The sequence below is a fragment of the Balaenoptera ricei genome, chromosome 17, assembly GCF_028023285.1.
Source record: "Balaenoptera ricei isolate mBalRic1 chromosome 17, mBalRic1.hap2, whole genome shotgun sequence".
NCBI lineage: Eukaryota > Metazoa > Chordata > Mammalia > Artiodactyla > Balaenopteridae > Balaenoptera > Balaenoptera ricei.
Window position 1 is genome coordinate 36,293,834 of NC_082655.1, and position 72,089 is coordinate 36,365,922.

At 42.3% G+C, this 72,089-nt stretch overlaps 1 protein-coding gene and 1 long non-coding RNA gene across 2 annotated transcripts; both read left to right on the plus strand.

The window, feature by feature from the left end:
* The first annotated feature begins 2,170 nt into the window (after window positions 1-2,170).
* Window positions 2,171-37,129, plus strand: ANKRD46 (ankyrin repeat domain 46). The gene is made up of 5 exons (XM_059901604.1): window positions 2,171-2,297; window positions 24,989-25,089; window positions 27,615-27,952; window positions 29,141-29,299; window positions 35,081-37,129. The coding sequence occupies exons 3-5, from the start codon at window positions 27,642-27,644 to the stop codon at window positions 35,295-35,297; spliced, it is 687 nt and encodes a 228-aa protein (XP_059757587.1). The 5' UTR covers window positions 2,171-2,297; window positions 24,989-25,089; window positions 27,615-27,641; the 3' UTR covers window positions 35,298-37,129.
* A 5,453-nt stretch (window positions 37,130-42,582) lies between these two features.
* Window positions 42,583-67,074, plus strand: LOC132351659 (uncharacterized). Its single transcript, XR_009498448.1, has 3 exons — window positions 42,583-42,746; window positions 60,514-60,852; window positions 61,046-67,074. It is a non-coding gene; the product is annotated as an uncharacterized LOC132351659 (long non-coding RNA).
* Window positions 67,075-72,089: the final 5,015 nt, after the last annotated feature.

Here is a 72,089-nt window from a genome sequence, read left to right on the forward strand (position 1 = left end):
TCTTGAGTACCAATTATGTGCCACTCATTGTGGTGGTGCTGAGGATTTGATGGCAGGGGCACAATTCAGCCACACTGACCTTCTGACATCATTATTCCCAGGCCACACATGCTGTCCCCTCTGTCTGAAACACTCCCCCTGTTTGTTGTATAATTAATTCCTCATCCTTTGTATCTCAGTTAAATATCACTTATTCAAAGGCATTGTTGCCCTTCCATCTAAATTAGGTCCTGGACTGTTTGCCTTCATATAACATCTCTCTTCTTTTACTTCATAACACTTATCCCAGTTATAATTACAGGTATTCCTCCCTGTTGGAACTCTCACAGTCAGAACTCAGGACCAAACAGATTTTGGTAATGAGGAAGAAAAGGTAGATTTACCTGAAGGAAATGGAGTTTAAGCTTCAGGGCCCTTGCGGTGGACTGAATAACATTCCCCCAAAGGTGTCCATGTCCTAATCCCCAGAATCTTTGACTATGTTAACCTGCATGGTAAAAAGGACTTTGCAGATGTGATTAAAATTAAAGACCTTGAAATGGAGGGACTGTTCTGGATTATCCAGATGTGCCCAACATAATCCAAGGGTCCTTATAAAGAGGCAGGAGGGTCAAAGTTAGAGAAGATGCAAGGTTGGAAGCAGAGGTCAGAGAGCTGAAAAGATGCTAAGCTGCTGATTTTGAACATGGAGGAAGGGGCCATGAGCCAAGGATTGTAGGTGACCTCTAGAAGCTGGAGAAGGCAAGGAAACGGATTCTCAGAGCCTCCAGAAGGAAAGCAGCACTGCTTACACTTAACGGTCTCTACACTTTTTCAGATCAAACAAAAGCAGTAGTTCATGAAGGTGGAGAAATTCATTTGAACAGAAGTAATGAACAGTAATGAATTGTTTGATAAACCAATTAATGAAAAGGAGGGAGCTGTATGAATACACTGGGAGAAGGCTGAAATTCTTTGCTGATTTGACACAATTTACAGGCATCAAGGAAGATATACACTTAACACACAACCTCAAGGAGGACATCAATGACAAACTGGTTAATAAATGTCATCAATTCAAAGAGTATTTAATATTTATGATTAGTCACTGCACAAGAAAATGTGAAATGCCTGAAATCTTTTGTTTTTAATTAATTTATTTATTTTTGGCTGCGTTGGGTCTTTGTTGCTGCGCGTGGGCTTTCTCTAGTTGCGGCAAGCAGGGGCTACTCTTTGTTGTGGTGCACGTCCTTCAGTAGTTGTGGCTCACAGGCTCTAGAGCGCAGGCTCAGTAGTTGTGGCGCACGGGCTTAGTTGTTCTGTGGCATGCGGGATCTTCCCGGACCAGGGCTCGAACCCGTGTCACCTGAATTGGCAGGCGGATTCTTAACCACTGTGCCACCAGGGAAGTCCCTGAAATCTTATTCTTATGTGAAAGATATTTGATAGAGGTTTTCTCAAATTTGACAATAATCCTAAACATTTACATGACATTTCCAGGAACAAACTGTTAGACTGAGTAATAGCCATTGAATGGAAGGGCTTGAGATCCCCTAGAGGGTGGCTTGGCTGAGCGAGTATGCTAGAATTCAGGGAAGGGAGGATCACTGTGCAGGGCAAGTCTTCTTGGCTGTAGGACTGGAGTTGTTGGTAAACCGAAAAAAAAAAAAAAAGTTTCCAGTAAATGAACTTCCCACGACCTGCCACCTTTATAGTTTGGGCTGGACACGTGTTGCATTTCGTCTGGGAATCCTAAAAAGTGGGATGCAAGTATTCAAACGCTTTTAGAAAAAAGCTCAGGGTCATATTTTAGAATTAGAGCAGCCAGTCGATAGTTGCTATTACTAATACATCAATTTGGATTATAGAGAAGACTTACCTAAATTAGGCCAGCAACTATTAATTGATGCCTACAGCTCTTGGTAAAACTGTCCTTGCCTTTGAGGCCTTCATTTAGCTTAGGGGTGGGATGTTTCTTTAGAAAAAGACGTGAAAAATGCAAAATGCTCCTGGACTCAAATCGATGAAACCTCTTTCGGTTGTCTTTCTCTTCTCCCCCGTCGCAGTTTTGGTACTTTGCCTAGTTCACAGCGGAATCACTGAGTTTCTGATTCAGAGCCGGCAGAGCCGCCGTGCGGGCAGCCCGCCTCCAGGGGGAGCACCAGCCGCGGCGCAGTGAGGCCGCTCTGGCCAGCTGGGGTCCCCGCTCATCTCAGTGGCCAGCCCTACCTCTCCGCCTGGCGCTGCAGCCTCTGCCGCCGTCGCCGCCGCCGCGGGGAAGGTGCGGCTGTTGTCGCCGCTGCTCGGCCGACTCAAAGGTACCTGGGCCTCGGCCCGCGAGCGGCCTCCGGACGGAAGCCACTGACACCTCTCCCGCCAGCCCCGAAGCACTGGAAAGCCTCGGCCCGGGGCCTGGCCGCAGGGAACCAGACCGGTGGTGCTGCGACGGGTGGCTTCCTCGCGGGTCTGGGCCGCTCGCGAGAGCTGGGAGGGCCTGCGAGGGTTCTGGGGGTTTTGTGGGTAAAGGCTGCGCGGTCGGCCGCGGCGGGCGGGGCTGGGGCGGGCGTGCTCGCTGGGCTTCGCACGGTAGGAGGTCCGAGCCGAACCCCGCGGCCGGCTTCTCGGCGTCGGGCCCGAAAAGGTGCTCTGTGTCTTGGCGTTGGCACAGATAGTACGTGGCCGTTTACTAGGCGCCCGCCTAGTAAACGCCGTCTAGGCGTAAACAGAAGCTGCTGAGAGGTTAGTGGACTGTCCCGATGGCACACGACCCCGGGTGCCCGGGTTAAAAGACAGCATTGCCTCTTATTCACATGCAGTGCTGGAAGCAGATTGTCTTCCAGTACAGTGCTCTGCCTCTAGAAAAACACGTTTATTCTTCAGAAAGGTCCCCAGTGTTCAGAATTGGCTACAGAACATAACGAGGTAAAAAAAATATACCATTGAATAGTAACCCTTCTCACTCTTTAAAAAATGACGGTGGTACCAAGGAGCTCCTAGCTTAAAGAGCTGTATTATCAGTGATGTAGGAATCATAGTAATAGCTCTCTTCAGTGCTTACTATATGTCATTGTGCTGGGTGCTTAAAAACCTAGTACCTTTATTTAATCCTTGTAGCAACCGTAGGAGGTACCGTTTCCATTTTACAGATAAGGAAACTGAGGAACAGAGTCTGAATTTACTTGTCCGAGGTCAGACAGCTAGTAAAGGGTGAGCTGGGATTTCAACCTCATCGCCCTCACTCCAATGCTCCTACTTGTTACCTATCCAGACAGTTCCCTAAGACTTTTATTTGTTTATTAATTTGACTTGTAGCTTGAACTGATTTCTCTCAGGTTTAATTTTCATGGCTAAATGCAAGAGTCCTGTACCAACTTATTTTTAGTTTAAAAGGAGTTTAATGAGAAAAATGTTTGCTCATTAAGGAGTGTAGTGATAATAAAGTTAAGCATGAACTAGGGCCCTCACCACTCTGATTTGAAGTAGAGTTGGGTTTATTTGGTTGTTAATGAGCTTCATTGCTTTTCTTTATTATTTGCATTTTGATAGCATTTTTAGTGAGTTCACTTTGCCTTTGCAATATTATGTACAGTAGTGTAGAAGGGAAATGAAAGATTTTTCGATGACAGAAAGTTAATATTTTAGAGGATGTAGGAAAGACTGAAGTAAAAAGGAATTAAGAGGTTTGGGGCATGTAATTTAGGGCAAATTGTGTTACTACATGGAAGAGAAAGAATTTCCAGTTTCTGTCAATGTTAGAAGGGAAGTGGTATTTCCTTTTGTGGAAAGAAGTTAGATACTGTAGTGTCCTAAGTCACTTAGCCTTATCAGGATTTCAGAGTTTGCCTATTCAGCATTCCTGTAGCAAATGTACACTGAGTGCCTCCCAGGGCCAAGCAGTGTTCTAAGCACTGGGGATGCAAGAGGAACAAAAGAAAACAGCATTCTTGTTCTCCGGGAGCTAACATTCCACTGGAGGAAGGTGGGGATGGAGACAGTAAATTAAATACTTTATAAAAATTAAAATATATCCAGTCAGATGGTAACAGTTGCTTAGAAGAAAAACAAAGCAGTGAAGAGGGCTAGGGAGCGCCAGAGAAGGAGCAAGGAACGGCTTCATGGAGAAGGCTCTTGAGCCAAACCTGAAGGAGTTGGGGACAGCCGTGCAGCTGTGTAGGGGTCACGTGCACCAGGCAGAGGCACAAGCCCAGAAACCACCAGGCTTGTTGGAGGACAAGCAAGAAGGCCAGTGGGTTTGAGCAGAGGAAGGGAGGGCAAGGTGGGGTCTGAGAACTAACCCGTCCTGGTAAAGACTATGGCCTTTTCTCTGAGTGCAGAGGGAGGTGGTTGGAAGGCTCTGAGCAGAGGAGTGAGGGGATCTGGCTTAATGGGTGTAAAGCAGCGTTCCCCAACCTTTCTGGCACCAGGGACCAGTTTTGTGGAAGACGGTTTTTCCACGGATGGGGGTGGTGGTGGGGGGGATGGTTTGGGGATGATTCAAGCGCATTACATTTATTGTGCACTATATTTATATTATTATTATATTGTAATATATAATGAAATAATTATACCACTCACTACCGCCGCTGATCTGACAGGAGGCGGAGCTCAGGCAGTAATGCAAGCAGTGGGGAGCGGCTGTAAATACAGATGAAGCTTCGCTTGCTCGGCCACTGCTCACCTCCTGCTGTGTGGCCCAGGGGTTGTGGGGACCCCTGGTGTAACGGATCACTCTGGTGCCTGTGTTCAGAATGGACGGTAGGAGCAAGGATGGAAGCAGGGAGCCCACTTGGGAGGTTGGGTCAGTATTGGAACGAGAGACGATGGGGTTTAGACCAGGTGGTAGCAGTAGAGTAGTAAGAAGCAGTCATGTTCTAGGTATGGCTAGCAGGATTTGCTGATGGATTGGATGTGGGGTGTGAGAGTAAAAGAGTGAAGAATGACAGCAAAGCCTTTGGCTTGAGCTAGTGGAAGGATGGAGTTGCCCTTTACTGACATGGGGAAGACTTGAGGATTGAGAGGGATGGGGAGACGGGTAGAGCAGGAATCAAGGGTTCAGTTTTAGACATGTCAGGTTTGAGATGCCTGACATGAGGTGGGGTTTTATGAGGCTGGAGTTCAGTGGAAAAGTCCTGCCTCTAAACAGAAATTTGGGAGTCATTAGCAAATAGATAGTATTTAAAGCCAAGAGATTATTTGAGATCTGGTCTAAAGAAATGAGGGCTGAGCTCTGGGACTTTCCACATTCAGAGGTTGGAACCACAAAGGAGACTGAGAAGGAGAAGTCTTTGATTTGATGAGTCAGGTAAGATGAGGACTGTGAAATGAGCGTTGGAGTTAGCAATGTGAATTTCATTGGTGACAGTGCAAGAGCATTTTAAGGAGTGGGGAGAAAATCTGATTGTTGTGGTTTAAGGAGAGAATAGGGGGAGAGGGATTGGAGTTTGCAAGTATGGACAGCTCTTTAGAGGAGGTTAGCTGTAAATTTTTCATATATAAATTATTTGAAAGCACTGTAGTATCTCCACAGTTAATAATTTTATTTCCAGCTTCAGCTACTTAGCAGTCAGACTTGGATTATTTTATCAGTGACTGGTGGAAATAAAATAACTATACTACTACTGATGATGATGATAATGTATTATTAACCTCCAAAACCAATACACAGCGAAGCTTGTCCTTTTTACATAATTCATGTTAGAGCTCATAAAAGCACTTTGGTGGAAAGTATTCCTTTGTCACTTGCCTTTGTTCTTACCTTAAGTTAAAATTAACTTAGAGGTGCTACGAACTGTGCATTTAAAACAAAGTACATGCACAAAAAAATTGAGAACCAGGATTTGTTTTGAAGTATGCTATCTTTTTATCTAAAGACATGAGTTTAGGTTCTTGTTTCTGCCCTCAGTAAATTAATGCCCAAATACAAAATAATCTATAAAGTATACAGTATATACCAGATTTACACCGTCTTTACTGTGAATATAAACTCTTTCCATGGTCTTGGTATGTGCCTTTTTCATAGCAAGTACAGCCCTCTAATGCATTGTAAAGAATTAAAGTGATTAAATAAAATATTTTGAAGTTTAGGGTTATATCTACTGATTTTTTTTGTAATCCATTAATTTTATCTGGAAGATGATGCATCCTTCAGTCTACAGATGGAAATCTTTTTTTAAGTTGAGGGAAGTACTTTCTTAAGTTTGTCTTTTGTTCTTGTTTTTTCCTCTGGCAATTTTTCATGGGCTGACTCTGCTGTCTAGTTGTCATAATCATTTCACACGTCCTTTGTAACTTTTCTTTTGCAGAGCTTCTTAAGTTAGAAGCTGATTTGATTTTCTGTAATAGTTGTTCTGTTCCTTACTGTTTACAATTTGGATTTTAAATTTTCTTTTATGTTTTTATCAAATTCATAGTCTTTTTTTATCCCAATTTTCATTTGGTACTTTTTTTTATTCCATACCCTGAGTTCTTAATTTTTTTGTATATTCCTAATCCAGTGTTTTTCTTTCTTTTTTTTTTTTTCTAGTAAATGGTCTTTGGTGGTTTGCTTATCTCTGTGTAGAGCTAATGAACTTCTTACAGTGCAGAATTTTTCATTAACTCTATGTTGACTTTCTTTTGTTATTCATCCTTTAAAAATGGAAGAACTTTTGAGATTATCACTATACTATTGAATTTGTTCTACCAAATTTGTTCCGTACCATTCTACTAAAGACTTTTTCTAGATTGCTTACAAGGAAAATAGAGAATTGGATTTTGTGTAGGTGTTCTGTAAAGGATTGTATTGTGGTGTTTGAAAAAGATTTACCTATTTAAAATTATTTTCAGTATTATTGCTTAGGTTTACGGTTTAGATCTTTGTAATAAAATCCTTTTGTTCCAAACCAGCATTCAGACATAAGAATGATCAATTTAAACTTTATATATAAATATATATAATAATGTATAAATAAAATCAGAGACAAAGGAATAGCTAATTTCCAAATTAAATAGATGCTTGTCCTTTTTCCTTTTTTTCCAGCTTCACTGAAATATTATTGACAAATACAAATTGTATATAGTGTTCATGCAGTGTGGTTTTTTAAAGGTGTACAATGTGATGATTTAATATTCTTATATACTGTGAAGTGATTACCCCAATCAAGTTAATTAATACATCCATCACCTCACATGGTTACCTTTGAGTGTATGTTTGTGTATAATGAGAACACTTAAGATCTGCTCAGAAAATTTCAAGTATACAGGACAGTATTATTAGCTATAGTCACCATGCTGAACGTTAGCTCTTCAGGACTTATTCATCTTATAACTGAAAGTTTGTACCTTTTGACCAACATCTTTCCATTTCCCCCTCCCCCAGCCCCTGGCAACCACTGTTCTACTCTCTGGTTCTATAAGTTTGACTTTTTTAGATTCCACATGTAAGTGAGATCATTCAGTATTTGTCTTTCTGTGTCTGACTTAACTTCACTTAGCATGGTGTCCTCCAGGTTCATTTATGTTGTTGCAAATGACAGGATTTCCTTTTTCTTTTTTATGGCTGAATAATATTCCATTGTGTATATATACCATATCTTCTTTATCCGTTCATCTGTCAGTGGACACTTAGGTTGTTTCCATAATGGCTATTGTGAATAATGCTGCAGTGAACATGCAGGTATCTCTTCGAGATAAGATTTCATTTCCTTTGGATATATACCCAGAAGTATAGAACTTGAAGAAGAACTTGTCCGTTTTTTTTTTAGCGCTCTTCAGTTTTTCTAGACCTCTTTGTTCACTGCAGTGTTTACAAACCTTAAATAATTTAGCTTCTGACTTGCCAGTAATTATTAGAGAAACTAAACAATTCTAAGACTAAAATATGTTCAATAAACAATAGACATACACCCATTTGATAAAAAATAGATGATTTGTTTTGTCCCTAGCTCTTGGTCATGTGGCCATAAACACACATAAGCCAACGAAATACTGATAATTCTGTGTATTCAGTAAGCTATCCAGTAAGTACTACTTTTAACACATTTCTGAATATAGTCAATTAAAAGATACGTGCACATTGTTATTTAGGGATGGTGCCAAGTCAGTCAGAAACAAATGCAAGAACACAAATGGTTTATTTAGCTGTCTTTCCCACATGGGGCCTTTATGAGATTAGATACTCTGCTGTTTTACTTTTTAAACTAAGTATATTAAAACTAGCCAAAAACCCTGTATTTTATTATATTATAGTGTCTTTTTTTCCTTTAGCCTAATTTAAATTTGTTTAAAATGTCCTGAGTGTGACATTGTCAGACAGTTTATCTAGGCGTTCTAACTTTGGTGGCATTTTTAGTCCCAGTATCAGTTTTTTCCAAGAGCCAAAAGGCACGGCTTCTTTCATTTAAATCTCTTTCTGCCACTTCCCCATTTGGGGCTATGTTTTGCCTGTTGGTTGTTTTTCTCAAAAACAAAACAAACACTGGGCCTTCCCTGGTGGCGCAGTGGTTAAGAATCCGCCTACCAATGCAGGGGACCTGGGTTTGATCCCTGTTCCGGGAAGATCCCACGTGACGCGGAGCAAATAAGCCCGTGTGCCACAACTACTGAGCCTGCACTCTAGGGTCCACGTGCCGCAACTACTGAGCCCGCGTGCTGCAACTACCAAAGCCTGCATGCCTAGAGCCCATGCTCCACAACAAGAGAAGCCACCGCAGTGAGAAGCCCACACACCACAAGGAAGAGTAGCCCCCGCTAGCCGCAACTAGAGAAAGCCCACGCAGCAACGAAGACCCAGGGCAGCCAAAACAAACACTGGTATTGTCTGTAAGTGTTTTCCCCACAGTGAGCTTATTTTTATCTCACTTATTTATTCAGAGTATCCATTCAACTTGTTCTTCAAGTTTTCTCCTTGGTGAGCTCCTAGAGTTTACCCAGCTTTCAGTCTACTTCCAACCTCCTGTGCTATTTGTTCCATTTAAACATGAGATTTCTTTGACCTTAATTCAACTCCTTCTTGAAGAGAGTTAGATATCATTACACCCAACCCTTCCTTTGACCTTTGTCTTTTGCTGAAACATGTAACACAAGCAATATTTCTTTTCCTTCTTAGAAAGCAGTGGCAGAAGCATATGGCAGTAGGAATCAAGTGGTAATGATTACTCTAGGTTCTTTGTCGTTTAAATATTTGGTTCTAAGTAACAGAAAACCTAATTTAAACTGTCAGTAAAAAAGGGACTTTACTGATGCCTGTATTTGAAAAGTCCAGAGCTAGTATGAGCTTCATGTGAGGTTTAATCAAGGCATTGCTGATTTTCTGTCTGCCATACCCTGTATACTTCCCTTCTCTTTCTCTGTCTCTCTACCTCTCTAGCTCTGTTTCTCTCTCTCTCTCTGTCTCTCTGTCTCTGTGTCCCTTCTGAAATATATCTCAAAATGACTAAAGCAATTTTGGATGTCATGTTTGCACCATATTATCAGAAAAAAAGAATATATCACTTTTAGCATTCCAAGTAAAGGGTCTTATTGGACTGAAATATGTCTACTTCTAAATAAACCACCACAGCTAGAAGAATGTAATATGTTACATAGCTTAAAATCCAAGCTGATCCCTTCAAAACATACATACAGACAACCAAGAGTAATAGTGTTGGGTACTAATGGACAGAAAATGGTAGAAATGATAGGCAACCTGTTATATCCACTACAGTGGCACTGGGCCTCTGAGGGAATGAAAAACAGTTTTGGCCAATTATACAAGACCTGGTTCTGGACTTCGTTGTCAGGTGGCCAGCTGGAGGCAACTGTATGGAGGCGTAAGCATGGGGGAGGAGGAATGGAGAGCAAAAATGAACAAACCCTTCTCCCAAAATAAGCTTGCAGCAAAAATTCCAAAACAAATGAAAAAAGATCCAGTGCAAAGAAAAATCCATCTAACGGCGTTAGAGTTGGAACACAAATTCAGTCCTGATGTAAATGATTTTAGGAAACCATCCAACAAAGTTTTTTTTTCTTTTTTTTTTTTAATTGAAGTATAGTTGCTTTAAAATGTATTAGTTTCAGGTGTACGGCATAGTGATTCAGTATTTTTGCCTGTTATACTCCAGTATAGGTTATTACAAGATAATGGCTATAATTCCCTCTGCTATATAGTATATCTTTGTTGCTCCAACAAAGACCTTCAATTGTCGTTATGCTCATGTAGAAAAAGGACTTGCGTTTATTAAAAATGAACAGTAAATTATGAAATGAAAAGTAACAAGCAGATGGATATGAAGACAAAATTAGAACTCTTAGAAAAGCACAGTAGTTGAGGGTTTTTTTCATGTGTGATAAACTTTTAGACTCAATCCAGCCAGAGAGGATAAGTGAATTAGAAGGTAGTGCTGAGAACTGTACCTAGAATGTAGCACAGAAGAGTTTTGGTTTTTTTTTTTAAGAAAAGCATAAATTGAGTTTCCAACATATATCTAGTAGGAAGATATGGCTGAAAAGCAATATTTGAAGAGATAATAAGTGAGAATTCTCCAGAATTGAAGAAAGACATGGTCCTTAGATTATAAATACACTCAGAATTCCAAACAGAATAAGTAAATCCTCCTAAATAGATCCCAGTGAAACTGTAGAACATTAAGGATAAAGTGAAAACTCTTAAACCAAATAAAGAAAAAGAAAAAAGTCTTTTCTTGTGCAACAATTAAACTAAAGCGGACATCTCCTAGCAATAATGGATCCCAGGAAGCAGTGGAGTGATAGCCTCAAAGTGCTGAGGGAAAGTAACCGTCAGCTACAACCTTGTAATCACATGAACTATCATTCAAAAATAAACTCAGAGTCACTTTAAAATTTCCAAAGACTGAAAGAGTTTACTACTCACGGATCCTCATTAAAGGACTGAAGGATGAACTTCAGTCAGAAGAGTGACTCTACAGGCATGGGATTTTTTTAAAAAGAGTGGTCTGATTGATAAAATGTTGATAATTTAGTTAACCATTCTTTTAAAAATATGTTTTTTTTTTTTAAAGGTAAAATTAAACTCTAGACAACAATCACGAAATGGAATGTTCTGTCGTGGTTATAGTGGACTCAGAATAAAATTTCTGGATAATTTTAGACTTTAAGAAAAATTATTAGCATGTATGTCAAAATAACATTTGTTAGTAATCCTAACATTCAGGTGGAATAGGGAATGGCAAATAATTGTTACTTTGCAGAACAAATTTGGGAGACTTGCCATACAAGATACCAAAAACTATTATATAGCCAGAGTAATTAAGACAGTGTGGTTTTGACACATATATGTCTCATAGACTGTGGGAACACAATAGAGATACACATAAACAGAAATTTGTTACATGTTAGAGCCACATTGTCCAGTACATAGCTATGACCATATAAGGCTATTTAAAATTTAAATGTATGGTACCTAGCATTAATAACTGCAACACTGGTTCTCAGCAGTCTGGTGTTCTCGTATTTAGTGCTATTTTAAAGTATTTTTGAAGATATATCTTTGTGGGGTTTGGGGATATTTTTTAAAACCTTATGTATATATGCCTTGGGACATTGCCAGGGAATTACATGTTCTAATTTCAAACTGAATGGTGCTACATGTGTTTTAAAAAAATTTCTCTTCTGTATTTCCATTATCTCAAGAGGAGAAAGAAAATTGTCAAATCAATCTTCTGTTGTAAAAATAATCCTAACTAATTCAGAAACTTTCCAAATAAGCAAAATTTAAAATTGAGAGTACTGAAATTGATTGAGATATCCCTGATGAAATTAAGAGATGACAAATTGGAAATGTTTTCTCTGACACAGCTAAAAGCTCATTAGCAATAATAAGATTGCAGTTTCTGCAAAAATAAAGAAGTAATTAAAAGAAGAGAGGGACCTTAAAGAAGAGATCAAACGATTTGAAGATGGAATCAGAAGATGTGGAATTATATTACTGTTATGTTGCCTCCAGTTAACATAGATTTTTCAGCAGCTGGAAAAATTTGCACAAAAATTTGCTCACAACTCATTTGCATTGCTAGTAATGCATTTGTAAAATTATGCTGTCACAAAAAATCAAATTCAGTTTTCGTTTTCAATTTTTTGGGATTCTTGCCTTTTTTATCACTTCATGTGGTTTATTTTTAGATAATATTTCACTTTATTTTTCTGCTGATTTGTATTAGGATGATAGTGTATGCCCATTTATGTTTTTATCAGTTTATATTTTTATTTGATACTCTGAAATGTTATTAATGTTTTTGAGGTATATTGAACATTAAATTTTACTTGTTAAAACATGAATTCTGAATTTTAAAAAATAGAATAACCAGTATTAATGCTAATGTTTCCATATTATATAAAATAAGTATTGAAATATCCATACTTTCATTTTGCTTTAATATTTCATTTCTAGCTAACATGTGCCTGCTATGGAAGGAGGTAACAAATATTGGTTTATTATTTCTAAGTAATTCCTACTTCTTAGACATCAAAAGACTTTCAAGAAGTAGTCATATGAACATGGTTTCCCTTTTTCTGTGTGTGTGTGAGGTTTTTTTTTTGAAAGTTTTTCAGCTTTATTTGAAATCAGTAGTAGACAAAGTAAAACAACATTTTACTATTTTTACCTAGAAGATTAACAAAGGTCAGTTTCACCATGTTGATGAAGAGTCACTATCTCTCTCTTTTTTTTTTTTTGGTGTTTCATGTAACTTTTTAAGAAATTTTATTTTATTGAAGTATAGTTGATTACAATGTTGTGTTAGTTTCTGGTGTACAGCAGAGTGATTCAGTTATACACATATATATACATTCTTTTTCATATTCTTTTCCATTATGATTTATCATAGTATACTGAATATAGTTCCCTGTGCTATGCAGTAGGACCTTGTTGTTTATCTTTTTAGTGTAGTTATAGTCTGTGGCCACCTTCAATGGTTGTCTTCATTCCTGTTGTCACCATTTAGGCGTTATGTATGCTAATTTCCATACTCCACTGAAAGTATGTTTGAATGCATACTTTACATTACATTTGTACCATACATTTCATTTAACCAAAAAAGTATGAAATGAGCACTTAGTTTGCAGTAGGCACTGCTAGACACTGTGGATCATGTTATCAAGACAGGCAAGCTCCTGCCCTCAACTTATTTTCAAATGGAGATATACAGGAAATGATTAACCAAATAAGCAAATAATAAAATTATAGATTGTGGTAAGAACAGGAATGAAGTAAACGGTGATGTGAGAAGTAAGTTGTGGGGATAAGTACATTTGAGCTGAGACCTGAGTGTTGAGAATGAGCCAGTTAAGTGAAGATCTATCCAGAGGAAGTACATTCCAGTAGAGGGGAGAGTAAGTGCAAAGGCCCTAAGGTAGAAAAGAGCTTCAGGGAGCATGAAGGAGGCAGGCGGGGCTAGAGTATAGAGAGCAAGACGGGGTGGGGGGAGGATGGTGAAAGCTAAAATTGGGGAGGTAGGCAGGAGCGAAATCATTCAGGGCTTTTGTAGGCCATGGTAAGGGTTTTAAATGTTATCTTAAATGTGTTGGGTTACCATCGACTTATTTAAAGCAGAGGAATGACATGAAATGATTTGTGTTTTTGAAAGATTTTGTTTACATGTGGAAAATGAATTGTAGAGGGGTGAAGGTGTAAGTGGAGAACGGTTAGGAGTTTATCGGAGTAGGCTAGATAAAAGGTCATACTTGGACCATGGGAACCACTAAAGAGTTTTTTTTAGCTTGGAAATGATGTTCACAAAGAATGAAATGAGAAAATGAACATGGCAACCTAATGTAGATTGACTGGGATGGGGGTGATAGGGGAGAGAACGAGACTGAGAGACCAATTGGGAAAGCATTGGAAAACTTCGCATATAAGGTTGTTTGTCAGAACCCAAAGTAAGAGTGGAAATAGTATAAATGGAAAGGAAAAAGAATTTGAGAGACAACGAAAGAAGAGTTGACAGGACTTTGTGTGTGATTCAGTGTCAGGAGAAAAGAAGGCATCAAGGATGGTGATTAGAAGCGTGGTTTACTAGAGTCCCATCTGGATATCTTGCCTTCACCTCAACATCATATCTACGTGCGCACACACACACACACACACACACACACACACCCCAAGAAAAACTCTACCACTGACAGAAATTTGAAAGTGTTTTTGTTGGGGGGGTGTGTGTGTGGAGTGTTGGGTGTTAGATGTGATGCGGAAGTGAAGGCAAGATATCCAGATGGGTCTCTGTATAGAACTGCCCTGTGTACTCACGTTCCAATGTACAGTACTGTTACTATCTCTTTCGATTTCTCTGCTCACTCTGCCCTTTCAGAGCACCCGACTCTTAAGAGTTGCTCCTGTCATTGCCCCTGAGCTCCTGCGGGGCAGAAATCTTTTTACCTGTTGTTACCAAGATGTGGAAATACTTTTACCCTTAATTCAGGCTGAACTTCTTTAAGGGGAACTTTCACTAGGAAACTAAGCAAAAAATCTAGCATAGTATATTTATATATTGCATTATAGTTTTCAAAGTCCTTTTGTAGAAAAACACTGTGAAGGAGATACGGCAGATATTATTATCCCAATGTTACAAATGAGGAAACCAAGGCTCTTAGAGACTGACTGGTTAAGATCGTACCCTAGAAAGTGGCAGAGTTAGGACCTAAGATGCAAATCTTTTGATTAATATGTAGTCCTCAGTGCCTATCATAAAGAATAGTTCTTGATAAGTTCACAGAGCAAAAATCTCTTGATTCAAGTCTTTAGGTCTGCCTTTACTGTTTATAGCTTATGAGCACCTAACTGGTCATTTTTCTAGCTTCAACCTTACCTAGATTGAGAGGGAAGTGGTACCTTTGGGTTAGCAGAACCCTGACACTGAAATTTGATAGAATTCTTCATTTTTTCAGGAAGTTATTTTTTAGTCTTTTATCCAGTTGTCAGTCCCCTTAGGCCTTCCCCTCTGACCTTACACTTATACACATTGTCCTTGCTTCTATATGTCATGGTCCTCTGGATGGGGAAGGCACCTTCTTCCCTGGTGGAAGTGGGAGTGAACCTTAGAAGTGAGTGAACCTTAAAAGGAACCAGAAGCTGGCTGAAGAGATGGACAGTTGTACAGACATTTCTTTCTGCTCCAGGTAGCCAAAAGGGGGCTAAAGAAGAGGTTGAGAGATGTAAATGGGAGACATTTTATAAGGTGTGATAGAGTAGAAAGGGTAAAAGATAATCCAGAGATAGTTGTCCTAAGAGAGAGTTCGGGGTTAGGATCTGGGTGGTGGAACCAAGTTCCAGAGGACAAAGTCCAAGGAAGGGAGACTGAAGTGAAGTGGAGATAAAGGTATTTGACATTGAGAAATTTGAGGAACTCTTGGGTTAATCTTTTTTAAGTGATAAGTTACACACAGGAAACCATCCAGTAAAATATAATTAAAAACTAAAATTTGGGCCAGAGAAGATAGAAGGAAAGTGGTATGAAAAGACAGTATATACTGTAAAAAATTTTAGGTTTATTTGTATTTGTATTACTGGGGGTGATGTGCTAGAATATCAGTAAATTTAATAGTTACTTTGAACTCAGAAGTTTGCCTTTAGTTTGTTTTTGTATCTGTTCTTAATGCTTTTCTGCAGTTTAAAATGCTAAACGTTTCATTTCCTAGATCATTTTCCCAAATCCAAAGCTTGTGAATTCTGAGAATGTAATTTGTTTCATTTATCTAAATATAAGAAATTTATCCTCCCATCTATTATGTGAAGACCATGAAGTAATTATCTTTTCATAGTATTTTAAAGAATAATTTTCCTATCATAATTATCTTTGCTTGACAGTGCAGTTCTCTTGAGTACAAGGACAAATGTTCAAAGTAGCAATTGTTCAAACTTAAAAAAAAAAGACTCTTCCTAACAGTTTTATAGTACATCATGACACTATCTACAGTTCATACAGAAAAAAAAATTTTGAAATGAAGACATTTACCATATTATTCCCAGTCTCTTCAGTATTTGTCACAGACCAAATGACAAAATACTAAATCGTTTTAAGAGACTGAAAATAAGGACCAGAAGGAAAATGAGGTTTGTATTTGCTAAATTTAGCAAACAATTTTAATTGACAATGTTAAGAAAAAAACTCTGCTGAGAAGACATTTCAGTACATCTGGAAGAGCCATGTATCTATTAAAACGTGAGACCTTAATCACTGACCACTCTTTCCCATATTGGTCACAATGGCCTGGTAGGTCTTTGGGCAGTCTATAAAAATAGTTCCATGGGAAACTGATACAGGGATTTGCCAGCCCCTATTCCCGTTTCTGAAAGATACCCTAGAACCTGATTACACCAGACCTAAGTAAACTGAGCCAACTCACAGACCCAATGTGTGGGAGCCAGGTCTCAGTCAGAAAGAGGATTCCTGCGGTTCATTGTCCCTCTATTCAGAACTGCTGTTCTACTAAAGAAGCTACCAGGACTGCTGATTCAGTTCCACTTTACAATCCTGGCATTTCCCATTTCTTGCCCCACATCTTAGGTTCCTAAGTGGCAGCATGGGGAAAACTCCAGCCAAAAAATATAGCTTCTGCTTGTAATCCTATACTTATTTTTATCCTTGTAAGCTGGGCTAAAAAAACAGAAAAAACCTAGTGGAAAAAAAAAATCCCTATTTCTCTTTCTTGAACCTAGAGCCATTTCTAAGCATATAACTCACTACTTTCTTTTCTCAGGGTATCAAAAGATGCCTCCCGAAATAGGTTAGCCACAGTCCAAAGGAGAGACAGCAGGAAAAGAACCAAAGGCTCCCTTTAAAGACTCAGACACTCCTCAACTTTCTTATTAAAACTCTGTACTCACTTCCTACCAAAGGTCTCATCCTTAATTCTTATTTCCAGTGGGGAGAAAGAGGAAATTACTACCCCATGTGGTATCTGTACATAAACATGCCATTTTTGAAGGTTTGGCTAAGTTAGCCCCATAGGCCTGTCTTTAGTCATTTTTTCATTGCGTATTCTTATTATTTACCAGGTTCCCTAGAGGTTGGAATGAGTGGAGTAGGATTTGGGTCTAATGATGATGTGTAAGGAGTTCCTGATTTTTAAGGGTCTACCTAGGCCATAAGTGTAAACATCATGGAGCTCTAGACTAGAATGATTTGCATAGCCTTACCAGCAGTCAGACCATACCTCAAAGTCCACTAGGTCCTCTCTTGGGTTGTGTAGCTTAGGGAGGGTCCTGTGTCCCTAGAACGGGTGTTTTATATTAAGGATGCAATACATGCTAGCTTCCATCTAGCACATAATTCAGAGCATGAATGGGAACAGATTATGGGAGAACTGTGAAAACCTATTATGTTGAAGATGATGTACCTTATATTTCTACCATAGATCATGAATAGGGCTAGAACCTTAGAGGTGAGGGTTGGCCTGTAAAGTTACAGCCTCTCTGGTTCTCAGTATCCTTATTTGTAAAACAGGGAGATTGGGTTAGATGATCTAGGTTAGATGATCCTGGATGGCCCTTCAGCTGTAAAAATTTCATAGAAATACTTAAGTTTCTCCTAAGAACACAGTCTTGTGCTTTCAAATTATTTGAGATGAAGTCTGGTTAAATTTTGTGAACTATTTAGGAAATAAGGAATAATTTACAAAAGTTGTAATTCCTATATTTTAAAATAACACCAAAGAAATGAATAAGAAAGTCATCATTGTAGCACTTTAACAATTCTGTATAAATGAAGTCTGATAAGGTGGGTTTAATGAGGTTTAGATTTTTTAAAAGGCCTGGAATCATATTTATGCTATTTATTTGCTTGGTAAACTGGTCTTTTTTTTTTTTGGCCGTGTTGCACGGCTTGCGGGATCTTAGTTCCCCAACCAGGGATTGAACCCGGGCCATGGCACTGAAAGCCCTGAGTCCTAACCACCGGACCGCCAGGGAATACCTCTTCTCTTTTCTTTTCTTTCTTCATTGAGATATGATTGGCATACAACATTATATTAGGTAAACTTTTCTTTTTTAAGGAAAATTGAACTTCATCCCAATTCTGAACAGTTTCAAAATTAGTGAGAATTATAATAAGTGACTGTGAAATGGGACAAAGGGAAACTTCAAAGGCCCTCACTCCTCTTGTTTTATACCAGTACTAGATGCTCACATTGCTCTTGAAGCCCAGGTAGGCCACAAGGTGGCACCATTAGGTCATGTAAATAAAATACAGCTGTGTCTAGGAAAAAACTGATTTTTAAAAAAATCAGATAACTTTATTACAGAGTAATACATGTGCATGAAAGACTTCACATTGACCTCTCTGTGCTTATTTAATGTCTTTATTATATAATTATAGATTATAAATTGGAAACTTCTATGGGAGGAGGTTCTTTGCTAAGAATTTTAAACACGGTAAACAGTAAAAATTTTGGAAAATACTGAAAGGCATTAGAGTAAAATAAAATATCCAAGATAGACAATGTTATCAGAAACTCTTGTTTGGTGTGTTTTGATTTCCTGATGGAGAAATAAAAACTTAGGCAAGTGTTTTCTCACTATCCCAACAAGTAAGAAATAGTTGAGAATAACAAGTCCAGGAATGTAGCCACTCCCTGTAAAGTGGAAAATATTTCCAAATATTTTTATTTTTCTCACACTTAAAAAAGTTTACTTTGTGTGAAATGATTGCAAAGAATTAATCAGAATATATGTGTTAGACAGATGCTTCCTGTAAAGTAAGAAACATTTCCAGATATGTTTTTATCTGTTTTTCCGCAGTTTAAAAAGTTTACTTTTAATGAAATAATTCTGAGTTAATTCGGAGTGTGTGGGCTAGTCTGATGTTTCCCTTTATATAACCTTTGATGAAAAGATTTGCTAAACTAATTCATTATGTAAAAAGAATCTTATGAAAACAAACTTAGGGACTTAGTTTTTTCACCCATAAAATGAGGATAACGATAGTACTTACCATATAGGTTTTTTTCATGAGGACTAAATTAGTTATTACAGGAAAAACCCTTAAACAGTACCTGGAGTAATAATAACTTAATAAATGTTAAACATGTTGCTAAGCAGTTGTTGGCAGAGTAATAGCAAACATACAAATAAATCATTTTTCCTTCTTAATTATAAATAATAAACAACAATAAATATTTATAAACATAAATAAATCCTTTGTTCCCTAAGAGCACCACCTAAGCAATACCCGATTAGCCTACTTTTAATTATTATATGAACTTAAACACAATGAACTGGCCTTTCTTAAAGTAGCATCTGTAATTCACACATTTGAAATTAACCTCCCCTTTAGTGCATTAAAAAAATTTTAATTATGAAGTAATTGATAGCTTGGCATTGAAGAAATCACAAGATTAAAAATTTTACCAGATTCGACTTGGAAATACCATAAAACATGTGTTCTCCACAAATTTAAATATAAAGTAAAAATGTATCTGTGGTGGGTCCAGATTTATCTAAAAATTACTCTTTTTTGGACTTCTGTTAATTATTTTTGAGCCTTGGAAGTAAAGTTCAGAAGGTTCTACTTATAAGCTTCCTCCTTTAAATGTTCTTCATGGTACTGCGATAGCCTGAAAGGATAGTATTCGCAATTCTTTTTTTGTTTACTTACTACCATGCTTTCAGAAGGGGGACTACGCTTTTCCTTTTTTTAAGAACTCAAAGTAAATATTTACATATTTTTTGCCTTTGTTTGGGTAGATACCTCAAAGGTTGAAATTTGGAATCCTACCCGTAAGATCTATGTGAATCTCAGACCCAAGACAATCTTCAAAAAAACAGATAAATAAGGATCCTAAATCCAACTTAGTTTAAGATGAACTGTAAACCAGGATCTTGGAAGTTTTATAGTGAGCAAAACGAGCATTGCATCAAGATTGCTATCACAGTGAAACCATTTGCCAATAAAAAAATGAAATTGGTTCCCCAGCCTTACATTATAGTCAGATCCATCTGTGTCACATTGCCTGAAAACCCATTGTAATAGTCAAATTTTGACCAAAAATATTATTTTAAAATTCTCTTAGACTATCTACATTTTGATTGGCTTAAAATGTCAGTGAATTTGAATCTGTGTAATAATTAGAAAAGTATAGGGAAAATTCTGTTTTAGTGTGCTAAGAAATTCAGTAAGAAAATTATGGTACATGCATACAATATAACATAACCATTAAAAATTGTTATAGAAGACTGGTAACATGGAAGCATGTTCACAGTATAATTTAAAAAGTTTAACATTAGTATGTATATTATGAATTTAAAAAATATATAGAGAAAAAAGCTGTGAGACCATAGCACCAAAATGTTAATGATAGTTACTTCTAGTTGGTAGGATTATGGGTAACTTATTTTCTTCTCTTTGTTCATGTTTATTTTAAGAATTTTACAATGAACTGTAGAACTAGTCATAAGAAAAAAAATGTTACTTTGAAATCCTGTTACAATGAACTTAATTGAGTGTACATTCAGCAAAGAATTACTGGATTCTCTCATGTCTAGATTTCAAGAAATAACATGCCAAGCACTGTGTAATCTGCCAGGGTGCACAGACAGGTCAGACCCATTTTTTGTCTTCTAGAGGAAGACTGTCTGTCAAGAATTTTAGAGAACGGTTCTGAACAAGTAACAAAGCTTTGTATGAACTGTTTTCTCCTGGTTATCTTCATAACTATAGAAGCTGCATGGCATATTGCAAATATTATAGACTAAATTTGAAGTCCACTCTGCCACGTACAGTAATATGGCCTTAGACACATTAACTTTTCTGAGCCTTGGAAATTATTAAGACCACACTATTAGAGAAGTATAGCTGCTGAAGATAAACAGACTGAAGAAATATATTATCGATATTTTGGGAAGGGGTTTAAATTATTGTTAAAATTTTTACTTGCTCACAGCTAAATTTCTTTTAGATTGGGCTTTTTTTTTTTTTACCCTTTCCTAATATCTGTGGATCTGTGCAGTGCTTAGGTTTTAAGAACAGTAATTCTAAAGTGCAAGCATTTAGGACTTAATGAATTCATTGGATGTTCTTGTTTTATGGTTCTTTGAGGTTATTTTATATTTTAAAAACAACTGTATCCTTTTAAAAGGGTAAGAATAACCAAGTGAAGTATAGTGAATCCAGATTTGGGGGTTCCATTTACTGTATGTCATTCTCAGTTTTAGTACTTTCCTTTGACATTAGAAAATGCAGGCCTTGAGATCTGATAGCACATCTCTTCAGGTACGCCATTTTTCCCTTGAATTTTGTTGAATTGTCTGGTGCTTTGATCTCTGATCAAAGTTGCTATATAGGCATAAGGCTGTCAGTCCATTTGAACCATTTGTAGCACTTAGTCTTGCCTTTCCCAGTGACCTTTCAAAATGAAAAATAAGTCAATACATTATGTATGGTTGGTGATATTGGGTATGGAAGACAAATTTAAAGTTATGTTACAATAAGTATATGTTAAAATAGAACACATTTTCTCCATTAGTTCTTAACCATCAAGAATACTTATCTTAAAGTTGTGTAGATTGACCTAAGAGTAACATAAAATAAAATATAAAGGAAAGAGAGTATTAACTAGAACTTTCTTATCAAGTTGGGGACTCACAAGCTTTCACTAAAACCTCCTTATTGTTATGTGGGTTGAGACAAGTGCTCTTTGGCGTTAGGAGCTCTTGTTACTGAGGTCTGGGTGACTGCCTTGTCCCAAAGGATGAGTGCCTCCATCCTCATGAAGTTTCCTGGGCAGTGCCACAGAGCATGGAGTTAGAGTTTTAAATACTAAGCTGTGCCAGCCGTCTAAGATCTGACCCCCAAAGTCCTGCTTTTAACAATCCCAGGGAGTTAGCCTCTGAGCCAGTCATTGGACACTGTCCCTTATGGACACTGTCCCTTAGGAATCAGAACCAGGCTATGGGGAACAACCAGAGGACTTTCTGGGGCTTGACTATTCCCATTATTGACTGTTCTTGTGGTTTTTCTTCTGCCAGGAGGAACCAGTTCTCTTTTTCTTTCCTGGAGGTCTTTACTCCCCACTAGAGGTCACCCAGTTGTTAGAAACTGCTGTGTTACCAGGGGATCAGTGCTCTATGCAAGCTAGAGCACAGTTGAGGACTGTACCCAGCCCCAGGAGAGTAATAACTGTTATTTTTTGGGTGCTTAAGTCATATAGCTAGTAAGTAGCTGAATTGGGATTCAGACCCAGGCATTCCAGCTCCAGATACATTCTGGGTGGAGTAGCCAAGCTCTTTGAACATCTGACAGTAGAGAAACTGCCTCTGTAGAGTACTGTTCACTCCTGAAAGTAGCGCCTCTCAGGACAGTCAGACTGTATCACGTCTCTCTCCCTTCTGCTTTCCCCACCTCTAAAGCAGCCTCCAGTATGCCCATGTCCGTTCACAAGGTGACAGACTCAGCCTTCTGTGAATCTTGAAAGATATCACACAGTAGTGCCTCTAACTCTGCTTGTGGAATGGTTCTTATGACACATTCCCTTTGGTAAATACCAGGGCTTCTACCTGAGCCCTTCCAAATGGTAGGTCCTACAAACTCTTCCATAAATAACCTCTTACTCTCCTAGCACCCAGAGAAATGACCTCAAAGAAGACCTTCCTTCCTTCCTTCCTTCCTTCCTTTCTTCATGGAGAAGATGAGCACATTTAGACTCAACAATCTTTTCATCAAAATCTTTAGGCCTCTATATGACCCAGACATTGCACTCCTGACCATTTATCCCAGAGAAATGAAGACTTAATATAAAAATATGTACCTGAATGTTTTTAGAAGCCTTAACATAACGCCCAAAAACTGGAGATAATCAGATGTCCTTCAGTAGGTAGACAGTTAAACTGTGGTACATCCATACCTTGGAATACTACTCAGCAGTAGAAGAGAAACAAACTGTTGATACAGACAACAACCCAGATAAATCTCCAGAGAATTATGTTGAGTGAAAAAAAAAATCCTCAAAGGTTACGTACTGTATGGCTCTATTTATGTAACAGTCTAGAAATGACAGAATTATAGTAATGGAAGACACTAGTGGTTTCCAGGGGATAAAGAGAGGTGGGGGCAGGAGGGGAGTAGGTGTTGCTGTAAGAGGGCAAAGATCCTGGTGGGGCTGGAAATGTTCTGTATCCTGGCAGTATCAATGCCAATATCCCGGTTGTGATACGGTACTACTATTGTTTTACTCTGTGTTACCATCAGGGGAAACTGGGTGAAAGGTACACAGGATCTCTCTGTATTGTTTCTTACAACTGAATTTGAATGTACAATTATCTCAAAATAAAAAGTTTAATTTAAAAAATCTTTAGTCCTCTTCACCCTTTGGACAATAGTTAACGTGTCCCGATTTGTATTCATTTCTGTTATTTCTTGGGGAATCTATCAGTAGCTTTCTAGTGGTTTATTTAGGGTCTTCAGCATTTTCCTGGCAGGTTTCTAGTAATTAGGTCTAATGCATTTATATAGTATTAAGTTTGAAATCATATAAATTTGTAATTTGATCATTTATTTTCTTATGTGGCCTTGTCATATCAAAAGAAACTGGCAGAAAATGGCCTTTCTTATGGATTTAAGGAAACATTAGGATTACTTTGGGGGCACATAACTATATAATCTATAATTCTATCTCCAAATAAACAGCTACACTTGTCCTTTTCATAATATAAACCCTACTATCTTCAGAATAACCCCTGCACCATTTTAACATTGAAAAAGCCACATCTTATATTAATATATTAGAGAGAGACTTTAGTCATGAAGACTCAGCTCTAGTGGGCAGGACAAAAAAGGAAAATAGTAGGCTTTGGGTGAACACAGACTATTTGTTCAGGGAAATCAATTAAGTGGCTCAGTGATAATGAAGTCTGTCTAAATTGGTATTACAGACTTGCAGAAACATAGGGAACAGTTGAAGAGGGTGGATGTTTTGCATATTATCATGTCATCATGGTATTTGCTGAACTGTTGTGGGACTGGTCCTCACATGTAGTTTGTCTTCACTTCCAGCCTCGCACTGATAGCCCTTATGATACAACCTGACTTACGTATGGTAAATGGAGCTTCATAAAATGCCATTGATTATTCCCTATAAGTTTATTTAAAGGGACTTGATGACAGCATAAATGACTAGTAAAAGTCATGAATTTCAGCTGGAACTATAAATTTGGGATTTAGACTTTATATTCCAGATTTACCACTTAGTATATTATCTGGAACATTTTGGGCACACAGTAAATGTTTGCCTAACAAATTACTATTGATTTTTTATCGTCCGTGCTGCCTGTTCGTGACCCCCTCGCTTCCACGTTCCCTCAAGAGAAGAGTGCAGTGGGACCGACGGGGGACTCTCCAAATGTCTGTCAGTGCCCTAAGGGGAAACCTGAGGGGGGGTCCCAGCGAAAGTGTGAGCGTGGGGCTGCACCGAGATGCAGGAGGGGGGGGGTCAGGCATGTGGAAAAGACTGCAGATAGATTTGAGCCAGTTTTCTTTCACATTGAAAAGAAAAGGTAGGGGGACAATCTCAGGAGGAGATTTAAGTACCAGTATTCAAGACAGATTAGACATTTTTTTTTTCTTAAGTGTACCTGTTTGGTTTAAACCCAAGTATTGGTTGTTTTTAATTTTTTCCCCCACTGCAAATAGCATTTTATTTCTAAAATTGCTTTAGTAGGCTAACCTGAGATGAAGCCACCATTTATAATGGGAAAAATATGCATTCCAAATTCTGGTAAGTTAGAGTGAATTTTCAGAGCATAGTTTCTCCTCTATTGATGGTAACATAATCTGACTCTTTCTTTCATCTTTCTGACCGTGCTTTCTTGTTAGTGGGCAACAGAGCTTCTCCTTATTAAGCCCTTCTTTCCTCCTTTTCACCACTTTATTACTCGTCAGTGACTTTAGTAGCCTCATAAGTTAACGCCTTACCCATAGATTTTCTGGAAAATATCTACAGGTCCCTGTACCTTGTCTATGTTTAGTAGAATAGCAAGTCCTTTTTCACACCGCATCTTTGTTATAACTGAATATTCTATTTATTATAGATCCTTGCTGGCACATTTCTGGATAGTCTGTTGAACCTTCTTAAGAATTCAGAGAAACTGCCGTGTGACCACGGAGAGAAAGATCTAATCTTAAGGCTTACGTGAGTATTTTCTACGGTGGACTCCCTCACAACATGTGAAAGCTTCAGTGAACTGTGGCCTTGCTTTTGGGCAGATTCAGTTCTGTAGTCAAGATGAAAAATGTTATCTATCATTGGTTTTATTAAATTTGGAGGTTAGTAGTTTCTCAAGGACACAGAGAAATCATAAAATAAACCATGCTTATTCTCACTTAAAAAATAGACAAGAAAGACTTGTCCTTTTTACTGAGCTGATATTTGAAAGAATCCCAGTCTGCAAACCACAAGAATTCTTAACTGTTTGAACCCAAAAATACCAAGTAGATTGTTTTTCATTATCTATTCTTAGAGAATTTAACCAAAACACGGTACCTCTTGAAAAGCACTTGATATGTGGTATTTTAATTTTTAAAAAGCTTGTGATACCTCGTCTTTTTTATGATCCAATCCAATGACTACTGTAGGGGAAAATAGGGAGATTACCCTTGGAAGAGAATTCTTGACTGTTTTTTTGAGAAACATCTTCCCATTGGGTTAATTTCTTTAAAAAACATTATATAGTATCATAATCTGAGGTTTATCTTGTCTTGATCCCTGTAATTCTTAATCATAAACATATTTTCCCGTTATTTAGAATTATCCTTAACAGCTCCTTCTCACCCTTTATATCCAACAGGTCATTCAGTTGTGTTCATTCTATCTAGTGTATCCCTCTCCAGTATGCCCCCTTCTCTCTGCCACTGCCTTACATCAGGCTATCATCATTTCTTGCCTGGATCTCTACAATGACATACTGATTGATCTCCCTGTCTCCAGTCTTGACCCCCTCCAAACTAACCTCTCTGTATTGCCAGAAAGTCATCTTTCTGAAAGACTAATATACTAAGACCATGCCATTTCCTTGACTTAAAATCCTTCAATGACTCCTTACTAAAACTCAGGTATAATAAATCTTACTGTGGACTTGTTAGGAAGATTAAATACAATTCATTAACACCCTTAATGCAGGGGCTGGCTCGGAACAGGCTCTCAGGCTGTGTTAATGTCCCCCTTGCACGCATGGTAGCAGCAGAGCTTAAGGTGGCCCAGGAATAGAGGGACAGTGGCTCTGCTGGAAACCAGGCTAAAAGGAGTGGGGGCCAAGAATCTCACCGAACTCCAGAGCCAGGCTTTCCTAAATCCCCGGGAGGTTAGGCACAATAGATTGATCTAGCATCCAGTTCCATCTGTGTTCCAGGAAGACTTTGCCTGATAAATTATAAGCCAAGCTCATCTGTGACTAAGCTTTTTTAACCTTAGAGTAAGGGAGCCATCTTAACAAACACATCGGTCTCTGCCTTTGTGTTTTCTTGTTTTGGTTTGTTTTCTCTTGAACTTCTTAGTAAAGTTTCTTTTGTCAGGCTTTAACTTTTTCTTAAATGAACCAAGGAAGGGACAATTGCAGGTGGGGTGGAGACACACTCACGCGCGCACGCACATGTGCATGCACTGAGAGACCAAGAGATTGCTGAGGGCAGGGAAGTATCGATGAAGGATGTGTGGAAACACCTACTGGTGAACCGAGGCTACTCAGATGGGTGAAGTATTAGCATGGACACAGCTGGGATTGCTGCCTTTGTCCTGCCTCTGCATTCCCACAGAGACCTGTTTTTCCTCATCTCTCCATCTTCAGACAGTGGGAGTTTGGCAAAATCAGATATTTAGATAACCACAGAACAAAGCAGAATAGGATCAATACTGTAAAAAGGACAGAATTCTTAATTTCATGATATTTTCAGTTTTTAAATTTAGTTTGTTGCCTTCCTTAGCTTTTCTCTTTCTATGAAAAATTTGAAGTTTGTGCTCTAAACACAACATTTAGCAGGTCCTTATTGAGTGTGAATTAAGTTATTGGTTTTTTCATGCTGATTTAGTTAACTTTTGAGCTGATAATTCTGTTTTACCATATAGAATATCTCAAATACAATAAAAAGCAAATATATGAAAGAGAATTACTTTGTTTTAAATAAGAATCTCTACCAGTAGTAGCATTTGTGTGTGTGTATGTGCGTGTATAGGTAGTTGTATGAAGTTTAAGGAACATGCTGTCTTTGTCTTCTGACAATGTAATAAACTTAAATCTAAGCACTTATATCTTGCTTCGCTTTAAAAATATCTCAATCCAGGGACTTCCCTGGCGGTCCAGTGGTTAAGACTCCACGCTTCCAATGCAGGGGATGCAGGTTTGATCCCTGGTTGGGGAACTAAGACCCACGTGCCGCATGGCGCGGCCAAAAAAAAAAATCTCAGTCTTTTTATACGATGAAAAGTGAAATACGGCTTTATGGTAATTTAATTGCAATTTTGATTCAACAGATATGAAAAAAATGAGACATTTTAATGGAAAATAAAATATAATAATAACTCTGTTGTTGTTTCTGTTTGATGAGGTAATTTATTAGAGGCAGGAGGCCAAGAAGGAAAAGAAATAGCGCTTTTCTAAATGACTTCATTGTCTTGATTTAGTTGGCTTCTCTGAATCTTGCTCACCTCATATTTCATTACAGGCACATTCCATCCACCACATCTGAACAATGTCCTACGTTTTTGTGAATGATTCTTCTCAGACTAATGTGCCCCTGCTACAAGCCTGTATTGATGGAGACTTTAACTACTCCAAGAGGCTTTTGGAAAGTGGCTTTGACCCAAATATTCGTGACAGCAGGGGCAGAACAGGCCTTCACCTCGCAGCAGCCCGAGGGAATGTAGACATCTGCCAGTTATTACATAAATTTGGTGCTGATCTCCTGGCCACAGATTATCAGGGAAACACAGCTCTTCATCTCTGTGGCCATGTGGATACTATTCAATTCTTAGTTTCCAATGGACTCAAAATTGATATTTGGTAAGTTCTGTGGTTTTTGAAGTCTTGTCACTTCTTCCCATTAGTCTCTCAACCAATCATCTAGGAGTCTGTTGATATTGTTTCCTCACTGATCGAGCATAGTGACAAGTCCAGAAGGGTATTGAGGACAATGAGTGAGGGAACAAGAGGCTGACTTCTAGATTTATGCTGAAGCAGTGTATGTTTTTCTATGAAAATAGTGGCTAGGTTCTGCTACTAATTAATTGTGTATTGTAAGACAAGGGCAAAAGAAGAAAAGAACTAACATTTGTTGAAAATCTATTACGGCCTGGGCACTGCACGTACTGTGTTAGCTCATTTAATCCTCAGAATGAATAACTCTTAAGGTAGGTATTCATTTTACAGATGAAATAATTGAGACAAGCATTCTGGGTGAAATGACTTAACAAAGGTCACACAGCTGGAATTTGAACCTAGTTCCACCTGACTGCAAAGCTTGTTTGCCCTCTATGGTATAATATGCCATGCTAGCTTCATAATCTCTCTGGGGCGCTCACAGTCCTTTTGATACTCAACAATGTGAAGAAGTAGTGTATTTTTTGGTTTGTTTTAGTGATTCCTTGTCTCTTGAGTGGGAAAGACATCAGGCCACTTTAAAAAGTGACCTTGACCTTTAAGCTGCAGTTTCATGTTGCCCTAATTTATTGGTGCTATAATGTCCCTAAATCTGAATAAGACAGTAAATGGTTCTGCTACTATAGAACAAGATGTGGTGGGAATTAACTAGGATTCAGTGTTACTTGGGCTCTCTCCTGTTGTTAAATAGCTAGGTGAACCAAAGCAGCTTATTTGATTGCTTTTGAGTGTGGGTGTTTTTTTTGTTGTTTGTTTAATTCTTAGACATTTAAAAAAATTATACACTCTTCTCATGAAATGTATAAATGTCGGATAAGGATGAATCTAGAATTTTCCAGTTAATTTCTAGGAAGATACCCTCTTTTTCTTTTATTTATTCTCATTTATCTACTCTTGCCTGTATATTTTTTTTTTCCTTTTTCCCTAAAAGGAAAAAAAAAATGGTTGACTCAAAATTCAGGTTCCAACTCAACCGCGGGTTCTGCTCTGGGTTTTAATTTTGAGTTAATGGGGCCCATGCCTTCCTCACTGAGATCTACACAAATGGCTACTAACAGTATAATATAACCTCTATTTTTATGAACTTTTTAGCAATCATCAAGGTGCTACACCCCTAGTTCTGGCAAAGCGCAGGGGAGTGAATAAAGATGTCATCCGATTGCTGGAATCTTTGGAAGAACAGGAGGTAAAAGGATTTAACAGAGGAACTCACTCAAAACTGGAGACCATGCAGACAGCTGAGAGTGAAAGGTACTTAAGATATCATTTTTTTAAGGGGCAAGTCACTTTAAGTGAATCTTTTATGACAACTTTTTGTCAGCTTTATATTTATTTGCTTTCAAGTAAAGTGCTTTGATACTTTCTTTGAACTTATATTAGTCCTTATGGCTCCAGATTACAATTGAAAAGCTATTAACAGAAAGTACTATGTGCCCACATGCACAGAATGTTCTGTTAGCCACTGGGCAGGGCAGCCTGCTGTATTGATAGTACAAGTGAGAAGAGCTGAATAGGAGGGAGGGAAACAGGAGTCTGAGAATTTAAGTACAGGTCACAAAAAGAATGGAATTTCGAAAAAGGAGGAGAAAGATAAGTCAGGACAAGAACTTGGACAGTATTAGAAACGACCAAAAAGCTTCCTTTCAAAGGTAGGGAATTAAAGTGCTGAGGAAAAGTAAAACAGGAGGAGAGTAAGACAAGACTTAACACATACACCGTTCAGTGATGTGAAAGTGACTTTTACATGAGATGGAACAAATGAAATGTGGGCTCCTGTAAGTAATTGAAACTAAGATGTAGTGACTGACAGGGTCTCAAATATCTCATCATTTCTCGTCTAGAAGCAGTTTAGAACATAGTTCAGGGAGCTCTGAAAAGGTGACCAGTCATCTTTTCTCTGGCATCACGGGCTCAACAGGTAAAGTCTCTCGGCCAGACTTAGTTGTACTAGCATGTAGTTTGGTTGACCACCATGGAGTTGAAGCTCTCCAGGTATTACAGGGTAAGAAGGATGATGAGCTTTATAGTGTCCTCGCAAAATTTTCAGTGGACTAGGGCCCTCATTAGCTATTGACCCAGTAGCAGATTGACCAAGACTTTGAATTAGGAGCATATGGTCCACTTAGACTGTTGGGATCATTGTTTCTGTGAGTTCCAGATGAAATCCTCTGTTTTTCATAGTTCACCCTTAATTTGATTCCTCTGTGCCCGTGATTCCTTTCCTCCCTCTTCATGGACTGCCTGGTGTACTCCTTGGGGACCATTAATTCTACTCTCAAGTTTAGGATTATTTTGTTTGTTTCACATACTTATTATTGTCCAAAGAAATTAAACAGTTTTACTTCTAGAACAGTGCATGCTCCTTATGAGTTATCACTGAAGGCTGGCAAGTACATAAAATGAGCCAGAGGTGCATTGGGAAGCCCTGCTTTTCACCTGTGTGCTCTGGATTGGCAGTCAGGATGCTATAAGCAATTCAATAACATTGAGTTATCTGTTTTTTGTTAAAGATTATGTTCTTGCAAAATAACTTAAAATTTATTTTCAAAACTACTTTAAGCTTCTTTACTGTGAAAAATGTCCAAGAATGTGCATTTTCTTGGTATATATTCAGGACTTTGCTTGGTATATTTTGTTAATAGCCAATTTCTTGGCATCTCTTTATTAGAAATATACTTTGTTTTGCCTCAGTTGTGATTACTTATTAACTAAGAAGTGATTAGTCATTTGAGCAATGCAATATGAAGTATTTATTCCTACTTCTTTCACGTACCTGCCATTGCACTTCAGCATGAGAATTTGCATTATTTACGGCATTATGTAAAGTCTATTCTTTGAAAATTGAATTATTAATATTTGTACTACCTAGTTGTCCTATCTTACTCCTGCTCTTCAGTGTCATGATAGGAAGGTGTGGTTGAAGCTTAAATTAAAAAGCTTAAAGCAGCATCGTTGGTCATTAGGGAAAATGCAGATCAAAACCACAGTGAAATACCACTTCATACCCAGTAGGATGGCTACAATCAAAAAGATGGACAATAACACGTACTGGCAATGACGTGAAAAAATCCGAACCGTCATACATTGCTGGTGGGAATGTAAAATAGCATAGCTGCTGTGGAAGACAGTCTGGCAGCTCCTCAGAAAGTTACACAGAGTTACCATACGACCCAGCAATTCTACTTTTAGGTATACACCCAAGAAAATTGAAAACACATGTTCGCACAAAAACTTGTACATGAATTTCATAGAAGCATTATTTATAATAACCAAAACGTGGAAACCACCCAAAAGTCCATCGATGATGAGTGGATAAACTGTCATCTATCCATCTAGTGAAACATTATTCCACCATAAAAAGGAATGTAATACTGGTATGTGCTACAACACGGATGAGCTTTGAAAACATGCTACATGAGAGAAGCCAGGCACAAAAGGCCAAATGTCATATGATTCCATTTATATGAAGTGTCCATAATCAGCAAATAGAAAGTAGTGGTTGCCAGGAGCAGGGAAGGGGCAGTGGGAAGTGGCTGCTGAAGGTACAGAGTTTATTATAGAGGCAACCAAAATGTTCTAAAATTAGATAGTGGAGATGGTTCTACAACTTTGCGAATTTACTAAAAACCACTGAATCATGTACTTTAATTTTTTAAATTTTACTTATTTTTATTTTTGGCTGCGTTGGGTCTTTGTTGCTGTGTGCAGGCTTTCTCTAGTTGCAACAAGTGGGGGCTACTCGTCATTGTGGTGCGCGGGCTTCTCATCGCGGTGGCTTCCCTTGTTGCAGAGCATGGGCGTGAGGCATGTGGGCTTCAGTAGTTGCAGCATGCAGGCTCAGTAGTTGTGGCACGTGGGCCCTAGAGCAAGTGGGCTTCAGTAGTTGCAGCACACGGGCTCAGTATTTGTGGTGCGTGGGGTCAAGGGCACGTGGGCTCTAGGGTGCACGGGCTTCAGTAGTTATGACGTGCGGGCTCAGAAGTTGTGGATTGTGGGCTCTAGAGCACAGGCTCAGTAGTTGTGACACATGGGCTTAGTTGCTCCGCGGCATATGGGATCTTCCCGGACCAGGGATGGAACCTGTGTCCCCCTGCAGTGGCAGGTGGATTCTTAACCACTGCACCACCAGGGAAGCCCCTGAATCACATACTTTAAAAAGATGAATTTTATGGTACATGAATTACATCAATTTAAAAAAAGGGAGGGAGGGACTTCCCTGGTGGCACAGTGGATAGGACTCCACACTTCCAGTGCAGGAGGCCCGGGTTTGATCCCTGGTTAAGGGACCAGATCCCACATGCATGCTGCAACTAAGAGTTTGCATGCCACAACTAAGGAGCCCACGTGCTGCAACTATGGGGCTGGTGAGCTGCAACTAAGGAGCCTGCAAGCCACAACTAAGGAGCCCACCTGCCACAACTAAGACCCTGTGCAACCAAATAAATAAATATTTTTTAAAAAATAAAAAAAGTGGGGGAAAAGCTTAAAGGGATTGGCTAGTACATGGCATAGCTGTGTGATGATTGGCCTTTTCTAGAACAGAAGATAAAGCAAGATTTTGAATGTATTTAGTATTTTCCACTTCCCTTATGATTCCCTGAAACATAGCATAACTTCTTAAGGGCCTATCAGTCAAGTTGATGAAAAACATTTCCCTACACCCCTTTATATCCTAAGTTTAATTTAGTTCCTTTTTACTTTGTAGGTATGGGATGACAGAGACAGTGTAGGTGACACATGTACAAAAAAGATTACACATGCACACACAGACCATCATGCTAGAATCAGGTATTTCCTAGACAGTAGAAAATATTTCATTGGATCAGGTTGCTATAGACAGTTCTGATTGGCAAAACTTCATGGGCTCCTAGAGAACGTGCAACTGAATTCTCATTTTACAGGTCCCTACACCACCCGCCACTATCCAAAAGTAGAGTGTTCCTAGGAAACCTTTCCTTAAGCCAAGATGGCATAAAGCAAAGAAGCAGTTGCCTTAGGACTCATCTTACTAATGGATGCACAAAATAAATCGAGATAAAGCACAGATGCTCACAGGCACAGTTCAGAGATACTGCAGCTGGATGCTGAGATGCTGAGTGCAGTTCCTGGGGAAGGAGCTTGGTGGGGCCACTCTTGCTGCAAAGTAAACATTGAACACTGTTTTTGCATTTCACCTTTTTTCGTATAAAAGCAAAAATCCTCTTGGGATTACTTTCAGTTAGCACATACTGGTAGTATTGTAGATGTTTCTTAAAAGTGAGGTGGCATAAAGCAAACTTTCAAAAAATGGGGGATACCTGTATATCTGACACTTTTTAAGTATGAGAGCATGTTGACTCAGACGTAGTCAATAAATTTCATGTAAGTCAAAATTAACCTCTCCTGAACTTCTTAAAGTTCTAATCTTATTTTTGAACTTGCTTGAGTTTTCTTTAAATTTTTGTGTTGTTGTAGATTCCCATTGAAAATGTCTTCTCCTATTCAGAAGATAAATATAAAAAAAAGTTTGGATGTCAGACATATTGGCCCATTAAGAAATCACCTTCCCATGATTAGAGAAGACTCTAAATGCCAGTAAACGCTGAAGTGCCTTTGTTTAACAGTGTCAATAAGTAAAATAAAGTTGTAGGTTACCCAAAAAAAAAAAAAACTGTCAATTTTGCATGATGAACCAGACTCTTAAGACATTGTTTTGTGCTGTTTCCATTGTGCTGCCCCAAGATGGTTGGAAGAATATGAAGAGAAGGAGTTTAGGAAGGATAGTAACAGCGGTAGATAGTTGATACCTATGATTATGGTCATTGTGGCTTTAATCTAAATGATACCCTGTTGTTGGTCCTGCATGTTGTGACATAATTGTGGGTGCTAATCCCTTAGAGCTTCAAATTCATCACTGTGCAGCCTTCCAAATACCAATGTCAGATATACTGGATTTGTAGTGGTCATATTTCTCGCTTATATAGTTATGAAAACCTGAATCAGTGTTTTTAAAATTTATTTATTTATTTATTTATTTATTTATTTTTGGCTGTGTTGGGTCTTCATTTCTGTGCGAGGGTTTTCTCTAGTTGCGGCGAGTGGGGGCCACTCTTCATTGTGGTGCGCGGGCCTCTCACTGTTGTGGTCTCTCTTGTTGCGGAGCACAGGCTCCAGACGCGCAGGCTCAGTAGTTGTGGCTCACGGGCCCAGTTGCTCCGCGGCATGTGGGATCTTCCCAGACCAGGGCTCGAACCCGTGTCCCCTGCATTGGCAGGCAGATTCTCAACCACTGCGCCACCAGGGAAGCCCTGAATCAGTGTTTTTATGGTATTTGTGCTGCCTTATTTTCAACTAGACTCAGCCTTTATATAGAAGAGAAACAAACGTATTTTGTGTTATTGTACAAGACAGAACTAAAACCAGTCGGAGGCACCTATTAAGAGGAATTCCTAATGGCTAGCCCTGTCCAGGTGTACAGCAGACTGAAGAGTAAGCATCCATTACTGGAGTGTTGCAGTTTAAAGAAGGAATTCCTTCATTGGTCAGATTATTGAACTAAATTAATAAACATTCCCTTTTCACTTTAAGATTCACACACTTTATAGAACAGTGTTTTAGATTTGCCCGTCTTTGCTTAATTCCATTAACGTGAATTCTCAAATTTTGAATCCTCGTGTTGAATTCTAAATTTCAAATAACCAAAATGTGTTTTGCTTTAGTACCTGGTGGAAACAACTCATTTGACCTACTTCAAGACTTCTGCTTGGGACGTTTTTATTAGAAAAGGATTTTTAACTGACTCTTCTAGATACTAAACCAAGAAACATAATCATTACTGTATAGCAGTTTATAGTTAAAGGTAGATTGTCCAGATACCTGCACGTATATAAATCAGTACACAAATGGGTGAGAATATATATATATAAGTCAGTTTTCTTCTTATAAATATTGTATTTTAAGGTTGGTCTTTTCTAAACAATGCAGTTCCTGTGGTTTTATGTTTCTGAAATGTGTTGTTTCATGCCCTTTCTTTTCCCTTTGCTTCTCTCACAGTGCCATGGAAAGCCATTCCCTCCTCAATCCCAACCTGCAGCAAGGTGAGGGGGTCCTGTCCAGCTTCCGAACCACGTGGCAGGAGTTTGTAGAGGATCTGGGCTTCTGGAGGGTGTTGCTCTTGATCTTTGTCATTGCTCTGCTGTCCCTTGGCATCGCCTACTATGTGAGTGGGGTGCTACCCTTCGTGGAAAACCAGCCTGAACTGGTGCATTAGGAGAGCCCATGGGAGAGGAGGCAGATGCCAGTGTCCTGGCTTCCATTGTTTGTTCTCAGTTTCTCAAAGTTTTCTCTTGGTGCAAGGCAGTGAGGGCTGTACGTTTTTTCTTTTTGCAGTTTTACACATTATAATCCTTGTAGAAGAACTAACTACATACTGTAGTCAAGTATACTGTCCTAAAGCTACCTCCAACTCAGCCTGACTTCTTAGGAAAGGCTCTGCATAGCCTTGTTTGATAAAAACATGGAAGTGACTAAAGAATGAGAGATAGAGGATGAGACTAGGAAATCCTTGCTACAGAAACCTTACCGTAACAAAAGACCAACTAAAGTGAAGTGTCTGAAGATTGTCTTATATGATTAGTTTTGGTTGGTAGTTTTGTTTTGTTTTTGTTTATTTTTGCAAGAGCTGCTTTTCTCTTTTTATTTACTTTCTCTGGGGAATATCGGGGGCGGGGGCTAGGGGAGAATGAAGCATTCAGCTTAAAACTTGAAGTGCTTTTTTCAAATCCTGTAGAGCAAATCAGTATTTTTGGAATGTTTGGTTTGTTTTAATATTTTCAAGTCTAGTCACAAACCAAACAGAACTTTTGAAAATGAGCTGTATTTTCCTCAAAAATGACTGATTTGATCTTATATTTATTTGTTTTTAGGATAATTTTGATTTTTTTCTAAGCTGCTTTGCTTGTTGTTGATATCTGTGACGAATGAACTTGAGAACTTAATTTTGTTCATTTGTCCATTTCCCCTAGTGTTTATTTCAGAGATATTCTGTTCATCAAAAATGCAGTCAGAAAACTTTCTCTACTCAGTAGTTAGCAGGGGAAAATAATTCTGATGTTTAAATGTCACTGTAATTCTGTAGTACTATTATTATGGTGAAAAACTCAGTTCTGTAAGCTAGCTGTGTTGTCACAATTGTATCATAGTTAATAATTTTTTCATTTTATGTGCAATCCGGTTTAGAGGCCCTGTTAGAATTGTGGTGACAATCCCATCCATGTCAGTTGTTCTCTGGTGGCAAGAATGGATGGTGTATTTCTGAATTAACAGTGCTGAACACTATTGTACTAGGTGTCATAAACTCTTTATGAACGCTAATATTATGTAAATTGAAATATGGCCCCCAAACTATATTGAAGCTTTTAGCAGTTGTTTGAAGGCCTCTTTTGTTAATGATTCTGCTATGTTTAAGTCATATTCTTGGGTTATTAAAAAAGGATATGAAGACTTGAGAATTATTCATTGGGTGTAGTCAGAAAATTATAGTGAAAGAACTAACGGTTTTATTTTTTAGAACATAAGTCATCTAAGCTACTGCTAATTGAATTGTTGCTAGAATTAGAAATTATAATTTAAAGCAGAATTGGTATTTCTGTGATTCTTTTTGCTTCTTAATATTTTCTCTTTTGCATTTATATATCTAGGATTGAGGCATTTTTCTTTCATGTGACTTTATCCTGTCTTAAAGAGCTGTTCTGAGATTTCTGATTTACCTGGCTGCCTCAGGATCAGCTCACAGCATCTTGCTTTTAGGTTAGATACAAACAAAATTAATTATACTTGGTGTAAATACAGCAAACCGTGGATGTCAGAATGGAGAACACTAGAACTCAAAATCAGAGTATATTCAGATTAAAAGCTTTGGAATTAGCTTTGCTTTTGTTTGTAACTCTAAACAGATGTGCAAAATTGGTTAACATATATGTAAATATATTGCATTTTTTAAAGATTTATGTTTCCTTTTAAGTGCTGATTTCTTTGTATTCTCTGTGTTCAGTATTCAGTAATACTACCAATAAACGTATTTATAATCTCTTAATCACAATCTGTTTGCTTAGGTATCATTGTTTTTCTTTTAACTTAGGATTTTTTTAAGTGGGTTCCAATTGGCTGTTCATAAAAACAAAGTTTTTTTTTTTCAAACCTGATGTAATATGTATATCACGTTTCACGTATGTTAGCCTTATAAATGTTCTGACACTAATTTGGATGAATTGCTTTTGGATTTAAGAGTGATAATAACGACCATGATTAAGCACCTCCCAGTTTTACAGGTCACTTCACGTGCCTCATCTCATTTCATCCTTATATTCACCCCACCCCTGCTGTATTTCCCCATTTTATAAGATGAGGAAACTGATACTAGGAGGTTTAAGTGACTTGTCCAATATCAGACAGCTAGGACATAGTGGAATAGGGATTCCACATTCAGGCTCTATCCCCAATTATAAGTTTGCTTTTTCCTTCTGCCCTGCTGTCTGTTATGAGTCTGGCAGTGGAACCATCTAGAATCTTGCCTACTGCCATCTCAGCAACACCTGTTACTAAAATTTTCACTCCTGTTTCTAAATACTTACTTTTCTTCCTCCTATAATGCACCATTTTTCCACATCCTCCCAGGATTACTAACCCTTCACATTGAAGCTCAAACCCTGGCATGTTCAGAAAACCTAACATAGTTAAACGTATCTGACTGCCCACTTCTCTGTCATTCCTCATCACTTACCGTACTCAGTAAACAGGTACAGTTGACCCTTGAACAGTGCAGGGGTTACTAGGAAGTAGGGGTACTGACCACTGCACAGCTGAAAATCAGCAAGTAACTTGACAGGGGGCCCTTGGTATCTATGGTTCTGCATCTGCAGATTCAGCCAACAGTAGATGATCTTGCAGTACTGCACTACGTATCTTTTTTTAAGATTTATTTATTATTTATTTATTTATTTTTGGCTGCGCTGGGTCTTAGTTGCGGCACCCGGGATCTTTGTTGAGGCATGCAGGGTCTTTCGTTGTGGTGTACAGGCTCTTCGTTGTGCTGCGCGAGTTTCCTCTTCTCTAGCTGTGGCGCACAGGCTCCAGGTCGCGTGGGCTCTGTAGTTTGCAGCACGTGGGCTCTAGTTGTGGCGCGTGGGCTTAGTTGCCCTGCGGCATGTGGGATCTTAGTTCCCCAACCAGGGATCAAACCCACATCCCCTGCATTGTAAGGCGGATTCTTTACCACTGGACCACCAGGGAAGTCCCTGTACTACGTATTTAACCAAAAAAATCCGGGTGTAAGTGGACCCATGCATTTAAAACCCTTGTTCAAGGGTCAACTGAATTTTTTTTTTTTTAAAGCCTGGTGGGATTTTTTTTTTTTTTTCCTTTGGCTGCGTTGGGTCTTCGTTGCTGCATGCAGGTTTTCTCTTGTTGCGGCGAGCGGGGGCTGCTCTTCGTTGCGATGCATGGGCTTCTCATTGTGGTGGCTTCTCTTGTTGCAGAGCATGGGCAATAGACACATGGGCTTCCGTAGTTGTGGCACATGGGCTCAGTAGTTGTGGTACACAGGCTCAGTAGTTGTGACTCACGGGCTCTAGAGCGCAGGCTCAGTAGTTGTGGTGCACAGGCTTAGTTGCTCTGCAGCACGTGGGATCTTCCCGGACCAGGGCTCGAACCCATGGCCCCTGCATTGGCAGGTGGATTCTTAACCACTGCACCACCAGGGAAGTCCTCAACTGAATTTTTTTTTTTTTGGTCTTTTTGATTATAAGTTTCATGAGAGCAGGGACTTCGTCTATTTTTCCTTTCCTATTTGTTCACAGTGCACCCTGTAGAACTCTTTGAACACAAAGACTTCTTTTTACAATAACTGTATTTTTTCTTTTCAGATTTAAACGTGCTTTTCACACGTTTCCTCCAACAGGCTGCATGTGTGAATGTGCTGACCATTCTTCTTCCGCAGTATGCCTGCCGCTGGATGGAAGGGCTAGAGTCTTGTACCCCTGGCTTCTTTATGTAAGAGCATGCAGGCTTTCCACTAGTATAGCCTGCCTCACATTTACCACAGGTTTTTTTAAAAAGCATAGTTGCTATCTTTTTTACCGCATGGTATTAGAAGTCCAGAAACAATAGTCACCTTTTGTTGTTATTGTTGTTTTATTTTAACCAGGCCTCAGTCTTTGACTTGTGAAATTGTTTATGAATGTATCAAAGTGCTTTCAGCTGCAAGAAGCCAAAATCCAAATTCAAAGTGGCTTAAACCATAGGAAATGTACTGACTTATGTAACTGGAGGCCCAGAGGTAGAGTAGACCCCAAGGGTGACATAATCCAAATCTAGCTCTGTTACCCTCTGCTTTTTGCGCTGTCCTCCCGTTTGTTGGTTTCATCCTCCAGCTGGATCTGAGATGAGTCCAGAGTTTTCAGGCCTGACATGCATTTGTGACCATGTAGAGAAGAAGAAAGAAACCATCTTTCCTCTGGTGTTCTCCTAGGAAGCTTTTCCTGCAGAGTCCCCAGCCAACTTCCTCTTGGTTTCATTGGCCGACATTACATCGGGTACCCTATTCTCAAACCAGCCAATGCCATGCACTGATTTACTAGGCCTAGCTTGATGGATCAGTCATCGGGGAGGGTGGGGTTGGTAGGATTAATGTGATTGGCTTGGACCAATTGTTTTAGAAATGATGGGAGGTGCTGCTGGCAGTAAGTGGGCAGGGCCCGTAGATGTTTTATGTCTTACAGAACATGGGGCAGTTTAGCACAACAAAGAATCATTCCACATCCCACATGATTCTTGAATGTTCTGCTGGTCATTCATATGGGTGGTTTTGGTTTTTTTTTTTTAAGTTTGTTATCCGAGCCTAAACCCTAACTCCATTTCACATTTTAAAGTATTTTTTCATACGGTTTTAATGTACCCTGAATTTTCTAAGAATACCACAAGATAATTGAGGGGAGATTCTACTCTATGTTGTTCAAAGCTTGACCAGGAATTATACCTCTTCCAAGAAATCTTGTTATTGAAGGTGGTGTTACTGATGATAATTGAGTCCCCCATATAATTCTCTGTGTGGCTACTGATGACTTCATTGTTTCTTCCAGTGTAGCTGTGCCTGGGTCTTCACGTATTGAAATGCACACTTTGTTATCAATTACTTTCCCTTTATTTTTCCTTTATATTACATGATTTATATTAAATCATTTTATTTCAGCAGTTGTTACTCATTTTTATCTGGGATGTATACTAGAGCTTCTTTTAGTCATCTTGGTACACCTTTTCCTAGTAGTTTATCTTGGAGGGTACACCAGGAAGTAGCATTTCTCAAAGTTAATAGAACACTGGGGAGAAGAAAAGAAGCCAGCATCTGGTTAAACCTTTTAAAATTGTTCAAGCTGAAACAGTCCCAGCTGTGCTAGATGAAGTAGGACTTTGGGATCAAGCCCATTCCTTTCAGCTCTGAAGTCGATTCAAAACAGTTTTCTAGGGAGGATCTTGGCCTTGCTATGGGTACCTCCTTGGCTTCCCTCAAAGTGCAGATAGGCTGGCACTCTGTTCAGTCGCTCATGTGTTCATTGTGTTCATTTTACATCACAAGCGGACAGCTCCACATAAGGCATAGGGGTCTACGCTCATTAGGCAACAGAGGTTTGGTCACGCTCCAGTTAGATGTCAAGGAATAATACAATCTGGAGTTCCTTGTTGCCTAATAGTCATCAAAAACTCAGCTGATAACAGTATTAAGAGAGTATTCCTTGGAAGCTCTTTTAGGTCAGCACTGTCCAAATTTTCTGCAGTGGTGGAGATTTTCTGTTTCTGTGCTGTCTGGTGTGGTAGCCACTCATCATTGTGGCTACTCAAATTAATTTAAATTAAATTAGAAATTCAGTTCTTCATTAGCACAGTTATCTGAGCCTGAAACCCAACTCCATTTTACATTTAACAAAACTAGCCACATTTCTAGTGTTCAGTAGCCACAAGAGGCTGTTGTATTGGACAGCATTTTTGCAGAAACTTTTTTTGGACAGCACTGTTCTCAAATCTACCTTGGGCTCGTCGGTTCGGGGTAGAGCTAGCTTCGGAATTAAGCTACGGTATTAAGGCAGTTTCCACCGCATTTGCTTTTACTGAGCTCTTTGTTAAGTGGTAACACTGTAACAGTGCTTATTAACTCACTTAATCCTCAGCAAATTGCTGTTGTATCCCCACCTCCCAGGGCAAATGAGGTCACCTGAGGCAGGTTGGAAAAACGCCCCAGGTCACACAGCTATTAAGTGACAGAGCTGGGGTTTGAAGTCTGACAGGATAGGACTGGAGTCTCTTCTAACCGTTGCGCTGTGATGCCTCCGTCTGCTTAGTTGTGGTGCCATCATCTTGAAGTACGAATTGTCTCGAGGACTAGCCCAGTGTGTTAACCATCGCATCTATTCTAAGGAAAGTTACTGAGCATGCTGTTGGCACAGTTCTTCAGTATGAAGACCCCAATTGCTTTTCACAACCACAGATAACTGCATTTCTGCTGAGCTTTGCTTCCACCTTATGTTCTCTATGAATTATGTAGTTGATCAGGTAGAATCTCTCTTTCACATCAGATGCTGAAAAGCTTAATGTCAAATTTGGGTTCCACCAGAAGCAATTGTAATATTGGTCATTATGGTGATTTATTAGAACCTCATTCCTGGTTTATTTTATATCCTCATCTTTAGTTTTATTTTCCTATTCTAAATGTTCACTCTGAATTTATGCTATTCTGTATTATTTAAGCCCCCTTAAATCATTTTTGGATCATGATGGGGGGATGGGTAGTTAATTAGACAGTTATTAGTTTGGAAAGAACTACCACAAAACTACCTGTCAGTTTCTGGAAACTAATGACAGAAAATGCATTGACTTTTTGCAGTTGGAAAAAATAGTTTGTGGCCTCCTATTCAAAATGCAGTTATGGTTTTTGTCATGGCTGCAATTGTTAGTTTACCTCATTTATTTGTCTCTCCTTGTTCCGAAAAGGGTTTGAGTTCAGCTGAATAAGCAGGTATTAGTCTAAACTTTGGAAATCAAATGTCCTAGTTCTACTCTAGCATTTTGGTGAATCATTTGAGTGAAGCCTGAAAAATCAACATTAACAAGTACTATAATCATAGAATTTTAGAGATGGGTGGCCATTAGAAATCATCTGGGGAGGGTAGAAGACCAAGAAGAACTCAATGACTGTGGTCCCTCAAGTAAGAAAGGGGCAGAAATGTTAGGTGAATCCATTCTATTACGCTTACCTCAACTACACTGCCCCTTACTCACATGGTCTCCATCTCTCCAGCCCCCACATACTATTCTAAATGTTATTTTAAAATGTGAGTATCTGGCGTTAGATACATAAAGATAAACCTCGCATTGTGTTCTGTGTATTTTAATAATTAACCAAAATACTGACCTGTGAGTAAGCTGATGCTGTCATAAGCCAAGGATGTATTTTCCTGTCACCCAAGTCTCCTTTTTTTTTATGAACAGGAGAATCACCATAAACTATCATATCTTCTCTTGATAAACATTTTAAGTGAGAAATCTTTTCACTTCTCAAAAGAAAAAAAAACCTGCAGCAAATAATGGACTTTCTCTATAAAGTGCCTTACACCGTGGAAATGCTGTGAGGAAGCTAAGTAGAAAGTTCCAGAGTACCACTGTGTCCCTGGTAAGTCACAGTACTTCTCCTTTTGTTGTTGTTTTTTTTGTTTTGGCCACACCACATCGCTTGTGAGATCCTAGTTCCCGGACCAGGGATTGAACCTGGGCCCTCGGCAGTGAAAGCGCAGCGTCTCAACCCCTGGACCGCCAGGGAATTCCCCACAGTACTTCTTACTAGAACAACTATTTCTTCAATACTACTGTCTGCTACATACTTTTCATTCAAGTTAGGAGATGGATGGTTACAGGACCATTTGTAAACTCAAGCCCTAGAGTTATAAAATGCCCTGCCTGATGGTGTTTAACAAGGCCGTTCACTGCCGGGTTCCCTAGTGTGTCAGGGATGTCTTGTGGGTGTTAATTGAGCTCTTCAGTAAGTGTTCCTGTGTGTCCTTTGCCACATCTTTGGAAGCCTCTCTAAAAAGAGAAATGTGTGAAGATAGGAAAATAACCCACACCAGGATAATGCTATCACTGTATCTGCTTAGGAATCACTCATTTTAGGGGTATTCACTAGACTCTTCTCCCCCCTTTCTTTTCCCAAAGGTTTTGTTTTGTTTTACTTCTGGGTTATTTTTTTCATGTCCAATTAGTCTGAGGATCAACTTAATAATAAGCTCTGACCAAGGATAATCCCAACTTGAAATGTGCAATAGTAAATCTATTCCTGAGATTTAAAAAAAAAAAAAATGGATAATTTTTTTATTTGCTGGAATCATTACAAATTAATGTATACATATATTATTTTATGAATAATATATTTCAGCAAATTTTAGTTGTTTTCTTTTTCTCCTTTTTTTACAGTACCCCTTGATGGGCTTTTAAAATTATGTGGTATGCAATGTTAGCACTACAGAATACTTACGTTTGGTGTGTGTCCATAAGCCAAATTCCTTTTTTGGAGGTTCAAGGACAGTTGCTAGCCTAATTCTCTTGCATCTTCATGCTATAAATTGCAAGTATTTAGAAGTGCGGCATTGCAGAGATAGTTGTTTCTTCCTATAATTGGGCTATGAGAAGGTTATTCTTTGTCACAATAAAAATTAATATTCCCTTTCTTTGGGGATTAATTTCTAAATTTGAAGACTCTGGGTCGGAGTTGGCCGGACTGTTGCACTGAAATTTCAGCCCCTAAGAAACAAAAATAGGTTTTGAAATAGTTTCTAGGTTACTGGCACAGAAAGCTGGCTAAAAGCTATAACTTACTTTGGATAGTCCTAGTTAGTACAATTCCATCAGCACAGGCTGTTCTCTTAGACTCTGACTCAAATTTAGGAGACAATAAAATGTAAGGTTCCCTAAATTCTTACCTGTAAGTTTAGGCTTGGATGATTCTCCTTTATTTTAGTAGAGCCCCTGATTTGGGGAGGGGAGACATTTAATCAGATATCAGTTCTGTATTTCACCTTACTGAACTATCCACATTCATTTGTTATTTTAGTTTAAGTTATAGTTTGGATCAGATGGTGCAGGCTGTAGTTATACTGGAAAACGTGTAGTCTTGGAGTTGCAAGATCCTATCTCTACTTACTATGGACTGACCTTGCTCAAATAATTTAGGTTTTCTGAACCTTTGTCTTTATCTGTAAGACAGAAATAATACCCTTCTCAAGATACTTATAATTAATAATAATAATAATAAAACTGTCTATTTGAGTGCTGTGTGTTTGCATGTGTACTAGGCCCTACAAGGGTTGATACTGTTGTTATCCTCATAAAGAAGACAAGGCTTAAAAGGTTAAGTATGCTTCCTAAGTTCATGGAGTAGACCAAACCAAGATTCTGTCCAATTCCAGTGATTTTGCGTGTGGCCGTTAGAACATGGTGCTTCTCCTGTTAAGTGAGTTACCACATCTGAAAGTACCTGGTACTTTATAGGGACTCAATACAAGTTACTTCTTCTTTTCTCTCAGCAGAATAAATTATGTGATTTATTGACTGAACTCTAGCTTTTTATGAGCGAATGATCTACACATTATCACACAATTTCTGATAAGGAAACTTTAATAGCTGCTTTATTAATTACAACCCTCATCCATTATTTTTCATACCAGTGGCCTTATAGAACCTTCCATGCATCATCTCATTAGCTCTGTTTGCCCCTCCTCAGTAAAGGAGCCTCTCAGCCATCAGTAGAGCCCAGAGACCTCTCCAATGATAAGGAGAAGGGAAATGCCCCGGCTCATAACCTCTGAACTGTCCCATCTCAGGTATACATTGGGAAGGGAAGTACCTTTATAAACACCTGTGACATTTTAAAATTCCAAATGCGCACCTTGTAAGACTCAAGAGGGTGATTTCCACTGAATTCCGTGAGAAAAGATCCAGATATTAGTGGCCACATTTGCTAAATTCTTTTCGAAGGGATTCCTTTAATAGAAGTGCTCTTGTTGCTAACTTGGAAATGAGAATTATGGAAGCTTATATTTTCTAACTGAGCTTGTTTTCTGTTTAGGAAGCATGAAACTTTTCTCTCCTGGTTTTTGTATCTGTGATTATGTTGGTGCTGTCATGACATCGTCTTGCCTAACTACAAAAATGTTTTCTTGGCTGAGCTTAGAAACCCACTATACTTCTTATGATCTTCAAAATACATGTGTTGGTCCATGATATGGGAACACACTAGGTCCTCAATCAACAAACCTTCAGTCATTCTGGAATTCCCATTCTGGAAAGTGGCAGCCCCGGCCTCCAACACAGAGAAGCAATGCCCTTTCTTATTTCTCCTTTGACAAACCCTATACCTTTCCAAGGCCTACCCTGCCCTAGTCTTGAGCTGTAGTTAGAGGAAAGAGAGATTGAGACTTGGAAGGCAAGCAATTATCTTGTTCTCTGGTCCTGACTCAGATAATGCTATGAGTAGAAGGGGCCCGGAGCTTCCACTCCCCAGAATTACGATTCTCTTTCTACAAACTAAACGTCTGCCCCTGCGTAGAATACAGCTTCTATTAAATCAAGAGGCTTATTCTTTTTTTTAATTAATTAATTTATTTATTTATTTGGCTGTGTTGGGTCTTCGTTTCTGTGCTAGGGCTTTCTCTAGTTGCAGCAAGCGGGGGCCACTCTTCATCGCGGTGCACGGGCCTCTCACTATCGTGGCCTCTCTTGTTGCGGAGCACAGGCTCCAGACGTGCAGGCTCAGTAGTTGTGGCTCACGGGCCTAGTTGCTCCGCGGCATGTGGGATCCTCCCAGACCAGGGCTCAAACCCGCGTCCCCTGCATTAGCAGGCAGATTCTCAACCACTGCGCCACCAGGGAAGCCCCAAGAGGCTTATTCTTATTAGAAAGAAATTATTCCAATTCCAAAGTTATGTGGCTGTACCCTTTTTCTCCCGCTGGTTGAAATTCTTTATTGTCTTTAGTGGAGTCCTAATGACCCAGACAGTGGTCCAGTTTTGGTTCCCTGGCTTACAACTGCTCAAGTAACATTCTCAGCTGTGGAATAAATATGGACTGTCAACTTATTTTAAATGTCAGCCTTTTAAAATATGTATGGATATATGATATTTCTTGATCATTTAATTCAGGTAAAATAAGTTGTAACAGAGTCGATATGGTGCTTCCAAGTGGCAACAATGGATATGAAAGGAGGAGATGAGGTGCCCCACCTTCAGCACCCAAGGGAGACACACACACACACACACACACACACACACACACACACACGTCTTCCTGCCCTACCATTTACCAGATTCATATGAAAACAAAATAAACAAGGCACACCTTTGCACAGTCAGCTTCTTTTTGTGACCAGTAGGCAAAATGGTGTGAAGGTGAAACACCTGGGCCTTGGAGTCAGGCACACCTGGTTTGGATCCCAAGCCCACAGTTAGAGCTGAGTGGCCTTGGGCAGGTTACCCACCCCCTCTCCCCAGCCTCAGGGTCATCGACTGTTAGCTGACAGTAGTGACGGTAACTAGAGGCTGAAGGAGACAACACATGTCAGAGGCTCAGAGGCTCAGCGTGGGGCCTGGTGAACAGTAACTCTCAATTATAAGCATAATTATGCGACTGCTTCCCCTTTAGGCCATCTGCTACCTAGAACTGTGGCGGCCCCTGCCCTCCACTTTAAAAAGCTTTTATTTGCAGAAAGAGAGGACAACTTCTGTTCTCTTGTGATTGGTCAGGCCCTCAGGTGCTGGCTGATGGGGTTCGCAGATGACGGGATGGCTTCCCCTCTTCTTTGAGCTTTCATTAAATAATACCTTCCTTATTAGCTCAAGAGGATGTGGGTCACAGTCGCTGCCAATCCCCCCAGAACCCTCCTGTAGGGTTCTGTAAGGAAGCCAAGGGTCTTGTAGCTGAGAAGCTGCAGAACACTTCCCTCTGAGTGTTGAGAGATCTGAGGGCAAGAACAAAATAGGCCTTGTGCTTTCCAGGTCCACACACTTATTATTCTCTTGTTTGATCCAAGAGTATCTCTGTAAGGTAGCAGAACTGGGTTTTTTTTTTTTTTACCCTCCCCACCTTTACAGAGGGGGAAACTGGAGGCTTAGAAGTTCTGCAAGGCAAAACGGAAGCTGAATCTAGGCCACCTAATCCTCCAGGTCAGCGCTCTCTGCACCCGGCTGCCGTCACCAAGAGCATTGGAGGCCGAGAGAGGAGGGACACAGGGGCTAGTGTCCCTGGCGGGTGGGGCTGTCCCCGGCACGACTCACGGAGCAGCATCTCTGCAGTTAGAGAGACCTCCCCACCGGGCCCTTCCTGTCCAGGCCCGCCCTGCAGGCAGCTCAGCGCACCTGCCACCCTCCTCCCTCCCAGCTCCTCAAGGCGAGCTCAGGGGACCAGCCCCTCCTCTGCCGGGGCAGGATGTGAAGACCTCCACAAGGCAAATCACATCCATTTGATATTGAATAAAAGGCTGCTATGGTGTGTGAAGTGACAATTCCCTGGTGGGTGATGTCATGCTGTTTTGTTTGTCTCCATGAACGGTGGGGATCCGATTTCAGTTGTGAAGAAAACAGTCTGGGGAAAAAAGTTACTTCGTTTGGAAAATTTCAAGAAGCCATAAATACAGTTTGATGAAAGTGCAGTCACAGGCGGACAATGGCTTTGGGATGGAAGAAGAGCTCCCAAGAGGCTGGGTCCTTCACCCCGCCACTGCCATCAGCAGCCCTGCTTCCCTGGTGCTTCTGGCAAAATCCCCAGCAATCCCCTCTCTGCTGAGCAGACCCCATAACCCAGGGGCGAGCTGCCTGGGGACGTGTTTTCCCTGGTCTCCATCCTAAATTGCCTCCTGCCCAGTCCATCCCTGGAGTAGCTGGCACAATGGGGCCCGCTTCCCTCTCGTAAATGGTTGACCTGCATTTCTGAGTTGCTGTTAAAGCAAATTAAAAATAATATTTTGTTGTTTTCCTTTCTTATACACTTTCTAGCCTTGCAATCTCTTGCGAATCCTTTTTGCTTTTCATATTCTTCTCTTTTTTTTCCCCTACAGTTGGCACAGTGAGTGAGAGAGAAAACAGAGGATGAAATTCTATTTTGCTTTTCATGAGAAACTAAAGAGTATAATTCCCAGTCCAGATCCCCAGCCCTGAGTCAGGAAGGAATGACCACTGCCAGGCAAGACCAGAGGCACATTGCTTACATCCAGGGGCAAGTTTTCAAGAAATGCATCTCTCTCTCTCTCTCTCTTCAATTATATAAAAACAATATGGCAAGATTACAGAATTTTGGAAGATAGGAGACAGTCTCCCTAACTCAACCCCTCCTTCCATCCTTGTGTCTACCTGGCGCCAGGTTCCTAGGTCACTGAGCCCCTCATACTGTCTTCCCTGTCACCCCAACCTCCAGTTTTGGGGCATCCTCCGCCTGGGGCCTGGCCTCCACGGTACTCCCAGACTCTGGGAGCTAGTCTTTCCTGACCCTTGTTCACAGCTTCACATCTCCATCCCTGAATCAGTTACCAGCAGCACCGGGCCCCTTGTGCTCGTGCTGATTACAGGAGCCCTTCCCTTTGGCCTAAGGTCTCAGCAGCACAGGTCTGCCAGCCTGGGTGCCCACAGTGGCGGCCTACCACTGCCATCCTGCAGGTGTGAGCTGGAGGCCGCCTCAGCTTTGACACTGCCCCAGGCACAGCAGGCGCCCGCCAGGCCACAGGGTCAGGGCAGGGGCTCTGGGACAGGGCGTGGAGCCGGCCCTTCTTTACCTCCCAATCCCCTCCTGCTCCACCCGGTTCCTGGACACGTGGGACTTCAATAAACATCTGAGGAACCACGGGGGAGACCATGTGTGTCTCTGGGAGGGCTTCCAGCCCCTCAGGCAAAGCATAGCCAGATGATAGAAAAATAAAAACAAAGCCAAGCTTCTTTAAAAGTCCCCATTAACCCAATTAGTCAAATCCTGAAGGGGCCTTTGTCTTAATGGAATTCTACTCTATCTCAATATGACTTGAAATAAAGGAACCATCAGTTTGCATTTAGGAAGTGGGTTTTCAAGCTCACGGGATTTGACTTCTAGACATGAGTAGTTTTTCCTCATAGATCAGGCTGTCCCATAGAAATACAATGCAAGCCACTGAAGGAATTTTAAATCTTCTAGTAGACACATTTCTAAAAGGTAATAAGAAATGGGTGAACTTAATTTTTAAAGTATATTTTATTTAACCCAATACATCTAAAATAGTAAGATGGAATCAATATTAAAAAATCCTAATGAGCTATGTTACATTCTTTTTTGTACTAAGTCTTTGCAATTGTACCCTTCCAACACACCTCAGTCTGGACCGGCCATGTTTCAAATGCTCAGTATCCACATGGGGCTGGGGGCTACTATTGCTGAACAGTGCAGTTACAGACAAATGTCACCTATCCTGGGAAGGTTCCCTTGAGATATGACCCTAGGAAGTGGGCACTGGCTCTGAGAACACAGCTGCAGGCCAGCAAACCAGAGGCCTTACTCTGAGATCTTAGAACACAACCCAAATCAGGAGTCGTCCAAAGCCTCCCCCAATTTTTGCAGTCCTGACATGGGGTGGGATCCCTCCAGATTCATCTTTTCTCTGTAGTCTCTTGTTTCAGCCTTGTCAGGTATGGGTTGATAGGCCAGGAGTGGGACGTTTTTTCCTTCTGGAGAAACTTCATTAATTTACTCAACAAGTACTTACTGGGCAGCTTCTATGTGCCAGGCACTGTTCTAGGACTTGGGATACAGCAGTGAACAAAATAGATTCCTGCCCTTGAGTAGACAGACAATAAAAAGTAAACAAAATAAGTAAGCAGATCGAAGGGTATATTAGAAAGTCATAAGTGCTATGGAAACAAAGGAAAAAATAGAGCAAGGTAAGGAAATAAGTGCCGGGGATGGGGCAGGTTGCAGTATTAAATTTCATGGTCAGAGTAGGTCTCCTTGAGAAGGTGAGTTTTGAGCAAGTCTGTATGCAAAGATTTGAAGGAGGAAGGAAGTTGGCCACTAGAGCATCCAGACAGAACAACTAGAGCAAAGACCCTCAGGTGGGCAGGAACATAACCTGACACTATTGTTCGGGAAACAGCAAAAAGACCAGTGTGTCTGGGGAGGAATGGCAAGAGGGAGAGTATTAGGAGATGAAATCACAGGGACAAGGTGGTGAGGGGCTAGATCATGCAGGGCCTTGCAGATCATTGCAAGGACATTGGCTTTTCTGAGAAAATCATTATAGAGTTTTGAATAGCATTGCTCTGACTTAAATTTCAACAGGGCCACTCTGGTTGCTGTGTTGGGAATAGAGTGGAGGAGGGCAGGAGCAGAAGCAGGAGGGCTAGTTAGGAGTCTTATTTCAACAATCCAGGTGAAAGATGATGGTGCTTGGACCAGGATAGTGGCAGTGAACATAATGAAGAATAGCTAATGTTTTCAAGGTAGAGCCGGTGGGAGAAAGAATAGTCAAGGATGACTCCTGGGTTCTTTTTCTTTTTTGGTTGCACTGGGTCTTAGTTGCGGCAGGCAGGCTCCTTAGTTGCTGCTCACAGGCTCCTTAGTTGTGGCACGTGGGCTCCTTAGTTGTGGCATGTGAACTCTTAGTTGCGGCATGCATGTGAGATCTAGTTCCCTGACCAGGGATTGAACGTAGGCCCCCTGCATTGCGAGCATGGAGTTTTATCCACTGTGCCACCAGGGAAGTCCCGACTCCTGGGACTTTTGATTTGAGCAGATGGTAAGATGTCAGGGCTATCGACAGAGATAGGAAAGGCTGCACGTGGGCAGGTTTGTGGGAGAAGACCAGAAGTTCAATTTTGAACGTGTTGAATTTGACATGTCTGTTCAACATCCAAACAGAAATAGCAAGTAGGCAGTTGGAATTATGAGTCTAGAATTTGGGAAAGAGATCAGGGCTGGAGATACAGATTTGAGAGTTTCCAGCATATGGGTGGAATTTAACGCCTTGCCTCAATGAAGTCATCTGAGAAGTGAGTACAAAAAAGAGTATTCCGAGACACTCCAACATTAAGATGTTGGGAAGATAAGGAGAACCAGCAAAGGGGACTGAGGAATAGTGAGGAGGAAAACCAAGAGACTATTGTGTCCTGGAAGCCAAAGGAAGAAAGTGCTTCAAGGAAAAAGGTGAGAACTGTATAGAATGCTCCTGACAGGTCAAGTAAGATGTGACTGAGAAATGAGATTTGGCCATTGGATTTAGCAACATAGAGGTCACTGCATTCTTGATGAGAGCAGTTTCCAAGGCACGACGGGAACAAAAGCCTGACTGGTGTAGACTTAAGATAGAATATGTGGGACAGAATTGGAGACAGTGAGTGCAGACAACTCCTTCAGGAGTCTTGCAGAAGGGTAGCTGGCAGGGTAAGTGAGGTCAAGAGAAAGCTTCTTTTAAAAATCAACTTTAGGCAATTCCCTGGCGGTCCAGTGGTTAGGACTCGGTGCTTTCACTGCTGGGGCCCAGGTTCGGTCCCTGGTCGGGGAACTAAGATCCTGCGAGCTGTGCAGCGTGGCCAAAAAATAAATATTGAGGCATAATTTACATTTAACACATTTGAAGTATACAGTTCAATGAGTTTTGACAAATATATACATCCATGTGACCACCACAACAAACAAGGTATATAACACTTTGATCATCCCCCCCCAAAATTCCCTCGTGCCCCTTCATGGTCCTTGTCACCGTAACTACCCCCATCCCCAGCACCACTGATCTGCTTTTTGTCACTGAGATTAGTTCTGCCTTTTCTAGAATTTCATCTGTTAAATCATACGTGAGGTACTCCTGTGTCTAGCTTCATTTGCTCAACATATTTTTGAGACATAGCTCCATCTTTCATATTGTTAAGTGGTATTCCATTGTATGGATATATCACACTTGATTACCCATTCACTTGTTGGACATTTGAATTGTTTCCAGTTTTTGGCTATTATGATTGTTTTGGCTATGAACATTTGTATACAAGTCTTAGTTTAGACATAAATTTCACTTTTCTTGGAGAGATATCTAGGAGTAGAATTGCTGGGTCATATCATAATGTATATTTAATTTTATCAATTACCAAAATGTTTTCCAAAATGACTACATAATTTTACATTTTAACCAGCAATGTATGAGTTCCAGTTGCTCCACAGAGTTACCAAACACTTGATACTGTCAGTCTTTAAATTGTAGAGGAAGTTTGGTTTGTTTGTTTGCAGAGAGTTCTGGTATACTGTTGGCCCAGCTTCCCCTAATGTTACCATCTTACAAAGCCATGGTATATTTGTCAAAACTAAGAAATTAACATTGGTATGATACTAACAGCCCAACTACAAACTCTAATCAGATTTCACCAATTTTATCACTCGTGTCCTTTTTCTGTTGGACACCACATTGCATTTAGTCAGCATGTCTCAGTCTTCTCCCATCTGTGATCATTTCTCCGTATTCTCTTATTTTTCATGACCCTGACAGTTTTAAAGAGTACCGGTCAGGTATTTTATAGAGTGTCCCTCATTTTGAGTTTGTCTAAGGTTTTCTTATGATTCAACTGGGGTTATGGGTTTTAAGGAAGAACACCCCAGGGGTGAAGTGCCCTTTTCATTAGATCATACCGGGGGGTACATGGTAACCACATGGCTTATCACTGGTGGTGATGTTACCTTCATCACTTGGTGAAGATGGTGTCCACCAGGTTTCTTTCCTATAAAGTTACTATTTTCCCCTATCCATATTCTACTCTTTGGAAGCCAGTCACTAAATGCAGCCCACCCTCAAGGAGAGGGGATTTAAGCTCCACCTCCTGGAGGGGGGAGTAGCTACATGTATTATTTGGAATTCTTCTGTAGAAGAGACTTTCCTTCTTTTTTGTTAATTTATTATTTATTATCAGTTACTAATATTTATTAATTTGTTGAATCATTTATTTAAAGAGAAAGCTTTCTTTATAAAAGATGGGGAAAATAACAGCCTATCTGTAGGCTGATAACAGTGATCCTGTGGAGAGCAAAATATTGTAAGAGTATCTTTGGCTTCTTCAGTAAGTGTTGAAAAATTTTTTCACTCTTAGAGTCTCTGCCATTGCTCATAATAATTTCACTTTTACCCACAGTTAATTTCCTTAGGCTCTACTGGAGGTCAGGCCACCTTCTGAGATCAGGGCAGTTTTCCCAGGTGACCCTGCGCTGGCTGAGAGCTCCACGGAACCAGGCGTCAGGTCTGGTCATCCAGCAGAGCCCCTTGGTGCTTGTGGGAGGGGTGGCGCCTCTCCCAGGCTCCTCAGCCGACAGGAGCTCAGTGCAGCAGGGAATTCCAGGGCTGGGGAAGAGCCCGTGTTTTCCTTTGGGTAGGAAAGAGCGGGACATCTGTCATGGAGAGCTGTGGCAGCTGGAGCCCTCTGCAGGGGACTGTGAGGGAGGATTCTAGGAGAAGGAAACAGCAGATGGAGCCCCTTGGCTCCAACTCAGAATCCAGAACAGTGGGCCCTGTGTGTCTTCTTTCCCCTCATTGGAAGGATGGAGCTCTGGGAACAATGGCCAGGGCTCCGAGCTCTGGCTGGGGGCTTAGGGAAAAGGAAAATCTGAGCGCCCCAGGGCAGGGGATGAGATGGGTATGAGCTTGAAGGCTCAGGTTAGAAACTCAGTGGGAGAAGAGACAGCCCGGGAGAGAGAGGCCCGGGACAGGCCCTTGGTCACTGCCAGCCAGCTCACCAGCCCCGCCTCTGCAATCCCTGCCGTCAGAGAGCTCTCATCTGGTTCCAACTGGGGAACTCCAGGCCCACACGCCTGGGACTGCGGGGTGCAGGGGTGGTGGAGAGAGTGGTTGGGACAAAGGTGACATATCCTGGGCGGCAGAAATGATCTCCAGGTGTGTATTTTGCAGAGGCTAGCGGTATGGTGTCTGCATAGATGTGTGTATCTGTAGATGAATCAGTCCACACCCTGCCGTGACACCAGCACTGTCACCATTGAAAGAAAGGTGGTAAATTCCCTCTCATTCAGAGAATACCTCTCTTTTCAACCAGCGGCCCACGGGTTTCTCATCAAGATAGTATTTCATTGTGCAGGGAAGGAAACTTACCATGTGGAAATTCCCACTTCCTCCCGAGAACAGCGCATGCAGTGTGAACCTCGGTAAGAATCCACCCCACTGCCCCCATGCCTCCGAGGGCAGCTTTGCTTTTTGGAAGACTGCAGCCACCCTAGGTCTTATCCAAAGTCTCAGCCCAAGTCTGAAAAATGCCTGGGACATACCTAAGAGCCAGTCTCCCGAGCACCAATAACCTGATTGATTGGAGCAGGTATCTAAGGTGTTTTCTGCTCTGCATCTCCTTCTTCTGACAGCAGCACTCGGCTTTCCTTGGGGAGCGCTCTTCAACCTTCTCTGTTCCTATGCTTCTGTAGCGGCGCATGGCCCAGGCCCCAGGGGTGGACACAGAACCCAGGCTGGGCCAGTCAGAGGTAACTTCGGCAGGCACTGCTAGACTCGAGTTAGGGCACAGCCTGCCCGAGAGTGGAGCTGATGCTGAGGGAAGGGAGGCCGAGAGGAGGGCAGAGTCCTGAGAGCATCCTCGGAGCTCCGGCTCCAGCTGGTCTTTTCATTAGAGAACCAAGCAAGTTCCTCTCCATCTTTCCCTCCCCCTCTCCTTCCTTCCTCCCTCCTTTCCTTCCCTCCCTCCCTGCCTTCCTCCTCCTCCTCATTCTTCTCCTTCTCTCTCTCTCCTACTTATTTTGGCACAGTCCATCCAGTTTGAGTTTGGTTTTTGTCTCTTGCACTAAAATTGTTCCAAAAAATACTCTGATGGCATTTCCACCTCCTGTGGCCGCAGAAGCCCCTCTCCCGCCTTCGACACTGAGAAAGGCTCAGGTGCCATGAGGCTACTGAACCATCCCAGCCCACAGCCCCTTTTGTCCCCTACAGTGGGAAGTGAGAACATATTTTTAAATTGAATACACGTACCTTTCTATTATACAAATAATACAAAAATTTATTTTTTTAATTAGAGAAGAGGGGGAGAATTACTCATAATCCAGCCACTGTGAGCATTTTAGTCTATTTCCTTACAAAGGTTTCCCCAGACACACTTTCATAGTTACAGCCCCAGCACACACACAGTCTATGCTGCTGTTATCATTGCCATCATCATCATACAGGTATTGCCATTAGCATTTCTCTCTTTCCGTGGTTTTTCAAAGTCTATTTTTATCGGCTTCCCTTCAGTTGTTGTAAGATTGGAAAGTAAGCAAATCACAATGTAAACCCACCTGTTTAGGTGAGAGCCATTAACTATAATTAACCATTCTTTTATTGTTTCCGGGAACCTGGGTTTCATCACCTAGAGTTTTATACTGATGCCTGGGTCGCACCCCTAGAGATTCTGATTCGGAAGGACCCAGGGTGGGTTCCAAGAATCTGTATTTCCAAGCAGCTGCCAGGTGATACCAGTGCTCAGGCCTCAGCGTGTGGAACTCACCTGGGGCTAAAATGCATTTGCTATTCAGGTGATTCATAAGTAGATTCAAGCATGAGAAGCCCAGGTATAGATGAGTCCCAACTTTCAGGCGGAGTCATTTACTAAACATTAACTCATGCACCTGTGGTCCTTCAGAAGCCTACGATTTCTTGGGGGCCAAGTTTCCAAGGCGGGTATGACCTAGAGCTTCACGCCTAAAGCTTCTGGGATCCCCCAGTTTCACAGAAGCTGAAAAGGGGAAACATGAGTGAAGGGTTTCTTTCATTGTTCTTCTCTAACCTTCGCCCAGTTGGTTAGAGGTTAAGGGGCAGGCGGTGGGAGATGGGAGCCTTCAGTTCACTTTCATATTTATTTAGTGTTGGGGACTATTCAGGGGATGCGATGATGAATAAAACATGGTTCTGGCCTGTAGGAGCTGATGACCAATGGAAAGATGAACACAAAATAAATAAGTGCCGTGTAACCTGAGAAGGAGTGAGGGTCGAGCGAGGCAGGGTTCCCTGGCAGCACAGAGAAAGGCACTCGGGCTGCCTCAGGGGGTCGGGAGGCTGAGCTGAGTAAGAGTTAGCAGTTGACCACGTGAAGGGAGGGGGAAGGGCACCGTGGCTGATGGAACAGCAAAGCCAAAGAGGTAGGAAGCATCGTGGTGCTGTTAGGTGAGGGGTGGTGAGAAATGGGGCTGGAGGACGAGGTGGGGCGAGGCCCAGACAACCTCAGCTGGAGGGCGGTTTGGAACCTCTCATGTTTCTGGTCCTTGAGCCCGAGAACCCAGCGTGGAGCTAGCACGGGACCGTTTGAGGATTTTCAACCAGTCCACTAAGTGGAATGACGTGGTTCTCTGCTCAAAATTTCACCTCGAAGGCAACACATTTGGTCGACCGTTCCCTGAGCTCCTGCACACACCCAGGCACCACAAGGCCCCGTCAATAGCTTCTGCAGCGGGAACCCCATGTCCGTCTAAGGACCAGGTATTGGATTAGCTTGCTAGTAATAGAGAACCAAACAGCAGTGGCTTAATCGAAATACAGGCATATTTTCTCTAGAAAGCAGTCCAGGGTTCCAAGAGGGGCCCTGTGGTCAAACTCAAGTACTTCTGCCGTTGGAATCCACTGTCCTTGACTGCCTTGCTACTCAAAGCATGGCCTGATGCCCAACAGCGTTGGCATTGCTGGGAACGGGTTAGAAACACAGCTGTGGCCTACTCTATAGCTCAGAACCACAGTCTGCCTTGTAACTAATCCCCAGGTGATTTACTTGAATACCTGTCGTTGAACAAGTTGGCGTAATCACTTACTGCAGCCCAAGTCGCCAGATGGCTCACCCTGGGAGCTTGGGCTTTGGTTAGGTGAATTTGGGGAGGGTCCAAGAAAGCAGGGGTTTGCTCTGGATTGGGTGCTGCCAGGAAACGGGGCAATTCTATGGTCAAGTATCTTAGCAAGTCTTATCTGTAACGAGGGCAGACCAGATCAAAGCTAAAGTTACAAGTGGTAAAGAAGCAGCTGTTATTCATATTAGCCAGGAGAGGGAGGTGTTCTGTATTTTGTGGTTGTTTTTGTCTGTGTTTGGATAAAATTATGAAGTGGTCCATTTGACTCACTTTATTACAGTCACAGAATAACCTTGTGTGACATTGGTATTCTGTGAGATTGTTTATGTCTAACAAGAGATATCTAGGGACTTCCCTGATGGTGCAGTGGCTAAGAATCCACCTGACAATGCAGGGGACACAGGTTCAAGCCCTGGTCCGGGAAGATCCCACATGCCGCGGAGCAACTAAGCCCGTGCGCCACAGCTACTGAGCCTGCACTCTAGAGCCCGTGAGCCACAACTACTGAGCCTACACTCTAGAGCCCGTGAGCCACAACTACTGAGCCCACATGCCACAACTACTGAAGCCCATGTGCCTAGAGCCTGTGCTCCGCAACAAGAGAAGCCACTGCAATGAAAAGCCCACGTACCACAACAAAGAGTAGCCCCTGCTCGCAGCAACTAGAGAAAGCCTGCGCGCAGCAATGAAAACCCAACGCAGCCAAAGATAAATAAATAAAATAAATAAATTAAAAAAAAAAACAAAACATCTAGACCAGGTTCTAACAAAACTAAGGCCTACCTGAAAGTGTCAGGCCAGTTTTCAGATGTCAGGGGCTGCTTTTTTCTTTCTCGACTTCAGAGATTGAGAGCCAATGTTTTTGTTTGTGGCTTCCTTTTTCAAAGTTGCCTCATAGTCCAATATGGTTGCTAGAGCTCCAGCTGTCACATTAGTGGGGCAGAAACAGGGGAGGGGAGGGTGGAGAGACATTTCCCATCTCCCTTAAAGAGGTTTTTAGGAAGCCCTACCCAACCCCTTGCATTTATACCTCATTGGCTGTCCCTAGTTTCAAGAGAATTGGGAAATACAGTATTTTAGCTGGGTGTGTGGCTTCCCCTCCCCAGTCAGGTACTTCCAGTAAGGCAGAAGGGGAGGTTGGGTATAGAGTTGGCACTGGTAGTCTCTCTCTCAGAAAGGGAAGGCTGGGCTCTGGAATGGGGAAATTCTAGGGCCTGGAGGGTGACAAGATTTTATCTTCTCCTCCTTATCAATATTTAACGTTCCTGCTACTGGTTGGCCGGAACCTTCACATTAAAGAAGAATAAGCCTGTCTCTAGGGTCGGCAAGAAATTCTTGTAAAGTAGAATTTGCTTCTCAGGTTTTCCATACCACTCGCTGGAAGAGCGGGAGGGGTGTAAACATACAAGTTGGAACTCCCCCCGCCGCCACAGGTGGGAGAGCTGTTGGAACCAGAAAGGAGGTCTCGGAGAAGAGTTCTGCTCTAGCCCATCCTTAGGAAGGATGAGCAGTGGGAAGAAGACAGCTGGAAACAAGTTATCGGAGCTGAGGAGAAGGAAGCATGCCTTCTTTTTTATTTCATAAACCAGCACAAGTGGGCATCCCAAAGGTCAGCCGCCTGCATACACAGTGGTGTCCTAGTAATGCCCACTCACAGTGACGCACCCCACCTCCACCACACATGTAACCACCAGCTCAGGTAGAACTCCACTCCCTTCAGAGAGTCCCCAGTCATTTTCCGGAAGCCCCCAAAGGGACTCCTCACCCGTGTCCCTTTGTAGTGCCAGTTGCCAGGTTTATTGCCTCATTTAACAGAAGTTTACTGCATGCCTTCGAGACACCAGGCCCTGTGCTAATGATGTCATATGAATGATTCAGGTGTCAACGAGAGAGACACATCACAGACGGTAGAGGGCTGACAGCTTACTGAGGGAAGACACAGAATAGTCTAAAAAATATACCCTCATAAATTATGGAAACGCTGTGATTAAAAAAATCTGACAGCGACCAACAGGAGATGGGGTGTTCCTTAAAAATACCCCAAGCATCCGTGTGTGTTCCCGCTTTGGGTCACAACTTCTTTCTGCAGGAAGGAGTTTCCCCCTACACACACCCGTGACTCAGTCCTCACTTCCTTCAGGTCTTTGTCCAAATGTCACCTTCTCGATGCCGCCTTCCCCGGCACCCACCCCCAGCCCCTGACTCCCTAGTTCCCGTCCCTGCTCTATATTCTCTCTAGTTTTACCACCTACCATCTAACATCTTATACACTGGTTTATTGATCGTCTCCCCTCCCCTCCACTAAAACTTCCTTCTAAGAGATGAGGGTTTTTGTCTATTTTGTCACTGCCCCCAGGGTCTAAAAACAGTACGTGATAGGCCTTCAGTGAATGTGTCTTGGATGAACGAATGAGAGAGTGAATGAATGCGTAGCACAGGAAGGGACCGCCAGGGAGGATCCCTGGGACCACGATGGGGAGTTTGTCTTTTCCTCCTTGGGAAGCTGATGAAGCAAGGGTAAAAGTGATTTGGTTTGTGTTTTATCACTGCTCCTCTGGCTCTTTTGGGCAGAATGGCTTGGAAAAAGCCAAGGTGGAAATGGGGGCGGGGGTCAAGGTGCGCAGCCATGGCAGTGGCTGAGGCAAAGAAAACGGCCCTTGGATAAGACGGCTGGATGTGGCGCTGGAGGAAACCGGTTAGATCAAGGGACCGTTTGGCGGTGGGTGGGACAAGATTGTGCTGAATGGGACGGGTATGGGAGAGGAGTGGAACCTGACCCCTGGAATTCTGGCCCCGGCTGCTTGAGACACGCAGATGGGAGGGAGAACAGGTGGGGGCAAGTCAGGAGTCTCCCTTGGGAGGTGTTTTCCCTCTCCTGCTCTGCCCACCCCCCCCCCCCCGTCAACATCTGCAGCCTGCGAAGGGGCGTGGCCAGAATCTCAGCGCAGCCGCCAGGATGGTGCCCGTCGGGGGGGTCCTACAGCCGTTCAGGTGTGCGTGAAAATGTTGCCTTGTCACATCCGTGAACCAAGAATGTTGCACTGTGGCCGTCAAGCCGGCAGCCAGCCGCCCCCAGCTGTGCACCCTGAGGGGATTCACGGTTTGTTCACAGCAGGATACCGGCCCTAGATCGCTAAGGTGCACGTCAAAGGCACGATTTCAGTGAGCCCAGACTCTTGCAGCTTCGCACACATTAGGAAAGCGCTACATTCATTAACTTGAGATGTCTGGTTTTCTCTAATTAACAGTAATCTCGATGTTCTGACTACCTAGTTTTTGTTGCAAAAACTCCTATATACCCTGGCTCCTCCCTTACCCCTTGGGAGCAGTCCCTCGGGGCTATCCAGAGAGGCTGTCTTCCAGGCTTAAGTCCTCAGTTGTGTCTGCCAAATAAAACATAATTCTCAACTTTTAGGCTGTGCTTTTGCTTTCAGGCTGGGCCTTGACCCCTGCTGAGGCAGCCATGCTGGGTTCCGCGCAGGGCGGGGCTCTGCCCATCCCCCCACCTCTCTGACCCTCACCCCTCTAAGGCCCAGGGCCTCAGCCCAAACCCTGTCCCCTTCCTCTTTCCTCTGCAGCGTCCCTGCTCCAACCCAACCTACCTGGCTCCACTGACGAGAAAGACCTGCTTTACACGCCAGCGTCCCAGGGACAGACGCCTGGCCCATCCGCTTGGGAGCCGTCCAGATAACTCTTAGCCTCCAAGGCAACCGCCAGCCAACACTGAAGACGGTGCAGGAGTCAGAAGGAGCAGGGAGAACTTGCCAGGGCACCAGGGCCTCCCCAGAGCCAGGAACCCACAGGTGACACACACTCCAAGGGCCCAGCCTCCTCCCGGGGCTCTGTCCCCCGTTCCAGGGGGACCAGAAGAGGCCTCTGACGAGCCCCCGCGCCACAGAGCTGAGTCCGGTCTCAAGGTGTGCACCTTCTCACTTTCTCCACTTTCCTTCCTGGCCCTGCCTTCCGTTCCCCAGAGACGCTCCCGTCCCATCCCCACTCCACCTCCTTCCCCTCCTTTGTCTGTGTTCTCCTCTGGGCTCTTTGGCCTCTGTATCCTTATTTCAGAGTTTGGGGCTGTGTGTTTCATCTCCTGCTTCTTAATTCCTACAGGCTGGAGGGTGTGTGTTACACTACTACAGAGTGGAGCTGGCAAGCACAGACTGCAGCTGACGGGCCTGCGTGCAAGTCCAACCTGCTGCACTGTGGCCTTGGGCAAGGAAATTAACTTCTCTGTGCCTCCCTGAGAAGTGAGGACGCTAATGCCTACTTGAGAGGCTCCTGGGAGGGTTAAATGAAACCCCGTTTGCAAAGCACCCATCCCGGTATCTGGTGTGCGGTAGGGACACAGCTATTATTCTAGGGTGACAATACTCGACAGCACACCAGGCATTCAGCAGGTGCACAGTGAGTGCTCGGTGGCCAGATGGGCTGAATCTGAGTCTTTGGTTGCCTCACGGGGGTTAGGCACTAGAGCATTTGTTTCCATTTTTCTCTGGACCTGTCTCATATCTGCAGGTGTGGAGAAGTACAGGCTGACCTCTCATTTCCTCAGAGCCTGAGCCGGCAAAGACACAGCGGGTCAAGTTCACAGATAAGTGTAGAAACTGACACTGGCCCCTCTCAAGGGGTGGAGAGAATCTTTCTCGCAAAAGTTTTCACTATTCATCCCACGCTTTTTCTCCCTAAAAGCATCCCTAAAGCAAGAGCAGGCTTTGAGGCAAACTTCTGCCTCAAAGACAGATTTTAGAGACATTCTTTGAAGATCTTTCTGGTCCCATGTGACCTGTTGCAGTGACTGAGGCCCTAATAAAGAGCAATGGGCATCTCCATAGCAGATGGTCATCATGACACCTCCCTGATCGACCCTGACCTGGGCTCCAGGTCCCGGACCAGCCCCAGGCATATTTTATATCCATATGCCTCCTGTCATCCCCATGACCCCATTCTACAGGTGAGGAAACTGAGGCTTGGCAAGGTCACACAGCTGGTAGATAGCAGAACCAAGCAGTGCACTCTGTTTGACCTGTCCCAGCCCACACTCCTGCCATGGGGCCACTCCCTTTTGTAATGGGGTGAGCACTGGCCTAGAATCTGAGGATTCAGCTCTGAGCCAGTGACGCACGCGCCCCCTGGAACCTCAGCTTCATTACTTTCTAAACGGGGGGAGGAAAGGCCACCCTCCCACTGCCCAGGTGAGGGTTCCGGGTGGGGGCAGGAAGACAGTAGAGTGAAAATAAATTTCTTTTTAATTTATAGCTAACCAGATTTTCTCTTGCAGCAATTTATATCTGTTTCCCCTAATTCAGGCAACTGTGAATATGAGAAAAGCATTCAGCCGTTTGAAGAGTGCTATTTAACTCATTACAAAGAACAATTCTTTTGAATCTCTGAAGATTTTCTGGAAGTCACATGTCATTTTCACTTTCACCTATTAAAACTGAAGCTTACATTCAGCGTTTTAAAAAGCGTCCCGGTGCAGAGGCAGCCAGCAGCTGGCGGCACAGGCTGGGTCTCAGGCCGAGCCAGAGGTCATCCCTCCCTGGGAGCACAGACCATCTCAGCAAGTTGCCGTCTTAGGCTCAGACCTGAACTTATTTTGAGAGAAAGAAAGACATGAAAGAGGTCACAATGAACCAACAGAAAATCTTCAACGTCTGTCATTATCTCGATTCACTGTGGGCTTGGGAGTGGCCTGCACACATTCCAGGAGCCCAGCAGGAAAAAGATGGGCCGTGAGGAAATGGAGTTCCTGGGCTGGAGTGGAGCCCAAGGCCTGTATGAGATCCCTTCACACATCTGCTTCCCTCATAAGGGATCCCTAACTCCCAGGCTCTGCCAGGTAGAAACCAAACTAGCTCTGGGCCAGGAGCCAGAGCAAGGGCTTACCTGGTAGGAACATCTGCTAAGCTCTGAACCAAATGCAAAAGCTGCTATTTTAATGATCATAAATTCCTACAGCAGGTTCCCCCAGTACCCTGGCTACCATGTTAATGGAATCATTTTTCAATTTACTGGGTACAGAGGAGACCCGGTGCACAGGGCCGAGCAGAGGGTCTGTGTGTGTGTGTGTGTGTGTGTGTGTATGTGTGTGTGTGTGTGTGTGTGTGTGTGTACACGCCTGCATTTTTCAGGAGTAAGGATATTTGCATAACACAGATATCCTTGCAGATACCAGATAAACAGGAAGTTTCAGAACAGATGCTGTTTCCTTTCGCTGTGAATCAGCAGCCTCTTTCTTCTCATACAGAAATGGTGAAAATCACAGGGTATGGCTCTGGAATGTGCAGTACAGGAGAAAGAGCACAAAGGTTTCCAGTCCCCTTTTTTGGTGGGGGGCTTCCCTGGACACCCAGCCCTGCGAATGCTCCTCAGGCCCGCACTCTCCACCTGCCTGGCTTCCTACAGCGCTTCAGGAGATGCTTGGATGCCAGCCCTAAACGCATTAGCCAAACAGTGTCCAGCCGCACGACATTCGTTTCACCAGTGCTTGGAAGAAGCCCAGCCAGAAGGGTGAGGGAGCCCCTACCTCCTGGTTCCTGGCCCCAGGTTTGTGTCACAGAGAGGCCATGCGGCGTAAGGAGCACGCCCTGGACTTGGCACCAGAATCCCTGGGTTCAGACCCCTGCTCCAGCCAGAGAGACCTTGGGCCACCCGCTTTCCCCTCTGACGCTGGGTTTCCTTATCAGTTCCGTGGGGCTGATAATGGCCCTCTGCAGGTTGGGGGCTGTAATACATGTGAAAAGCAGGGAATATAAAGCAGCAAATAAAAAGCACATGCTTTGGAGTCAGATGTCTGAGTTCATAACCCAGCTCCATTGTGTTCTGGCTATGAGACTTGGGGCAAATTACTGAACTTTTCCAAGTCCATTTGCTCATCTATGAAATGGAGACAATAAGAATAGTCTAACGGAACCCTCATACACTGTTGGTAGGAATGTAAATTGGTGCAGCCACTATGGAAAACAGTATGGAAGTTCCTGAAAAAGCTAAATATAGAACTAGCATATGATCCAGCAATCCCACTCCTGGATACGTATCTGGAAAAAACAAAAACACTAATTCGAAACATTACATGCACCCCAATGTTCATAGCAGCATTGTTTACAATAACCAAGACATGGAAGCAACCCAAGTGCGCATCAACAAATGATTGGATTAAGAAGCTGTGGTATATATATATACACAATGGAATAATACTCAGCCAAAAAAAAAAAAAGAAATACTGCCATTTGCAGTAACGTGGATGGACCTAGAGAATATTATGCTTAGTGAAATGTCAGAGAAAACAAATACTGCATGATATCACTTACATGTAGAATCTAAAAAAAGATACAAACGAATGTATATGCAAAGCAGAACAGACTCACAGATACAGAAAACAAACTTGCAGTTACCAAAGGGGAGAGAGAAGGTGAGAGGGACAAATGAGGGACAAATTAGGGGTATGGGATGAACAGATACAAACTACTATGTATAAAATAGGTAAGAAACAAAGATGTACTGTACAGCACAAGGAACTATAGCCATTATCTATATTGTAATAACTTATAAGGGAGTATAATCTGCAAAAATACTGAATCACTGTGCTGTACACCTGAAACTAACAATATTGTAAATCAACTATAATTCAGCTGGAAAAAAAAAGAATAATCTACCTGACAGTCTATTGAGAGGGTGAAATGACATATCCCTTAGCACCCAGCACAGTGTCTGGCTCACAGGAAACTCTCAACTGTGTGAACCAGTTTTCCCACTGCCTTCTCCCCCTCCTCCTTCCTCCGTCCTCCTTCCGCCTGCCTCATCCAACACTGAAAGACCCGTGAGGTAGGGACCACTGCTGAGCCTCACCAGTGACTGCCCAGCACCTGGCTTGGCATGTAATAAGGCTTAACAAATCAGTTGAATCAAAGAACAGATGTTCCTGGTTCATAGCAGGTGCTGAGGAAATATAGAATATGTATGTATGAAAGCCACAGCATCATGCTCTAGTTTTGAAGTCCCTAAAAGGGGGCCAGTATAATGATTACAGGCATCGTGGGCTTATACAGCAGTCAGATCTGATGTGTCCTTTAACTTCTCTCAGCCTCACTTTCCTGATCTGTAAAATGGGCACAGTAGTAGTAACTCACCCACACTGAGTTGTTTTAGGGTTAAATGAGATAATACATGCAAAATACTTAACGTAGCGCTCTGCACATAATAAGCATGTAGAGGAATGTGTCGGAGAAATCCCAGCTTCAGGACCCTAGAGGAAGATGATTCAAAGACTTGACTTTTTTCCCAAGAGGACAAGCCTTGGGCCTGGCATACCTCTTGCCTCATTTCTCTTGGTTCCCTCCTTCCCAGCAGTATCCCTCTTCCTCCTTAGGCCTGGTGGTCTTTTCTTGTTGAAGAGTTGGTACTTCTGAAGCCCTGCTCCCACCACCCCTGTGGGATTTCTGCACAGGACAGCGAGCTACGCCTCACTGACCCCACTCTGCTGCTCTGTGCATGTGTGTGTGGGAGCATGGGTGCAGGGGTTTGGGAGGCTTGTCTCTGCAAGGCACACAGCACGCTGATCCAGGTATTTACCCTGGGGCTTGGATGCAGTGGACGCAAGGGCGAAGCACCAAGGTCTGTACCCAGATAGCCTGACTTTGCATCAGAGCTCTGCACGGACAAGCTGTCTGACCTCAGACAAGTCTGCCACCCTCTCTCAACCTCAATTTCCTAATCTGTAAAATGGGGACCAGTGCTAGTACCCAGGGCTGCTTTCGAAAACACTTAATAACCAGCTTTGGCACTAACCTATTAAATGAATGCCAGTCAGTACAGGCACACCTGCTAAATATTAACCCTGCTAATTTCTACTGCAGAGGTTGCTATGGCTCCTGGCACATTATAAACACCCTAAACTTTAGCCGTGACTTTTATGTTTAGCTCATGTCACACCGTTCCCAGAACAGTCCCCAGGGGAGGGACATTCAGAGAAGTGGTGCCTCTAAACAGACCTGGTCTTTGTCTTCTCCCAGGTTAGCTAAGAACCCCTTGCTTCTCTTTGCTCACCAGAGAGTCACAAAAGTGCTGGGGATGGGAAAGGACCTTGGTATTATCTGCCCAATGCAAATCAGTGCACCCCTGTGTTCCCCTTGGGTGGGAGCTGTTTTCCCCATGAGAGTTCTTTGCAAATCTTCATCATGGCCACGGAAGTGCAAAATACGTGGTGGCCCAGTCACAGAGTTTGTTCACAGTACAAGCCAAGCCAGTGTGTGGCTCGTAGATCACACACTGGGACCCCCTGCATTGCCCGGATGGAAAAATCCAGAGATGTTTATTGTGCATGTACCACTGGACAGCTTCTGTGTCTTGAGGCCAGAGTCTCTTTCCCTCCTGTTACCACTCTTGGACCAGGTTTTTGAAAAGGGTCCCAGGGCATGCAGAACATGCAGGCAGCCCTCCACAACAGCAGGAATTTATTCTCGGGCACCCCCCATTCTGCTTCCTGCACCCCAACAATCCATAGCCAGAAATATCAAGGACACTGCGCCCAGCTGCCCGGAGGCTAGAGGTCACTTCTGCCCCCCAGCAAGAGTCTGCAGGAGGCCACGTCTGCTAAGGGCCAGGACAGCTGGTCACCCTGGAGGCCCTGCCTGGGCTTTGACGGCCCGCTGGACCCCCGTCATGAAGACTAAATGCAGCCATCTCTCTCCCGCAGACCCGGCAGTCCATCTATGTTTGGGGCGGCGTATTTATGAAGTCCTGTTCTGTTGCCTCATAAAAGATGCTCCCACGGGAGCGAGTGTGGAAGCGGGCCAGGGAGGGAGATGACTCTACCTCAGGGCACCGGTTCTGGAAATGTACCCTGGTTGCCCATCAGGGCCAAATAATAGAATGCAAACCCCAATGGGATTTTCTAGTAAGTGTTTTAACGGAGGACTTTTTTTCTTTTTAGAACTGCATCCTTCATGATTAGAGCCCAGCAGGAATTTACCCAGGGGTTTTTCGAGCATCTATATTTGTCCTTTGCTGTGTCACAACTGTCAACAAAATAACACTGTAATGATAAAGCTGCCATTTCTTGTCTGTAAACTCTGCTCCAACCTCTAGCAGGTATTTATAGTATACATATTCTGTCCTTTGATGTATTCCTTGCCAAAACCCATGAGAAAGGAAGTATAATAGCAATACTAATTATTATACTAATTATGCTTTTGATTATAATTATTATTATAATCAATAATAAAATAAATTTTATTTTAATAAATAAAACATGCGTTAAACTTTTTTTAACATGCCAGACTTTGTGCTCATTGTCCTATAACTAACATCTCACTTGTTCCCTCCATGAGCCCCATAAAGTAAGTACTATTATTGCCCCATTTCACAGATGAGTAAGAGGAGACCTGGGACTCCAGCCCAGATCAGCTGCACCCAGAGCCTGTGAGCTTCCCCACTGCACCCTCCAGCCTCCCTTGTCAGCCCTGCTTCTCTTCACTCGTCTCCTACCGGGGGAGGCAAGGGCCAGGGGGCTGAGGAACCCACGGCCAGCGTGCGGGCTGCTGAGGGGGCCAAGCTCCAGGATGCAAACGCTCCTGCCTCTCCTGGCAGGTCAGAATTCCGGGGCTGGCTTCCCACAGCCTCCCTGCCAGTCAGTGCCGACTAGGGCTAACTCCCCCTTAGCTCAAATGAAATAATCAGGATGACTGCTGTCAGCTGCACTGACAGCTCTAGATTAGCCACTCGAACTATTAGATTGACACCTTGGGAGCTGAAATTAGAGGACCGAGGACTGAAGAACCTTAGCAGCAAATACAGAGCTCTGCCATATCCTTCCGCCTTGCCCCAGTTTCCCCTATTGTTAGCACCTTGCATTAGTGTGCCACATTTGTTATAAATGATGAAACAGTATTGATACACTATTTTTTTTTTTTTTTGGCCGTGCCACGCGGCTTGTGGGATCTTAGTTCCCTGACCAGGAATCGAACCCAGGCCCTCGGCAGTGAAAGTGCGGTGTCCTAACCACTGGACCGCTAGGGAATTCCCAATATTGATACATTACTATTAACTAAAGTCCAGAGTTTACATTAAGGTTTACTCTCGGTGTTGTACATTCTATGGCGTGGACAAAGGCATAATGATATGTATCCACCACTACAGTACTGAGCAGAATAGTTGCACTGCCCCCCAAATCCCCTGTGTTCTACCTGTTTATCCCTCCCTCTCCTCCAGTTCCCCACCTCTCACCTCCTGCCCCAATCCCGGGCAACCACTGATCTTTTTATTGTCTCCATAATTTCACTTTTTCTAGAATGTCACATGTAATTGTTGGAATTATACAACATGTAGCCTTTTTAGATTGGCTTCTTTCACTTAGTAATCTGCATTTAAGGTTCCTCCATGTCTTTTCATGGTTAGATAGCTCATTTCTTTTATCACTGAATACTATTCCTTTGTCTGGAGGTACCACAGTTTATCCATTCACCTACTGCAGGACATCTTGGCTGCTTCCAGGTTTGGGCAATTATAAATAAAGCTGTTATAAACATCGGTGTGCAGGTTTTTACATGAAAGTTAAGTTTTCAAGGAGAACAATTGCTGGGTTGTATGGTAAGAGTATGTTTAGCTTTGTAAACAGTATTTTAAACTTAATTTTACTTTGGACATTATGTTTTTTAGTGGGAGTGCTTAAGTTGTTCTGGGGATTTGCAATTCTTTCAACAGGAGCAGGAGATTTCTCAAGTACAAAGGTCTAGCTCTCCATCCTCTCTCCTGTCCCCACCTCTCAGCCTCTCTGTCCTTCCCCACTCTCCGGAGACAGACAAATCTGCTCTCAGACCCACCAAGCTAGGGTTCCATGCCAAGGCCTGGTTCACACCTTCTGCAGGGCAGGGAAGTAGTTGTACAGCTTTTACAAGCAGTTAAAATTCAGCTTCTGCTGAGTGTACACAAAGATGTCATTTATGTCAAGCTAAATCATTTAGAAAGTCAATAGGATTTACAGTAAATTTTTGGTATAATTCTGGAATATAACTGAACTCATTGTACACACATTATTAGGTTCTTGAATTTTAATATATTTCATTTCTTTCTCTTTCCTGAATGCTGTTTTCTTATTGAATTGTTCCTTCGTCTTCTTGATACACATACCTCTACTTTGGAAAACCACACTCGTTTTTTATTAGCTCAATGGGGCAGGAGGTAGGCCTTGTTTGTCTTCGTAATGCCTAAGTAAATATTAATTGAATGAATATTTTGGAGAAAACTATCTTGTTTTTTCCTCCAGTTTGAAAATGTCTTTCCATGGGAGTCAGTCTTTACAGATACATGTACCCATGAGCATCATTGCAATGTCATTCACATACTGATTTAACATGTTTTTAAATGTCCTCTTTACTTCCCCGGGTCACAGTCTAAGAGGAGACAAGCAAGGGCATGATCAAGGGCATGAGTTCAACCTCAAGGACATGTCTCTCAGATTTCCAAGCCCCTGAGTCTCAGGCCTTTCTCACGAGGTTCTGCTGCTGTCAGGGACCTTTACACACAGTCCCTTGGGGCCCCACTGGGGCCAGCTGCTCCTGACCCCACTGAGGGTCTCTGTGTTCATGTTCTCCCATGGTGCCCTTGGGGGACCAATTTATAGAGGAGCCCCTGGTACATTGAGCCATTGGTACTGCAGTCACCTGTAAGCTGACAGCTCTTCCTTGGGTTTTTATTCTTACCAAACTCCCCAAAGGAAGCCTGTTGCGTTTGATTAGTTTGGCTGGTTTGTTTAACCTCTGGGTCCTTCCAATGAAGAAATGGACCCTAATTTCCAGAGAGCATTTTGAATGACTGTCACACTCAAAGTCTCTCCTCCTTCTGCCCCAGGTGTGGCCCAAGAAGAGCCCTGCTCACTGAGACCCTCCTCCCCGCTCAGGAGGGGGACAGCCCACCATCCCCTGCTTTGCTCAGGGGTCCTGCTTCTGGTATCCCGGGTCTTGATCCTCAGCTCCAGGGTCCCCTACATCTTTTTCCCAGAAGCCCTATGAGTGAGCTCTCATGAAAAGCAACGTTTCTGTGACCCTCCCTCCCATTGCAGAATTCCTGTGACGGGCATGCCGATTGGCCCTGCTTTAGTTAGGGGAGGCTGAACCGCCGAACAACTAGACCACCAAATGCATTGACTCAAATACGACAGAAGTGTATTTCTAGATCAAATAGCATCCCAGGGCTATATTCCAGGTCAACAGGTGGCTCTAAGCCACATGGCGAGTCAGTGACCCAGGGTCCTTCCAGCTGCGGCTCCATCATCCCCAAGGGCCCTGAGCCCGTGAAAGGGAAACAAGAACTTAAAGGAATCATGCTGCTGCCTCAAAAGCTCCTCACACTGCATTGCCTGGAAGTCAGTTTTATGGCCGCCCCACCTGCAGGAGGGGCTGGGAAATATTGCCTGGCTCTCACCCAGCAAGAGGGAGAGAGAGATGGGTTTTGGTGGAAAGCCCACAGCCCCGCCACAGACACCGTTCCTCTTCCCCCATTCCAGTCCACGCTCCCTTGCCTTCCTGCTCTCGCCCCACGTGCCACCCTTGCAATGTGACGTATTGAAAATTTTACAACCTAGGAACTAAGACAATCAAGAGTCGGCCACCTACGGCTTCTAAGGAGCAGATAATAGAATCTGCTCACTCACCACTGCTGTCTTAGTAACACACGCCGTATCACAGCACTGGTCTGCATTAGCATTCTTGGAGTTTTTACTTTGTTTGCCTTAAAATTTATTGTCCGTGCTGTTATTCATTATCCCCAAGCCTCACTGATGTGTACCAGTTCCAGGGGAAATAAAAACCAAACATTAGCAAACATCTTCCCTGAGCACAAATGCATCTCAGGGCTTCGAGCTCAGCATCAGTCTTGTGATATTAATCTTTGGATAAGTTCTCAGGATCCCATTCAGACACATTTGCCTTAATGATACTGTTAATGGAAAACCGGACCAGACTTGGGGTTACAGGCCTTGACACCTCCACCCCCATCCCAGCTGAGGCTGGTTCCTCCTCTACCAAGGTACAAGAGAAGTCAAGTCAATTTAGGGGAGCACTGGATATGTATTGGGTGTCCTGTGGAATAATGTGCACTTTTGGCTTAGAGATGGGGGAGGGGCGAAGGGGGGATCCAATGTGGCACCTCCGGAAACGATAGTGGTCCATGGGAATTTGTCCAACTGGAGGTAGCCATCTGCCTTAGGCGACACTCACCAATTTTTTTTTGTCACCTTAGGCTCCCTTTTCTCTTTCTAATTGTTCCAAGTGTGAGTGCACCCCAGCCGGGGCCTGCCTTTGCCGCTAATCCACTGACTGACCTCTGCACGTCCTGACACCCATCCCTCACTGTCTCAGGGCTTAAGAACTTGCTGGCTTTTTAAGGAACCTCCATACTGTTCTCCATAGTGGCTGTATCAGTGTACATTCCCACCAACAGTGCAAGAGTGTTCCCTTTTCTCCACACCCTCTCCAGCATTTATTGTTTCTAGATTTTTTTGATGATGGCCATTCTGACCGGTGTGAGATATCTCATTGTAGTTTTGATTTGCATTTCTCTAATGATTAATGATGTTAAGCATTCTTTCATGTGTTTGTTGGCAATCTGTATATCTTCTTTGGAGTTATAAGGCAGAAACTAACACACCATTGTAAAGCAATTATACTCCAATAAAGATGTTAAAAAAAAAAAACAAAAACTTGCTGGCACTCTTTGGCGTGTGACTTTGGTAACCACACCACCCCCCTTTCCAGGTTCAGCCCTCTCCACCTCGACTGCTCCCTGCCTGTATCTGGGCCTGAATTCCCCGTGAGAACCTCCCGATGCTGCCCCTCCCCCAGGCCGGCCCTCAGGGGAGCCAGTGCCTAGACTGCAAGCGGACACCCGAGGGCGCGGACATCGCTAGAAGCCACCCTCCTCCCCCTCCTCCTCAGCCTGCAGAGGGATTAGTTCTTCCAGCCCCAAATCCCCCATTACTGTCCTCTTCCTGCCCCACAGCCAGGGGCCTCCGGTGTGTGCTGCCTGACCTTGGAGCCTGCACAGGTAACGAGGGTCACTCCCACCTCAGAATCCTCTTTCCTGCTGTTTTTCCCAGCCTGGAATTCCTGGTCTGTCCCTTTTTGCCCGCCCCCTCCAGAGAGCCTCCTCTGATGAGCTC

Bases quoted from the DNA above. Each gene is read 5' to 3' on its own strand.
- ANKRD46 (XM_059901604.1), top strand. From the start codon at position 27,642: ATGTCCTACGTTTTTGTGAATGATTCTTCTCAGACTAATGTGCCCCTG. The intron at 27,953-29,140 runs GTAAGTTCTGTG...TGAACTTTTTAG, and splicing joins GGACTCAAAATTGATATTTG to CAATCATCAAGGTGCTACAC. The intron at 29,300-35,080 runs GTACTTAAGATA...CTTCTCTCACAG, and splicing joins CAGACAGCTGAGAGTGAAAG to TGCCATGGAAAGCCATTCCC.